We start from the raw sequence: 72,089 nt of genomic DNA on the forward strand, positions 1-72,089 counted from the left end.
ACTTAAGAAATTTGGGTAACTAAACCACCACAACGGATATCACCTGTGTTTGCCGACCTCTGTAGGAGGAAGTGCTGAATGAGCAGTGTGCCAAGGTTCATCATGTTATGTATGTCGGGGTAGAGCACGATGCAGATGACGCTCATCTTGGGGTTAGCCATGGCCCCGGTATCTCCCTTGCCGAAGACGAAATTTGCCAAGAAGGTGGCGAAGTAGCAAATGGTAGGGTTCTGGATGGTGGCGGACATCTTCCGTATATAGTTCAAGTTCATGTTCACAAAAATACGTTGCCAGGCTTCTGCTGCCTCTTGGACAAGCTCCTCAGTAATCTTGAGCTCTCCAGTAGTGGAGAACCCGAAGCAACCACAAAACTCCTCAAAAGTAAGGAAATGCGGTATACCGTTCAACGAAAAACTCATAGTGGTATCTCGCCCTAGGACGGCAAGGTCGTCGTGGAAGGTCGCGAGAAACTCGAGTGTGGCACGCTTGTACGTATCACAGTTGAGTGATGAGAAGACCTCCATACCAGCGTTGCTCACCAACGTGGTGAAGTCACTGCTGAGGCCTTGGGCGGTGAGCAAACCCTCATCGACCCACTTCGTAGGGAGTACTTTGCGGACGGACAACCGCTTGTACTCCTTGTTGAAGTCGGTCTCGAGCACTTCCTCCCACGGCTTCCTCCATGAGTCGTCTGCCATCGCGCGCACGCGCTCGGCTGTGCCTCCTTCCGGAGGCGTCGTCATCCGCGACGAGGCGAGGCGCGCGTCCTCTGCTCCGGCTCGTTGGACGACGGGGTCGGGTCGCCGCTCCGGCGTGAAGGAGGAGGACGCCTCGCCACCACTTCCGCAGGTGAAGAAGCAATGGTGGGAGAAGGAGGCTGAGGCATAGGCGGCCCTTCGTGGTGACGGCGACGAGGAGGAGTTCCCCGCCCTAAACTTCATCCTCGGCCGCTCCATCGACGAAGACTACCGTCACATCGCGATCGACCCGCGACAGGCGGCGGTGTGGTCCGCCAGCGACCACGGCGCCAACTACGTCGACCTCGCCGGACCATCCGAGCTGCCGACACCAAAGGAGGAGAAGGTCGACGAGGAGGAGGCCGACGACGTCGACAGCTGGTCCTTCGGGTCATCCAGCGACAACCTGGACTTCAGCGCCTTCGACTCCCAGCGCCGCTAGATGTTTTTTTAGTTTTTTAGTTTGAATTCGCGTTAAATTTGTACAAATTTCATTCGAACTTTATATGAATATCTTTTTCAACATTTGAATTTGATTTTCTAAATATATCAGGGCCGCCGGTTTGGGAGCGCCGGTGTGAAAGCAGTGTCCCCAAATAGAGGATGTTGTGTCGGTGCACTCCATACGGCAGTGCCGGTGCCCTACCGGCGTCTATTTGGGGGCTGCCGGTGGAGATGCTCTTAGCTAGCTGTGATCGATCACCTAGTTAAAATATATATTTGCACATACATCACTTGGCTACTGCCACATCAGTACATTTACATACATCCATGGAAGATGAGTACAACCCAGTTAATAGAGTACTGTTGCATACAAAGCAGGAGTAACGAAAGAACGAGTACAACTCAGTGGACACCCGAGTACAGTTAGGTACAGAGCAGGAGTACAGCCGAGGACGAGTACAACTTAGTGAATATCCGAGTACAGTTACATATAAAGCAGGAGTATAGTTGCACACACAAGCGAGTACAGTCGCGCATACGAGCAAGTACATGTACAGAAGTACAATCACGCACACGAGTAAGTACACAAGTACAGTCGTGCACACGAGCGAGTACAGTTACCGAGTCAAGGAAAAAACTGATTAAATACACTAAAAACAGAAGTACTTATCAGTTAAAATACGAGTATAGTTAGGTACACATCACGGGTACAATCATAGTAGTATTGGAAGTACGGGAAAAAATATTTTGAATCCTATCAACATGGAATCTAATTTGAAGATCTCGACCCGAAGATCTCAAAAGTAGAAACGGTTCGTAATTTGGACTTACGGTTCTCAAGATATTTCAATTGGAAAAAACGAATCTAGAAAAAAAGAAAAAGCTGACACAACCCAGCCCCCCTTATATTCTCTCTCCTCTCTCATCTCCATATTGCTTCCCCTTGTGACACGTGGTGAGTAGGGAGATCACTCCCCATAGATTTCTAACACCACAGGACGCCACTTATCACGTACGGAGTGAGTTGCTTTCCCTTCGCCTTTTCTAACGATTTCGAACAACTCTAGATCGACGTTCAGGCCACGATGGCTTCAGCCGATGGGCTATTGAGCTGCTACTTCTCTCCACGTATGCTAGTTTAATACAACATCCTTAAATTAATCCACTAAAATGTGATCTACTGTAAAACAAACTACTCACTGTTACATCATCATATTGGCGTAAGATGCTTCTCCAACACGTTCTGATGTTGATGCTTCTCCAAACTACTCACTGTTACATCATCATCTAGGCAGCAGCGTCGCATCGAAACCGTGCGGTAAAAGTTTTATCTGTCAAACTGTTAATCCGATTGACGGCTTGCTGGTGGCGATATCTTCGAAACCAACTCCCATATCAATATGTTTGGACAACTTTCTTCGCACCGATGGTTGCCAGATTATTGACTTGCTTGTGGCTTGCCAAATTATTACTACTTAGTAAATTTAAAAAAATTATGGTTGCCTTATTTGTTAGACATTTTCTAATTATGCATTACTTAGTTATCGAATCAAAACAACTTGTTTGTTATCACATGCTTTCCAAATTATTCACTATTTAATATTTGGAACAAAAATAATCTTTTTAATCGGTTTCGTGTCTGCTATTTTACCTAGATGCAGTTCGCATGTTACTACTTCTTTGTTTAGAGATATCATCTCTTAGTTGTTGGACACCTTTTAAAACTCGCTCTATGCAATCATTTGATGTGTAAAATATGTAAAACTTCATCTAAAATTGTACATAACTATCATGGCAATTATTTTCTGGTAATATGGCAACCATGCTAAACTTAATCTGGCAGCAACTGACATGACAAAAAAAAGTTCATCAAAACATAACAACATTGGATCTAGTTTTGAAGCCCTCGCCGAGATGAACTCAACGGCGAAAACAGATCACTAATCGGATTCATGATTTACGAGATATATCATTTTGCATTTTGAATTTATCAATTAATACATGATGTTATCTCGCAGATTTCCTACATGCACGCATGTTGCTTTCTCTATAAGGAAAAATTGTACAAATATGATCGTCGCACGCATGCCAGCCCTATGCAGCGCCTCCCATTAGAATTCTCCTTTTTTTAATCGGGAGGTGTAAATAAAATTTCCATAGTAATGTAAAATAAAATGTGGCAGTGCGAGAGGTCAACTACCGACATAAACCTTCCCGCTCCCATGCCGCGCCTTACCACTTTCCACCGTGATTCGGCGCCCATTGAAAGGGTTGAATACAATGTGGTCGTGAATAAGAGCATCTCTATTCGTGTGCCTCAAAGAGCCCCCCAAAGCACGCTGGATCGAGCATTTGGGGCGCGTCTGTGCCAGTCGCAGCCTCCAAACGAGGCCCTAATTTTTTTTTTGATTAGAATATTCAAAGAACACAACCAATTTATTAAACATAGCATACAAATACATATGTTTGCTAAAATTGTTCCAAGCTAAAATACAAAAAACAATAACTAACCAAACAAATATAAGTTGGGCTAGATCAAGGTGCCACCACATTTGCTGATAATCCTTTGATTCTCCAAGGATGGTCAATGAGATCATGTTGAAGTTGCTCGTGAATATTGATGCCACGGATCTCTGCGTGCTTCGCAAGAAAATAAGCAAAATCTGCATGCACCTCGTGATCAACTTCTGACACTCATAGAGACCAACATGTGTCCTGGCCAGATTCTTGCGGTCATCCTCGATGATCATGTTGTGCATGATCACACAAGTCTGCATAACATCCACATTTAGTCGTGAGACCAACTTAGAGCAGGGTAACGAACAATAACAAATTGAGCTTGGAGCACACCAAATACCCGCTCGACATCCTTCGGCAAGCCTCCTATCGCGAAGCAAAGTGGAAATTCTTCTGACCTGATGGTACCGAGATTGTTTTGACAAATATCGCCCATTTTGGATATATACCATCGGCTAGATATATAATAACCTTTGGTGTATTGGTGGCCATTGATCTCATAGTCGCATGGTGGAGCATGTCCTTCCACTAGTTTAATAGACACCGAAGACCTCTGCAACATGTTGATATCATTGTGTGATCCTTCCATACCAAAGAAAGAATGCCAAATCCATAGGTCATAATCTGCCACAGTTTCAAGCACCACACTGCAATATCCATTACGTCTTTTGTATATACCTTGCTAAGAAAACGTGCAGTTCTTCCATGACTAGTGCATACAATCGATGCTTCCAAGCATTCCAGGGAATCCTCTCGCTGCATTGTCGACCATGATCCTTGTTGTCTCTTCTTCAGTTGGCCCTCTCAAGTAGTACTTTCCAAACTTTCCACCACAACTCGTCAAAACTAATACATGCACTCAATGGCAGTAGACTCACTCATGCGTACGTAGTCATCCTGTGTATCAGCAGGTGCTCCGTATGCAAGCATCCTCATGGCGGCGGTGCACTTCTGAATCGACGAGAACCCGTCCGTGCCAAAATCGTCGTGCTTCAGCTTGAAGTAGGGATCGAACTCTCGAACTCCGTGGAGGATATTCATGAACAAAACCGGCGCAGAAAATTGTCGACATGTGTTGCCTCTTCTGCGAACTAGTCGTCGTGCAGCATGGTGGTATGCCCCTCCATCCTCTGCCAGGGCTTCGACTTCTTTCTTCCTGGCTTTGAACCTCCGCGGCGCGGCCTCTTCTTCTTCTCCGCGTCAACGTCTAGAATGTTTTGGAGGGACGCGATGATTGACAAATGCTCCCAAAGATCGTCGTTGAAGGCTTGCTCTTCGTCCATCATTTCCACGATCATTTTGTCTTTGCTATCCATGTCTGAAGCAAAACAAAATGGTTAACATTCATCCGTTGAAGAGGAGAAAACGAACAGCGACTTGTCACACCTAACAGACCAACCGCCGAGCACCTTCTGTGCGCGAAGGAGGGGTGGATTGGCCGGCGCGTTTTGGGATGCTTTTGTGAAGCGGAGGCGGCGACAACGACAACGAGGGAGTTAGTCGTCACGGCGGTGTCCGACGCAGGAGAAGTCCGTCGATACGGAAAAATCGAGCGGCGGCGGAGGGGTGGGAGGCACGGGAGGGGAGGTGCGATGAGAAATAAAGGCGGGAACCAACCGTTCGGAATGTGTTCGCCGCCAGGTGGGTACCCGCCTCGCTTCTCACTCTGTCTGGCACACCCAAAGCGTCCCTTTGGAGCAGGGACAGCCTCGGGATGTCTGACACCGTATTGGGCCACGCCGAGAGGAAAGGGCATTTGAGACGCGCGACTGGGGCCGGTTAAATGTCTAGCACGCCAAAAAGTTTTGAAGAGCGCTTTGGAGGACGCGACTGGAGATGCTCTAAAAATAACGTGCAATATCATTACAGAGCATTAAAAGACTCAGATGTAGAGGAAATTATATAAGGGACAAGAGGAGTGTATGCAACTGTGAGAGGAATCAAGATGCACTTGAGGGAATTTACTCAAATTCTTTTTTTTTTTGAAACACATATATATTAAGCCAGCAAGCCGCCTCATTAAAAACCTTCCAGCCCCCTTCGGTACCCTGGAAGGAAAAGAGTGCGTCTGGTACTTGCTGCTTTTCGAACACAGAGGATTACATCGTGAAGAGGTTTACATCGTTTGCTAAATCAGCCCCTATACAATCAGGTGGTTCATCAATCCAAACGACATATTGATACCCACTGGCATTAGCAGCTAACCTATGAGCAACCTGATTATTCTCTCTTGGGCAGAAACTAAAGCTCACCTTAGCAAAACCCCTAGCTAGAAAAGCACACTCCTCAAAGATCGCCGCTGCTACCCCCGCTGAATTGCCGTTGTCTAACATAGTCTCAATTACCTCTATGCAATCACTCTCCACCTCAACCTTGGTGCAACCAATCTGTCCCGCCAGGAGTAGTCCATCCCGGACCGCTCTGGCCTCTCGCCGTGGTAGCATCACAAATGTGCTCAATGCCGCAGCTACTCCCAGCTATGAAAACCCCTTTCTCGTCTCTAATCACTTGCTCCCGTTGCACCCGAGCAAGAATCCGGGGAGAAAGCCGCATCAACGTTTAATTTCACATAGTCTTCCTTCGGTTTCTCCCACCCGAGGCTTCGGTCCCTTGCATTCTTCTTTAGCGCACGCCAGTAATTAAGAGCAATGGCCGCTATTGCTCGCGCCGATTTAGCGGGCTTCGGACTTTTTCATCATGAGCAATTTTCCTTCTCTCCCACCAAATGTACCAGCAAGCTATCGTGATCAGCTCCTTCAACCCGAGTTCAGGCAACAGAGGCGCCTTCTTGTCAGGAAGTCTGAGCATCGCCTCAAGAGCTCCAGACCCCTCTCTATCTACAGTGCATGATGAAATTCTTAAAGAGCACTAAGCTCCCGGGGTTGGGAGCGATTCTGGTTAATTTGCATGTCCTTGTCGCGGGCCCTACCTGGTGGGATATTTGCGCTGCCCTCCGTTCGGTGATGGGCCGTCATTTGGGCCAGCACGCGTGTCGGCGCGATGTCGTGTTTGCACTCGGATGCGGTCGACGTGTCAGCAAGCAAAGGGGGTGGTGCTATACGCCGACCTGATCGGCACGAAACAGTTGCCGCACACCCCCCACCTTCTCCCGGTAGTTCGTGGGCTTGGCCCATTAAGATTTCCGAACCGTTCCCGCCTGTTTGGTCGCTGGTTTGTTCTGAACCGTTCGTTTCGTATCGGTCGCTGCTTATGTTCGTGTTTGCTTGTTCCCTCTGATTTTTCTGGTTCGAACCGGTTGGTTTGGTCATCCACTGTTCTATTGGTCACTTCTTCTTTAGCACTGTTTCTATAACGCCCCTTCTTAATCAGTGGAATGTAAGAGAAAAAAAAATAATACACAGTTGAACAAAGTAGAAAGTTCTTAGAAAATATGAATTGTTCAGTGCAATGGACTGATAGCTAGCTCCGTTTTTCTGTGAATTTGCATACGATGAAAATTGTAAATCACAAAGAAATGAATAAATTACAAGTCTAGTAGAATTTAGACGGGTCCTGATATACACTAAAAAGCTGTCTTGAATGTGCAAACTTCCAACTGCTTCATCAAACTTCTCTTTGCAAAGAAGAAACAAAACAAATGTATATCAGAAAACTTTGTTAATTGAAACGCAGAAATAACTTACTTTGATATTTTATCAGGTCTTTTCGACATACCAGATGATGTAACCTTTTTATTTAATGAAGAAGGTGTGGAACCTATGTAAAAAATATAAATGTCAGAACATTTTTCCACGATTTGGCCATACGATGGAAAAAACTTCATGTGTTCTCCAGGAAAAACATATAAGTTATTGCAGGAACTCAGAAAATAGTTGTTTACATACCAAGTTTAAATTTCAAAGGGATTCATGATACTGGCATTTTCATGTCAACTAAAATTCCTAGCGATTCATGGTACTGGCATTTTCAGGAAGTAAAAATAAAGTAGTTTTATTAGTTCCCCTTGCTTTTTTTCTTTGCATTTAATTTAAAAGCTAATCGATATACCAAGGTTATTTTTCCTGGGATATTTCCTGTGTATTTAGTTTCATCTAGGTGAATAAGAAGATAAAATACTACAGAATTAGATAGAATGAGATGCTAACATTTGAGAACAATTTTACTTCAACTCTGTTATACCATCTAATGTACTGCATGACAAATATCCCAGAATCGTATCTGCGCAAAATTGGGAAAAATATAGTTTCGTATTTAGCATACATGAATGGAAAGACACATGTTACATAAAATGAATAAATTATGTAATGTACAAGAAAATGACCTGAAATTGTGTTTAGGCACATGAACATATTTGACACTGATATCCCGTATGCTGAATTTGAAACAACCATGATAACTTTGCACAAACAATTGCTTGAAGTTGAATATTACAGTGTTTACTACTGATGAGAATTTTTCAATTGAGTTGTCTGGATTGAGTATGTCGAATGACTTGTCAATGAAATTGGCAACAATCAGTATCCATTGTTTATCTACAGGGGAAGGAATGTGCACCTACACCAACAGAAAATAGTTTTAAAACAAACCAGACAAATAGTTGAGCCTACAGAATAATAGTTGCAGCCATCAACTATCTTGGAAATTATAAAAACTGAATAGTTTATGGTGAATAGGCATCAACTATACCAGTCCTGCATTTTCCAATCGGAAGCCAACATAGTCAAGGCAAAAATCCTTTTGTACTCAGGATCAGAACAATTCAACATTGGATCCATTAGCAATTTCTGTATGCATTGTAAAAAATGAAATTTAGCAGAAGCCATTAAAAACAAAAGCAAAAGTACATCTATATAAAAAATAAATATAAAATGCATATTATATTTAGTTTAGATTCCACTTACCGTGACTTCTTTTATAACTACATGAATTAAAATTTCATTCTGGCCAAATTTCCCTTCTTTTCTCCGATGAATCTGGTCAGTTGTAGTTAACATTCCAAAACAGTCCATTACACATGGATGAATCCAACCACCTTTGTTCATTGATAGAGTCAAAGTTCTTTGGTCAACCCATACTTGTTGACTTGAAAAATCCTTGGGCTGATTCAACAAACAAAAAAGAAATGGCATAAATAAAATTAGAAAACAGTAAAAGTAGTAGAAGAGAAGAAGTTGAATTATGTTCTAGATTCGAACCTGATATACTATTTTAAGGATGTCAATTTGGTGTAGAATTCGTGTTCAAATGATGTAGCAAAAATAACTCGTTTTGGAATTTGAACTTCACACTGTTGCATTTTACTACTTTGGGCAATTGGAATATTTAACTTGATAGTACTCTCGCATCCCAGAAATTCCTTTCCACATTGCTCGAGCACCATATGTATAAGAGGATCAATTGCTTTAAGTTTTGATGATGGTTGTACATTAATAAGAAAATTTATTAAATAAAATTCTAAATTTGTTTTTGAATCTAAGAGATAAGAGAATAGAAAAGAGCACTAACCGAACATTAGCTCCGATCAGGGGTTATTTCAGATTCTTCTTCCATTAATTTGAATGATGGGAATTCTTCTTTATTGTCTAGAATAATTGGTGGATCTTTCTTCCCATAACCCTTTCATTAAGTGACAATCCCCATTTATCATCTCGAGTTCCCTTACGTTCAACAGATTTGATACTAGGGCTTGGGATGCCATGTTGCGTTGATATGAAAAGAAATACATATTATTGTTTTGTTTAAAAAATGTATTGTTATAGATAAAGGAATTATGAACAAAGTAATTTAACAATCAGGGTACAGTTTAAAAGATTTTCGCATTCCATTTACCAATATGTTTATTCTGGGGAAACCCAATGTATTGACTCCTGTCTTCTTTACTTGCATAATGATTTTCATTCAACTCTTCCTTAATCACTATAAAAAAGGTTTAGATTAGTAAACTAAAAATTGTTTTACATGTGCATGTCTTCATTATGAGTAAACAAAAAAAAAGAGAGGAGAAGATGTTATACCAAGGTTTTGTTCTTGTTGTTGGGGTAAGTAGAATTCCATATCATCAAGAGAGAACTTGCAGTCTTCCATATCATCAAGATAGAACTTGCAGTCCTGAACATACAATGTGTTTGTTTTCCTTTTATTTCTTATTTCTGCAACTAACTCTGATTCAACCAAAAAGATGGATTCTTATTACGAACAGAAAATCTGTTCATGAACGGTTTTCGTTGTTAAACAAGTCATGACCGATTTTTTTTCATGAACGGATTCTATATCATGAACGGATTCTTATGTTGAACGGATTTTCCATGAACGGATTCTTATGGTGAATGAATTTTTCCATGAACATATTCTTATTATGAAAAGAAAATCTTGTCATGAACGGTTTCTCTTTGTTGAAGGAGTACAAAAAGCATGAACTATTTATTGTCACGAACGGTTCCCCAAAAAAATCGTGAAAGGATTCTTATTGTGAACGGTTTTCCTCTTTTAAAAAATAATTATGGATGGATTCTTATCATGAATGGATTCCCTACTTGAACATGATTATTAGCGTGACCAAATTTTTTTCATGAGAAGATTCTATATCATGAACGGATTCTTATGGTGAAATGGATTTTCCCATTAACGGATTCTTATGATGAACGGATTTTTTCCATGAACGGATTCTTATGATGAAGGATTTTTCCATGAACGGATTCTTATTAAGAAAAAAAATCTTGTCATGAACGGTTTTCGTTGTTGAACAAGTCGTCAAGTATGATAATAAAGTCTTATTATGAACAGAAAAAACTTGTCATGAACGATTTTTTTCATGAACGGATTCTATATCATGAACAGATTCTTATGATGAATGGATTCTTATGTTGAGCGGATTTTCATGAACGGATTCTTATGGTGAACGGATTTATCCATGAACGGATTCTTATTACGAAGAAAAAATGTTGTCATGAACGGTTTTCCTTGTTGAACAAGTCGTGACCGATTTTTTTCATGAAAGGATTCTATATCATGAACGGATTCTTATGATGAATTTTTTTTTTGCATCAACGGATTCTTATGTTGAACGGATTTTTTCCATGAACGGATTCTTATGGTTAACGGATTCTTATTACGAACATAAAATCTTGTCATGAACGGTTTCTATTTGTTGAACAAGTACAAAAAAGCATGAACTATTTATTGTCACGAACGGTTCCCCTAAAAAACCGTGAAAGGATTCTTATTGTGAATGGTTTTCCTCTTTAAAAAATAATTATGGATGGATTCTTATCATGAATGGATACCCTCCTAGAAAACAGGATTATTAGCGTGACCAATTTTTTTTCATGAACGGATTCTTATGGTGAAACGGGTTTTTCCCATTAACGGATTCTTATGATGAACAGATTTTTTGCATGAACGGATTCTTATGTTGAACGGATTTTATCCATGAATGGATTCTTGTGGTGAACGGATTTTTCCATGAACGGATTCTTATATGAACAAAAATCTTTCCATGAAGGGTTTTCGTTGTTGAACAAGTCGTGAACTATGATAATAAAGTCTTATTATGAACAGAAAAAACATGTCATGAATGAGTTTTTTCATGAACGGATTCTATATCATGAACAGATTCTTTATGATGAATGGATTCTTATATTGTACAGATTTTCCATGAACGGATTCTTATGGTGAACGGAATTCTCCATGAACGGATTCTTATTACGAACAAAAAATCTTGTCATGAACGGTTTTCCTTGTTGAACAAGTCGTGACCGAATTTTTTTCATGAACGGATTCTATATATCATGAACGGATTCTTATGATGAATGGATTTTTTTGCATCAACGGATTCTTATGTTGAACGGATTTTCCCATGAACGGATTCTTATAGCTGAGAGCATGTTTATAAAAGCATAGTTCCTCACGTACCAGCATGTACAGGCCTGCTCTGCTCTCAACAGAATGAACGGATACAAGCTGAGAACGAGACATGGCTTCTGGTTCAATCGTATAAGACCCAATCCTGTCAAAGTCCACTTGTGAAATCTGACAAAAAAGAGGGTAGAGACAGAAAGATCAGAATTAACACATACAAAAACATCCTATGAATAGAAGGGCAGACAAAAAGAAATCATACAATTTCCTGATGATTGCAAATATCTTCCATCGATTCATCTTCAATAACATTATGAACAAATGCTTCATCTAGAGGTGGTACATGTGCTAATGCTGGGATATCGACAACATCATTACCAGCATTGGCTTCCAGAACAAGTACAATTGCTAGGCCTACACTGTATGGAGTGATAGAAATGTCCCTGAGCTGTTTAAAAAATAATAAGTTAGTTAGCACAAAAGGTCAAACGGCAAAAGAAAATGGAGCATTGCAATCTAGCCTGAAAAAAATAGATGATTAGAACAAACGTACTGGAAGGACACCATAGGATTTCCGTGACAACATGTTACAGTCTGAGCTATGAACAAGGGCAAAATCATCATTCGTTATATGTGACATTCTTGGCGGGCTATAATAAATTTGCCCAACATTGGCACAAAAATCCAAGAAGTCCATGTACACAACCTGCAACACAAATCAAAGTGTAGTTAAACACACAGAGAAACCTATTACTTAACAGTAAAAAGTTATATATTACAAAAAAGGAAAAGACAAAGAAAATGGAACACGTACTGCCAACAAAGGTAAGGAACCTCCAATCCATAGCATCCTGTTGAAATCGCTTCCATCTTTAAAAACCTTAGATTTCCAAGCATCAACCTCATTTCACAGGTGGCCGAGGCACAATGTTCCAAGGTCAAGATTGCCAACTTCAACGATGTCACTGTCCCTTAGGGAGTATAAATATTTCGGGTTTACAAAATTGGAGGTGGAAGGGAAAAGAACTGTGGTGATGAATAACAGTAAGAAGCTCCTGATGAAAACAACTTCCTCATTAGAACCAAGCAGGACAGATTCTACATTTGATACAGTTATCTGCTTCTTCCCTATTAGGTACTGGTCAAGAATCTCTTCCACTTCTGTGATGATTTCAGGATCGGTACTCTCCATTACAAATGGCTTGACTCCAGAAGGAAAACCAAAGACCTTGTCAACCATATACTTGGTGAAGTGGATGATCTTTTCCTTCTGCTGCAGAAACTTTGCTTCATCATGTGAAGTGTGGCCAGCAAGCCACTCTAGGAGATTCATAGGCACCATAAGGTGATCATGGAGCTTCAGAAGATTATCAAAATCATGCTTTGATATGAAGGACCCCTAAATTGGATTGAATTTCTTTACTATTTTCATTGTTTCTGAGTATGGAAAATCTAGATTGAATGGTAGGCTTGCATTGCGGCTCAATGTACATGACGTGCACTACAGAAAAAGAAAGCAGAAAATTATACTAGAATATAATATAAACCAATTGAGAAACTATATAAGAGGTATTTCAGAAGCATATGAGAAACTATGCTAGTGCATATCAGAAACTAAATTAAAGAAAAATGCATATGAGAAACTATGCTAGTGCATATCAGAAAAAAAAAATCGCAGAGAAACTATGCTAGTACATTTCTAAAAAACAAACAAATGCTACTGCATAAAGAGAAAACAGATAACTTCATGAAGAAGATAATATGGAAAAGAAAAATACAATGGGAGAAGAGTCCCACACCCAGATTCTACCTTCATATAACTTATTATACTTACAGGTTCATGTACATTTCCCATGGCTCTACTTATTCCTAATTCCTCTATACAGGTTCGATGTCTAACGTCTACCAGCATCTAAATAGCAGTGCCCCACTAAATTCTACCTCAAGTAATACCACATCTACAAATGGGTCAAAAATGTGTATTCAATGACAAAGTAACCCATATAATCCAAACTCCTGGATTTAGTAATCAGCAAAACGTGCCTGCAAAAACCTGACTATTTTAATGGTGAGTCAGCTATGACACCACATATGCAGCAGCAAAAGCGAATTACAGAAAGCAGCCAGAATAGCCATCAAATCCAGAATATGCACACCAATTCGTAGACTACCTCATGGGAGTTGCTAAAGTATTGCTTCCCTAGTAGTTATTCAAATATGTTCCATGATATGAATCCAGACAAAAACCCTGTCATAAGATTAAAAAAAAACAGTACAGAAAACATAATTCACCCCATGCTTACTTATGGACCAGACTTCTTCTTGTGATCATGACAAGGCTACATAACACAATAAGCTGCATATCTACAAGAACACAAGCATCCCAAAAAATAACTATACAATCTTGGTTTACGAGCTGCAAAGAAAATGAGCAACAAGGTGAAGCTACCATGTGTGTGAAGCTACCATGAGTGTGAAGAAAAGTTTCTCCAGTGAAGTGAAGCTACCATGTTTAATAACTTCTGCAGTTCCTTTCAATGCCTATTAGCAATCTACGATCTGAGAGTTAAAGTTTATAGTTGAGTTCAGTACTTCAGTCAGATAGCTACTACGGAGTATTTCAAAGTGATATGTCTTGCTGCAGATGATGCATTAGAAGTAAGACTTAGAAAAGGAACTGACTAGATTAGAAGTAAGACTTATTAGAGTGCTGAAGGAAGTAACTCATATCAAAACCCAACTGGAAAAAAATCAAATGAACATTGCAGTGATTTTTCTTAACTGAAAGTACCTGACTTGCCACGACTGCTAGCTAAGGAGCAAACAAGCCTAGTGAAAACAGAAACAAAATCCTAGTGAATCAGCACCGTCTGCAACACCCAAAATCATCCGAAAAACCTCTAATCACAAAACTAAGGTAGAAACTAACGAAGTACAGCGGGAGAAGAAGGTAATGGTTCTGACATTCCGCCACCAAGGATCCAGTACGGGAGAAGAAGCTAACTAATAAATCCTATGGAAATCTCGAAACATCTCACATCCCACCGAATCACCACCGCCCCCATCAACCAGAATCAATCTGAAGAAAACCCTAACCAGAACAAAACGAAGTACTGCGCATACTGGGAGAAGGAGGGGACAGTTCTGACCTTCCGCAGCCATCGACGGAGACGACCGAAGCAGAACCCCAAGGAACCAGTACTCGAGCGAAGAAGGAAGCCGAACTCGAACGAAAATGGTCGGATGCGGAGGAAGAACTCGGCGGACGAAGGCTCGGCTGCGGAAATCAGGAAGAAGAAGAAAGACGACTCGATCGCTCTTTCAGTCGGGTCGCTGCGCAGAAGGATATGGGCCGGCCCATAATGAACGCGGGGGGTGTGCGGCACTCCGTATACACCGACCTGGTCGGTGTATAGGATCCGCCAGCCAAGGGGCTGCGCGTCGGTTCGGAATTGCTTTGACCGCGTGTTCCTTCTTCCTTCGCTTGCGGCGGCAGTTCTCCTGTGTTTTGGTCCTCCTCTTCGTTCGTGCTTTTGCGGCGATGCGTGTTGTTCTTCGGCGACGGTGCTGTGGCCGCCGGTCTTCCCGTCGCGTCTGCCTCTCTGAGCTGGTCCGTTTCCCTTCTCTTCTTCTCTGAATTTTTGTGTGGATATTTGCCTGGTGTGTGCTGCGTCCCCTGGGTTTGTGATGGAGTGTGTTCAGTCGCCATTTAGGAATTGCACCTGATCTGCGTGTGTTGAGGGCGCATTGCTGCGGATTCGTCGATTTCGGGGCACATTTTGCTGCCGCCCCTTCGGCCGGTGCCGCCGTTGTGCTGTATTTGATGTTTTTTGGGCGCGTGTGGGCATGCTGGCCATGCTCTGTTTGGACGGTGTCCATCTTTCTGTATCGAATCTGGAGGATTCAGATTTGTTTCTTACTATAGATAGGTAGGGAGAATTGGATCTAGGCGCACGTCTTGGCTGTATTGAATCTAGGCGGTCCATACATCTCTTTTTGTTCTAGCTTCTTTGAAGGATTCAGATTTGTTTCATAGGTAGATGTGATACCCATGTATTTCATAGACATGAGCACATATATTGCTAACCAGTGCCTCGCCGCCAGACAGCTGTTCCTGCGTCTTCCTCGTTGATGTGACGGTGGCTCGCGTCAGTGCCGTCGAGGTGGGGGAGGGAGATCTGGTTTCCTCTCTATCTCCTTTCTTTCCAATTTCCTTTTCCGTCGTTGTGGAGTGTCTCTCTACCTGCGCTGGGCGCCGGCCACTGTGTGTCTATGGAACGCTTGGTTCCATTCCCATTTGTTGACGATGTGCATGTGTGCCTTGTTATCGCGGATTGCTTGCCATTGTTCTTCGGTGTTGTTTGTTATTACAGAAGTGGACATATTCAGTTAGACATCAAGTTTGTTGTGGCTGGAAAATTTGAGGTGGTCACTAAGATTTCAAATAGATAATTTCACGCAGCACATTGTTTCTCTTTATATGGATGGTCTTGTGAATCAGTGTATCTTATAATCCTTTCCTATTTCTGCACCATGAACTGGCCATGTTCATCCTCTCATACTTGATATTGAGAATGTTATACCTGGAATCTATGCTAGATGCTTGATGTAAGCTACCATTGGAGTAGGCAGTGCAGTAAAAGAGCCATAATTTATATTCTTCTTAATAATGCTAATATTCACTCATGATTTATTGGTTATGTTTTCAGATCATAAATCAATTTTGTTGAAGGAAGAAACTCCATTTGCTGCTGAGGACCAAATCATACATAACAGATCCATTTACTTGTTGGGAAAAAGTATAAGAGGAGCAGCTTTACAAACAATAGGAAGTACACATGATAGGAAGTAGTGATCTAACTCCAGGCTTACCAACATAGATATTATTACAAAAATAGGGTTATAGTTATAGAGCAGTTGACAAAGAAGATTGCATGTGGCCTGTGTTTTTTCTTACTATCAATCTTGAGATATGTTGATGTTTGCGTCTGATTGCATGTCCTGTATTACACATGTCATCGGGCACTGCAACTTCAGACCACACTTTTCTGTTTCTGTTATATCTGTCCACGGTTTTCCTTGTTTGGAAGTTGGATTACAGTCAAAGCCTTTGTTCAGTATAGATACTCTCCGTCTAAAAATAGGTGTCTCACTTTTGTTTAGATACGGATGTATACAGATAAAGTTGAGACAACTATTTTTAGACTGAGGGAGTATTATTTGTGCCAATATAATTTTTATATACTTTTGAAAGAAAAAAAAAGGGTTTTTGCAATCCTTATTTCTTGTCTCTATCATATCACGTAAACCTTTTGATTTGGAACAGGGAGAGATGGCTGAGTGGACTAAAGCGGCGGATTGCTAATCCGTTGTACAATTTTTTTGTACCGAGGGTTCGAATCCCTCTCTTTCCGCTCCCTCGGATCATTTTGGACTTTCAAATTGGAAGGAATTCTGACCCCCGGATTTGCTCATAGATAAATGTACGAACCAAATCCAATTTGTAAGAAAAAATAAAAAAAAAATGGAATTTTTACTCCTCGCGCCCAGGATTCCGTCCTGGGTCATTAGATAAGAATCCAAAGATAAATTACCTTTTTCTGGAACTTACATATTCAAAGCTGAATTAACTGAGCCAAGGCACTGACTTCTCAAATGCATATATGTGTGCCCCAGATGTCAGATAATCGTGGCAGTGAGGAGTAAATTCATCTCATCCTCGATGTCTTCTCTTATCTACCCATAGGTGACTAATGCTCTGCTTCCTCAATCTGATGAAGGCCCTTGATGAAGGCATTGTGACGATGAGCTTTGGACTGAGGTTGGTTGGAGCAGAGAACATCTCTTTGTGCCTAGAACTAACTTTTATTGCAGTTGTTTGTATAGCGAGTTCATGAGATGAATGTTGAGGTCAGCTCTCAACCACACAATTGTTCTTTTCAACGGCCTGAGCGCCCAGTAGATTAGTTAAGTTGATGGTTTTGTTCTTTTTGTTCTTCAGGTTGGTGACCATTGATTTATTATGATTAGTTCTCATCTGAGCATAGGGAGAGGCATGTTTTTGCAACAATTTGTTGTTCAGGTATTAGGTATAGGCGTCTAAAAGATTAAGGTCCTGATTAATTGGCTCATTCCTATACTGCAATTGCCACTACATATCTCATTAACAATTACTTCTATTTTGCTTAACTATTATAGAATATTTTGGCCGTCAATCCAAGTGTTGCTATTTATATAATGATAATTACAAAGAGCGGCGCAGCAAAAGCGTGCTAGGTCCATCTAGTTTCCTCTATTCGTGAAGGAAGAAAGTTCAGCACTGTAATGATTCCAAAAAATTGGCCTTTGATTAATAAAGCGAACAAATTATTCGTTTTAGAAATAGCATTTGTAGCAAAAACCATGTAAACTGCGGCCCTTACGCTATATAATGCACCTTAAATAAACACATTTTAAATTTGAATCGGGTAGAATAGACACCAAAATTCTAACTGTCAATCTTAGTATCTTATTCGTATGAAGAGGGCTCATTATTATTTTTTATTTCCATTTTCTTTTACCTCCCTTTTTCTTTCACGCCCACACTCACTTGCCCGCTAGCCGCCCATGCTCACATGTCGCCACGCCTAAAAGCCACGCTCTTCCCTAAAATTGAAGTCCAAAATTTATGGGCATTGCCATGGTATCCCGACGTCACCTGTCGCTTGTGCATGTAGGCCGCGGTCTCCCTCCTCCACGCTATTCCCTAGACCCGACCGCCTAGAGGTCCCCATCCCCAGACCGGGCCTCCTGAAGGTGCTTCCATGGAGCAAAAACAACGATAGACGGTCGCATCCGACTAGAATACAGCGATCACCTCCAAATTCGTCACAATTTCCGGCCAAATTCGTCGAAAATAGGCCAAAACGATCCTCTTTATAGAAAAGCAACTAGAATTGGGGGTGGTGTGGTGGAATTTCGCCGGTACTCGCCGAGGCCAACTGCGGAAGGCGGACTCCGCTGAATCCAACGTGACACCAACTGAAACTTTTCTCCCCGCCAAGCGTTGACCGGTTTACAGGCATTACCAGTTTTGCATTTGAAACTGGAGATACAAGGATCACGGACGTAAACTTTCGGTGAGGATAGGACGATTTTAGAGGATATATTCGGATTTATTTTCTAAATCTCTACTATATTAAAGGGCTAAAGGTGGTAGGATGATTGGTTGGTATGTCGTCCACGCTGTGTTGCGCCGTCTACGCCTCACCCGCTGGGGCAAATAAGAAACGCGAACGAAAACAAAATTGAGAATTAAACCGCGGGTTAAACAGCTACCACGCATGAGGTCCCAGTGTCCCATGCACGGTCTCCTCTGTTGCGAATAATCGGGAGAGAATCGAGCGAGAGAGACAATGATTGGAATGAAATCACTTGTATTGATTGATGAAGATTTTACATATATATAGGGGGGGGGGGGAACAGACGTGATTAGGTCGGTTCCTAGGAGGCGACGCTCCAGTGAAATAACCGCCTAATGACGGTTCCCTAAATGAGTGGCTACAAATGTTGCAGTTACAAGCAGGGATTAACCCATTTAATTAAGACTAATTAAATTCTAACACTCCCCCTAATCTATGCTTGTCCTTGTGAATCTTCATCATCTTGAAATAGTCTCCTCCAAAAACCTAGTGGGAAAAATGTGAGGAGTCCTCCAAAAACCCTATGGGAAAAATGAGGAATAGTATAGGATATGTTGTTAAAACTCCTTCAAACCCAGTGGGAAAATAAGGAGAAAATGGTACAACATATTATGGTTATTGCCTCTGTTAACTCAATATGAAGTATATCCATAGAATATAGAGGTCAATAAATATGTCGTGAATACTTTCCTAAAAACCCCGGTGGGGAAAAGGGATAGTATGACATATGATCTTATGTTGATATTACCTCATTAAAAACCTTTATGAGAACCTCGTAAAGTAAACTCACTAAGGGAAAAAGAGTATAATATGATGCTTTGAACAGGAGTAGTTCAGGAAGATACTCCCCCGAATCTTGCAAATCTCGGAGTCGTCGCATACCAATTCCATGAATATATTTCTGAAATGTTATAGTTGGTAGAGACTTCGTGGAAAGATCTGCGAGGATATCGCGTGATTCTAATTGCAAGATGTTCATTCCCCGACTCTTAAGGAGTTCATGGGCATAAAACATTTAGCGCGATATGCTTAATGATATTGCTCTTTATGTAACCTGTTTTGCATCTATGCAACATAAGCAACATTATCTGTGTAGACAATGATAGATGATTCGAGAGAACCAACACCACATGACTAATGTATGCGGTTTGTCATTCCGTCAAGCCACACGTGTTAACATGAAGCATTGAATCTTAGAATGATCGTGGTAGTATAGTCACCGAGTCTATTTGAAGACATCAATGGAGTGACAGATCTACCATGTATGTACACATTGTAGGATCATGTAAGTAGCCAATACCAGTGTTTAAATTGGAGTTCAGATTTCTCCAAAATTGATACGATATGTCAAGATATTTGGTGCCTTGGAGATTTCGAAAGATATTCTTGATCCCCTAACCAATTTTGTTGGTAGGTCCAACGGCATTGAGATATGGAACATTATGTGCCAACATCTCTTCTCTATCTTCCCATGGATCTTTCTCTACGTCTAGAGATCGAACAATCCCTAGGAGATGGACATGACTTGTCTATATCAAGTTTCTCCAATTTTCTGGATATAAGCATCTTGGTGTACCATAATACTTTAGTGAAGGTGCTCGAGTTGTAGTCCCAAGCACTATTTGGGTTTATCCAGATTCTTCATCTCAAATCCGTCTGTAGATGATCACGTGGTTCGTCGTGGTAGGAGTTATCCTTATGTATAAGGAACTCACTATGTCGGTTGTACCAAAATGTACAGACAACAATAAGCCATGTGGTGACTTATTGATTATTACACAATACATGTTGCATTTGCGTTTCGATTCGGACAGAGATTCCATCGGGAACCATACATGTCGGAATCTAGTGACCCACATGGATATTGTTGTCACTACACCTATCAACTGCATAGATAGATGATTTTGTACTGCCAATGATATATTTATCGGAACGAGATTTCACTCATGTACCGGAGGGTAGGTCTCGGATCTCTGCGGAAACCCGACCTTATGCTACAAGCCTTGCTTTCTCACCACCTTGTATTTCTCATTCCATTTTCGGAAGAAAGCACATTGAATGATCCCATAGGGAATTCATTTGGAAGAGCGAGGCTATATCTGCTTGGATTGCATCCCTTGATGAGTTCAGTCCTAGCAAGTGTGTTCACACTCGCCATGGCCATGGTCTTTGGATCTGAATCATTGTGAAGGTTGTTTGCAATCAAACAAGAGATGTTTGTCGACACTTGTAGGCTTTGGTTATGTGATTCTCCAGAATCGATATAGTTGGAGCAAATATCATGCAACCATGATGACTCTTCGTGATTTCCCAAAACGCGTGAGTCTGGGTGTTCCGATGTCCCAGCCAGTGTGTGCAAGCTGGAGCTGGGGTTGTGGAGGTTTCCCTTCCACTGGGTGTATACTACCCATCGGTGTTCATCAACGCAAGGTCGACTTGCATTTACCGATTTAGAGGATTCCTCGATTTCCTTTGTTGCTTTGCAAAAAGCTAGATCCTGGTCGAGGCCGTCATTGCTCACCCTCTTTTTATGAAACAGGGAGTTGAGTGGTTTTTATTGGTACCTCCACTCTTTCGGGCGCATTTCTAACCGGATTGAAAGATTTTGTAACACCTTTGAGATCGGTAAATGAATCAGCGAGGTTATTTGCATGTGTTGCAAATTTGTGAATCCGAACGTAGAGTCCGGATTCTTGAGTACGTGGTTATGAGGAGGAACGTGAAGTCCCAATTAATTTCCCGGCATTCAATGTGGTACTTGAAATCTCCCCTAATGCCCGGAAATAATCCTCCTTAAATATAAGCAACCAGCGTCATCTGGGCTATGAATACATCCCTTATGTGGGGTTCAAGGTACTCGGGTTATCGACGGATATCCGTACCCCACATAGATCCCGCATATGTGGGCCCATGATGTACGCTGCGGTGGTGAGATCGGTACGCGTGAAGCGTTTCTGAACTTACGCAGATGGGAAATGCTCGGAGGATTTCCACGTATCAATTGCAGAGGGGAAGTACTGCTATATACAGTTAGTCAGTAGCAGCGTGTAAAACTGCATGACTCCAATGTAAAGTTGGTAAATTGAAATTCATTAACATGGGTCGTGCAATGAGAAAATCCTTTTGATCAGAGACGAAACTGATACGTCTCCGACGTATCGATAATTTCTTATATTCTATGCCATATTATTGATGATACCTACATGTTTTATGCACACTTTATGTCATATTCGTGCATTTTCTGGAACTAACCTATTAACAAGATGCCGAAGAACCACGATACGGAAAACCTTCCAGAGCCGCCGCCATCGCGAAGCCAAGATATGGGGGACCGGAGTCTCTGTTCCGGCACCCTGCCGGAACGGGGAAGTGCCCCCGGAAGGCTTCTCCATCGACACCGCTGCCATCTCCACCGCCATCTTCATCACCGCTGCTGCTCCCATGAGGAGGGAGTAGTTCTCCATCGAGGCTCGGGGCTGTACCGGTAGCTATGTGGTTAATCTCTCTCCTATGTGCTTCAATACAATAATCTCATGAGCTGCTTTACATGATTGAGATTCATATGATGATGCTTGTAATCTAGATGTCATTATGCTAGTCAAGTGAGTTTTACTCATGTGATCTCCGGAGACTCCTTGTCCCACGTGTGTAAAGGTGACGAGTGTGTGCACCGTGTGGGTCTCTTAGGCTATATTTCACAGAATACTTATTCACTCGTTATGAATGGCATAGTGAAGTGCTTATTTATATCTCTTTATGATTGCAATGTATTTTGTATCACAATTTATCTATGTGCTACTCTAGCAATGTTATTAAAGTAGTTTTATTCCTCCTGCACGGTGTAATGGTGACGAGTGTGTGCATCCGTGTTAGTACTTGGCGTATGCTATGATTATGATCTCTTGTAGATTATGAAGTTAACTATTGCTATGATGGTATTAATGTGATCTATTCCTCCTACATAGCATGAAGGTGACGAGTGTGCATGCTATGTTAGTACTTGGTTTAGTCTTATTGATCTTTCATGCACTCTAAGGTTATTTAAATATGAACATTGAATTGTGGAGCTTGTTAACTCCGGCATTGAGGGTTCGTGTAATCCTACGCAATGTGTTCATCATCCAACAAGAGTGTAGAGTATGCATTTATCTATTATGTTATGTGATCAAAGTTGAGAGTGTCCACTAGTGAAAGTCTAATCCCTAGGCCTTGTTCCTAAATATCGCTATCGCTGCTTGTTTACTTGTTTCTATTGCGTTACTACTGTCTGCAATACTTGTTTTACTTGTTTTCTCTGCAAACAATCATCTTCCACACAATTCGGTTAATCCTTTGTTACAGCAAGCCGGTGAGATTGACAACCTCACCGTTTCGTTGGGGCAAAGTATTTTGGTTGTGTTGTGCGGGTTCCACGTTGGCGCCGGAATCCCTGGTGTTGCGCCGTACTACATCCCGCCGCCATCAACCTTCAACGTGCTTCTTGGCTCCTCCCGGTTCGATAAACCTTGGTTTCTTTTCGAGGGAAAACTTGTCTGCTGTGCGCATCATACCTTCCTCTTGGGGTTGCCCAACGAACGTGTGAAATACACGCCATCAAGCATATTTTACGGCGCCGTTGCTTGGGGAGGAAAGGTAAAAGGCACTCATACTCCGGTTCCGGGTAATAGTACTTTTACGGCGCCATTGTGTTTGTGCTCGAAGCTATTTCCTTTAGATCCTGCAATTTCATCTTTTTGTTTCTTGTTTACACTAGTTTGGCATAATGGACAACAATGAGCTTCTTATTCTATTTCCTGATTTAAAACATGGATTGTTTGATGCGAAAATTAAAAAACCTATGGAATCTTATTTGCATGCTGGTAGTAATATTAGTATGAACGCTTTGAACACCATTGTTGATAATAATGTAGAAAGTTCTAAGCTTGGGGAAGCTGGTTTTCATGATCTTTTTAGTCCCCCAAGCATTGAGGAGAAAGGTTACTATGATTATACTATGCCTCCTATATTTGATGATGACAATAATAATGATAGCTACTTTGTTGAATTTGCTCCCACTACAACTAATAAAATTGATTATGCCTATGTGGAGAGTAATAATTTTATGCATGAGACTCATGATAAGAATGCTTTATGTGATAGTTATATTGTTGAGTTTGCTCATGTTGCTACTGAAAGTTATTATGAGAGAGGAAAATATGGTTGTAGAAATTTTCATGTTACTAAAATGCCTCTCTATGTGCTGAAATTTTTGAAGCTACACTCGTTTTATCTTCCTATGCTTGTTACTTTGCTCTTCATGAACTTGTTTATTTACAAGATTCCTATGCATAGGAAGCATGTTAGACTTAAATGTGTTTTGAATTTGCCTCTTGATGCTCTCTTTTGCTTCAAATACTATTTCTTGCGAGTGCATCATTAAAACTGCTGAGTCCATCTTAATGGCTAAAAAGAAAGAACTTCTTGGGAGATAACCCATGTGTTATTTTGCTACAGTACTTTGTTTTATATTTGAGTCTTGGAAGTTGTTTACTACTGTAGCAACCTCTTCTTATCTTAGTTTTGAGTTTTTTTGTGCCAAGTAAAGTCTTTGATAGTAAAGTAAGTACTAGATTTGGATTACTGCGCAGTTCCAGATTTCCTTGCTGTCACGAATCTGGGTCTACCTCCCTGTAGGTAGCTCAGAAAATTAAGCCAATTTACGTGCATGATCCTCAGATATGTACGCAACTTTCATTCAATTTGGGCATTTTTATTTGAGCAAGTCTGGTGGCCTAATAAAATCCATCTTTACGGACTGTTCTGTTTTGACAGATTATGCCTTTTATTTCGCATTGCCTCTTTTGCTATGTTGGATGAATTTCTTTGATCCATTAATGTCCAGTAGCTTTATGCAATGTCCAGAAGTGTTAAGAATGATTGTGTCACCTCTGAACATGTTAATTTTTATTGTGCACTAACCCTCTAATGAGTTGTTTCGAGTTTGGTGTGGAGGAAGTTTTCAAGGATCAAGAGAGGAGTATGATGCAATATGATCAAGGAGAGTGAAAGCTCTAAGCTTGGGGATGCCCCGGTGGTTCACCCCTGCATATTCTAAGAAGACTCAAGCGTCTAAGCTTGGGGATGCCCAAGGCATCCCCTTCTTCATCGACAACATTATCGAGGTTCCTCCCCTGAAACTATATTTTTATTCCGTCACATCTTATGCACTTTGCTTGGAGCGTCGGTTTGTTTTTGTTTTTTGTTTTGTTTGAATAAAATGGATCCTAGCATTCACTTTGTGGGAGAGAGACACGCTCCGCTGTAGCATATGGACAAGTACGTCCTTAGGCTCTACTCATAGTATTCATGGCGAAGTTTCTTCTTCGTTAAATTGTTATATGGTTGGAATTGGAAAATGCTACATGTAGTAACTCTAAAATGTCTTGGATAATTTGATACTTGGCAATTGTTGTGCTCATGTTTAAGCTCTTGCATCATATACTTTGCACCCATTAATGAAGAAACACTTAGAGCTTGCTGATTTGGTTTGCATATTTGGTTTCTCTAGAGTCTAGATAACATCTAGTATTGAGTTTTGAACAACAAGGAAGACGGTGTAGAGTCTTAGAATGTTTACAATATGTCTTTTATGTGAGTTTTGCTGCACCGTTCATCCTTGTGTTTGTTTCAAATAACCTTGCTAGCCTAAACCTTGTATCAAGAGGGAATACTTCTCATACATCCAAAATACTTGAGCCAACCACTATGCCATTTGTGTCCACCATACCTACCTACTACATGGTATTTATCCGCCATTCCAAAGTAAATTGCTTGAGTGCTACCTTTAAAATTCCATCATTCACCTTTGCAATATATAGCTCATGGGACAAATAGCTTTAAAAACTATTGTGGTATTGAATATGTACTTATGCACTTTATCTCTTATTAAGTTGCTTGTTGTGCGATAACCATGCTTCTGGGGACGCCATCAACTATTCTTTGTTGAATATCATGTGAGTTGCTATGCATGTCCGTCTTGTCCGAAGTAAGAGAGATCTACCACCTTAATGGTTGGAGCATGCATATTGTTAGAGAAGAACATTGGGCCGCTAACTAAAGCCATGAATCATGGTGGAAGTTTCAGCTTTGGACATATATCCTCAATCTCATATGAGAATAATAATTGTTGCCACATGCTTATGCATTAAAGAGGAGTCCATTATCTCGTTGTCCATGTTGTCCCGGTATGGATGTCTAAGTTGAGAATAATCAAAAGCGAGAAATCCAAAATGCGAGCTTTCTCCTTAGACCTTTGTACAGGCGGCATGGAGGTACCCCATTGTGACACTTGGTTAAAACATGTGTATTGCGATGATCCGGTAGTCCAAGCTAATTAGGACAAGGTGCGGGCACTATTAGTATACTATGCATGAGGCTTGCAACTTGTAAGATATAATTTACATAACTCATATGCTTTATTACTATCGTTGACAAAATTGTTTCATGTTTTCAAAATAAAAGCTCTAGCACAAATATAGCAATCGATGCTTTCCTCTTTGAAGGACCATTCTTTTTACTTTTATGTTGAGTCGGTTCACCTATCTCTCTCCACCTCAAGAAGAAAACACTTGTGTGAACTGTGTATTGATTCCTACATACTTGCATATTGTACTTGTTATATTACTCTATGTTGACAATTATCCATGAGATATACATGTTACAAGTTGAAAGCAACCGCTGAAACTTAATCTTCCTTTGTGTCGTTTCAATACCTTTACTTTGATTTATTGCTTTATGAGTTAACTCTTATGCAAGACTTATTAATGCTTGTCTTTAAGTACTATTCATGAAAAGTCTTTGCTTTATGATTCACTTGTTTACTCATGTCATTACCATTGTTTTGATCGCTGCATTCCTTACATATGTTTACAAATAGTATGATCAAGGTTATGATGGCATGTCACTTCAGAAATTATCCTTGTTATCGTTTTACCTGCTCGGGACGAGCAGAACTAAGCTTGGGGATGCTTGATACGTCTCCGACGTATCGATAATTTCTTATGTTCTATGCCATATTATTGATGATACCTACATGTTTTATGCACACTTTATGTCATATTCGTGCATTTTCTGGAACTAACCTATTAACAAGATGCCGAAGAACCACGATACGGAAAACCTTCCAGAGCCGCCGCCATCGCGAAGCCAAGATCTGGGGGACAGGAGTCTCTGTTCCGGCACCCTGCCGGAACGGGGAAGTGCCCCCGGAAGGCTTCTCCATCGACACCGCTGCCATCTCCACCACCATCTTCATCACCGCCGTTGCTCCCATGAGGAGGGAGTAGTTCTCCATCGAGGCTCGGGGCCGTACCGGTAGCTATGTGGTTAATCTCTCTCCTATGTGCTTCAATACAATAATCTCATGAGCTGCTTTACATGATTGAGATTCATATGATGATGCTTGTAATCTAGATGTCATTATGCTAGTCAAGTGAGTTTTACTCATGTGATCTCCGGAGACTCCTTGTCCCACGTGTGTAAAGGTGACAGTGTGTGCACCGTGTGGGTCTCTTAGGCTATATTTCACGGAATACTTATTCACCGTTATGAATGGCATAGTGAAGTGCTTATTTATATCTCTTTATGATTGCAATGTATTTTGTATCACAATTTATCTATGTGCTACTCTAGCAATGTTATTAAAGTAGTTTTATTCCTCCCGCACGGTGTAATGGTGACGAGTGTGTGCATCCGTGTTAGTACTTGGCGTATGCTATGATTATGATCTCTTGTAGATTATGAAGTTAACTATTGCTATGATGGTATTAATGTGATCTATTCCTCCTACATAGCATGAAGGTGACAAGTGTGCATGCTATGTTAGTACTTGGTTTAGTCTTATTGATCTTTCATGCACTCTAAGGTTATTTAAATATGAACATTGAATTGTGGAGCTTGTTAACTCCGGCATTGAGGGTTCGTGTAATCCTACGCAATGTGTTCATCATCCAACAAGAGTGTAGAGTATGCATTTATCTATTATGTTATGTGATCAAAGTTGAGAGTGTCCACTAGTGAAAGTCTAATCCCTAGGCCTTGTTCCTAAATACTGCTATCGCTGCTTGTTTACTGTTTTACTGCGTTACTACTGCTGCAATACTTGTTTTTCTGTTTTCTCTGCAAACAATCTCTTCCACATAATTCGGTTAATCCTTTGTTACAGCAAGCCGGTGAGATTGACAACCTCACTGTTTCGTTGGGGCAAAGTATTTTGGTTGTGTTGTGCAGGTTCCACGTTGGCGCCGGAATCCCTGGTGTTGCGCCGCACTACATCCCGCCGCCATCAACCTTCAACGTGCTTCTTGGCTCCTCCTGGTTCGATAAACCTTGGTTTCTTTCTGAGGGAAAACTTGCTGCTGTGCGCATCATACCTTCCTCTTGGGGTTGCCCAACGAACGTGTGAAATACACGCCATCAGAAACCAAAAACAATTGTGTATGGACACAAAGGACATTGTGCTGAACTTCGATCCTCGGAGCCATGCACAAAATAGTGGAGGCATGTGAAGAGAATTCTGCAACAATATTTTTCCATTCGAATTGTTTTAATTCGATCTTTAGTCCAAACAATGGTTGGTTGGGACCACAAATATCACCTTGAATGTGTTCAAGGGACTGAAGTGATCCACTGGCACAATAGTGCAACTAAATCTCATGACTAGGAAAGTTTAGCTCATGCAACAACATGACCGATGGAATTGCATTATATGCAACATGTGCTACGAGTTGGATGTACGTGCAGTTCAATCCAGACAATAGAGCGGGTACATTTTCATATACTTGTTCCACATCCATCGGATTGGCACTCGTAGAAATCTATATATAGAATCGAAGAAGTTCCAATATGGAAATCTTTATCAGATATATAGAATGTATACAATCTTATTTATATCAGAGTGCTGATACAATATATATGTTCTACTACAACAACACAAATGGACATTAATAAAGCGACCACCAAGGAGATAGTGGGACTAGACGAAGTCTCCAAACATGTAGGTTGAGGCATACTCAACTATCATATCCTCCGTTCTGTAGGTTCCTTTGACGGCTGGAGAGTTACGGTGGTGCGAGGTCCAGAAGGAACGTCTCGCGAACTACCAGCTCCATCGGCGCCATCTGGATGAAGGTTGAGGTTGGCTTCAAACCTTTTCCCTCGAGGTGCGTTGCGGCCATGGGATTGCTGCAGATAATGGCCAGATGCTGTGGGCTTGCACTTGTCAGTGGGGTGCGTGTAGCATCCACACTTGTCGCAAAGCTTAGTTTTGTCAAACTTGGCTTTGCGGTGCCTTTCCCACGGTCTGAGTTTCTGGACTTCCTGTTCCGGTTGCGCTATCGCACCGTTGAAGTTCGAGGGCTTGCCTTTGAAGCCACCATCAAACTTTCGTCCTTCCGCGACATTCATATGAACTTCAGTTAGAGGTTGAGAACCAACCGGACACTGAGAGCCATTCTTAGCGAGTAGCTCATCATGCTTTCAGGCATGAAGTAAAATATGAATAAGATCGAAATAGACTTGGTAGTCGCGAGGGAGGATCCTGTCAGATGGGAGCATAGTAGATAAAGTTTTCTCTATCTTCTCCGCATCAGTAGGTTCCTTCCCGCAAAACCGCAGTTTGGAACTGGTCTTATGAACCTCATGATTGTACTCCCGACGTACTCTGAAGTCCTCGGAGTCGAAGATGTGTCCAATCATGGAATGCATCGAGCATGACAACTGCCTTCTACTGTTCATACCTCGTTTTGAGGGCCTGAAACAAAGTACTAGGAGATTCTTCCTCCAAGTACTCACATTTGAGATCTGGATGAACATGGTGCCTTATGATGTACAAAGCAACATATTTTTGGTCATCTGTCAGCCGCGTGACTCCAGCCGGGAGTGGAACTTCCGGAGCATGGATTGCACGCACTAACCCACGGGACGCACGGGCGATCTAGATGTCCATGGCCCATATAGGATAGTTGTGGCCGTTGAGGGCGAGTGCCTCAAATTCTCGAGCCATCGGTTACCTACATGGGTAAACCAGAGATTATTAATTTACACTTGGTAAACCAAAAATCATCATGGTTATGTTGTAATGAATTTTGCAAAATTAATGATGATTTCAAGAAGTGGACTTGAAACCATTAGTGTGAACTTCAAATTGTTAAGTATGACACGTTGTAGATACTTCCCAAAGAAAATTTCGGGGTCCATCTCTCAGCACTAGAGAGTATAGTCTGATAAAATCAGTAGATACTCATATTTCCAGTACCTTGTGTCATAACTTAACAAAATGTATGGAAGAGCACTTTAAGCAATCAAAATGTCAATCATGACAAAATGTAGGCTTAATTAGTAGTGGCTGCAATGCAGTAGATCTACACACCACCTTGTGATCCCAAAACATCAATTTGTAGAAATCACTTTCGCATATTAATTCTTGCTCGTATTGAACCAAAAGTAGCTCAATTAAGATGAATAGATTGTCTTATTTGCAAGAAATTAATATCTCGATTGCAAAATAATAGACGTAATTTATCTCAACATGTGCACACATGGAAATATATTACATCACATACATTTTCAGGAATACACGGTACTCTAACTGAAATACAGTACAGTACTAAAATAGATATAGTCTAAAACAAAAAATTAAACTACTGTTTAGTACTGGAGATTTGCTAATAATGTGAAGTCTGTATATGTATAGACGTCACGAGTTGCTCCACCGCTTAAATAACCACTTTAGGAGCGGTGTGGTCAGAATAAGGTAGAAATCCCCAATCCAGGATACTAGCACGCAAGAACAGCGGCGACCACCACGCAGCTCCCTCCGTGCAGATGAAGCGCTGATTCCTCATCGGCGACAAGAACCACTCCAGCCTCGGGTGTCCTTGAAGGAGGAGTCACCGGGGAAGATGCTCCCATGCGCGACGCCGTTCGCGAGTTCAAGCGCGGTCGGGCTCCATGCGCCGGCGCGATGGCCGTGGCTGCTCGACGGCGGGCTGTGGAGCGGAAGCCCGAAGGCGACGAGGCGACGGCGAGCGCTGCTGCGCGATGAAGGAGGCAGGGTTGCGGGCGTCGGCGAGGGCCGAGACAGCGCGACTGCATCAACATCAGCGACCGCAGCGCCGGCGCGCGGCGCGCCGTCCTCGACGGTTGGCGTCGGCGATGGGAGGCGCAGGGGCGCGACGGAGTCGGCGACCGCGGCGCTTGTGAAACTCCTCACGCCGGAGTCGACGGTGAAGATGGAGGCTCCAGCCGGCGCCGACACATAGGCGAGCGCGTCGCCTGCGGCCTCGACGACCGCAGGGGTCAGAGACGCACTGCTGCCTCGACAGGGGTCAGGATCTGCGCGGGCGCGGCCGGCTGCGGCCGGGCCATAGGCTGCGAGGCCGGCGCAGCGGCCTGCACCGGCAAGGCAGAGCGGCCGGCGCCGTTCGGCTGGTGGCGATGAGGTCCGCGGAAGCCGCCTGGGCCATGGCAGCGACCACGGTAGCCGCCGGCACCATGGCGACGACCGATGTAGCGGCCTGCCCCATAACGGCGACCATCGGAGTGGCGAGGTGCACGGTGGTTGTGGCGGCGAAGGCCACCGACTCCTCGACGGCGGCGAGCGACGAAGTGGCGTTGGCGGCCGTCGCGTTCAAGCAGGTGAAGAATCCAGGACAGTGCCTGCAGGTTCCTGTAGATCTCCTTCTCGTTTTTCTCGGTAGAGACTATGTGCTGATAACGTGTTGCGAATAATCGGGAGAGAATCGAGCGAGAGAGACAATGATTGGAATGAAATCACTTGTATTGATTGATGAAGATTTTACATATATATAGGGGGAGAACAGACGTGATTAGGTCGGTTCCTAGGAGGCGACGCTCCAGTGAAATAACCGCCTAATGACGGTTCCCTAAATGAGTGGCTACAAATGTTGCAGTTAAAAGCAGGGATTAACCCATTTAATTAAGACTAATTAAATTCTAACATCCTCCTCCCCACCTAACCACCCACGACCCATACATCCGTCTTCGCGTCGTCCGAATTTCTACTCGAGCAGAAGAGAGGAGATCCTGCCGCGCCGTAGGGGACAACCACCGGCCTGGCGGAGCTCGCCGAAGCCTTGCGTAGCCACTCGCGCCTCTGCCTCGGCCCTGGTGCTTGGCTTGCTTATCGTTGTACGGTTCCAATCCATACGGAGCGCGCTGCCCAAGCGCCGCCTCGGTCTGGTCGACGGCGGAGGCTGGTGGTGAGCGAGATAGTGGCGGAGCCGAGAAGAAGCAGGAGCGCGAGGGCCGAGCGTCGGGCGCGACCGTCGTGGGGATGGAGCGTGGCTATGGAGAGCCGGAGGGGGAGAGGCACGCTCGCGCGTCCGGGAGAAGAAGAAGGCGTCGGGGAGGGGGTGTGCTGGCCCGGCGGCGCGGGCTGCCACTTGAGGGGAAGGTACGCGCCCTACCCGTCGTTGTAGGAGGTCGATGAGACAGCCCTGGTCCCCTCTGTGGCTCTGTCCGGCGTCCTCCTCGTGGATGTTACAGGGCCGGCGCCCCCGGTGCTCTGGCACACAACAAATTGCAGGTTGGTCAGCTGATCAGCTCTCTCCTACGGTTCAAGTTCCAAACCTATTTTTTTCTGAGTTTAATAAACCTGTAGAGGCGCTGCAGTTGTGTTGTTAAACGTTTACGAGTTAAACCATCGTAAGAAAATCTCTGAATAGAAATCAGAACATAGGTTTGTCATATATGCCATTTGTTTAAGAATTCTTACCCGGCTAAGAATTCTTCCTATTGGAATAGAATCAAAAGAGGACATTGGTACATGGAACAACAAACTGAGTAACTAGGAAAATAAGGATATTCATGCCTCGATCCCAAGAACAACGACTGATGAAGATCTTGATAGCAAGAAGAACATTGTTCAAGTTCCGACAATAATGTACACTGAAGTTAACTTCAGCGTACTAACATGAGGATTTTGGACATTAGCAGCCATCCATGAATTATGTGATATTTGCCCAGCTATGTAAATGTGGAAAGTAACATCAAAGGAGGGTTACAAGAAGCCTTAGTTCTGGCGTAGGCAAAGCATATAAGGCTTAACACCCGCATCCCCCGTTTCTCTTTCTTCTTTGTTGATCAGTTGATCTGATGGTGATGGCTTTACAGAATCGATATCTGCTCCATGAATACCATGTGTCTCCACTGTCCTTTATTTGGCATTTCCTTAGTTCTTTCAGGAGCTATACTGTCATTAAAGTCTCAAACACCAATTGTATCTTTATGGGCATTTACAAGGTCTTTAAATTCTTTGCAATCTGCCAAAATATCTGCATAAGGCACAGACCGAATAACCTCTCCATCTGAAATTAACCTCCAGAGGCCACTTGGTACAAGAATAATAGAAATAATATCACTGAGATTTAAATTATAATTCGACTTACTCATCTGAAAATAGAATTCAACAACTGTTTACACTTTGTATAGAAAATTCATTTTTCCAAGTTTTCTTTATCTCTTCTGAGAACAAATTTGTTTATGTTGTTTTGTACCTTTCCTTATAGACCACTAATATTGCACTTTGAGTCTTTTTTTTGCGAATAATTACACTTCGAGCCTGATATTCTTGGAACAGCTTCAGACCAGAAACGATTGTTTTGAGAAGTCAATAGGCCCTCTCCTACTACATTAGGTACTACTACTACACTACTCTGTCAGGCTCGGAAAAAATCATGATCTAACAGCTAAATACTCGAGCGAAAATTGTTGATCTACTTCTATGATACTGCAGGTTATTCCTTCGGACTGGATCAAATCCAGTAGCAAAGACATACTGCAGTGGAGGTCTAATCAAAAGAGACTACTTCCAGTTGATTCAGGAAAATGAGGTGGTCTTCTTTATCTGTCTCTGTCTGCAATGAATTGAATTTAAAGCTACAGTTCTATAAAATGAAATTCGATTCATTTGTATTGGAACTTATGTTTACAGTTGATCCTATATTACTCCCTACATTTGGAAATAATTGTCGCATATTTGTCTAAATTCGCATGTATCTAGATGTGTTTTAGTGTGTAGATACATCCGATCTAGAAAATCCGTGACACTAGCTTATTTCCTAACGGAGGAACTGTTTCCCAGGAGTCGTGTCGACATCGGAAGGGGTGGCTCGATGGAGATTGATGTGTGCGCGTCCGATGGCTAGCGGGCAAGGAGAGACGTTGATTCCTCAGTTGTGTTCCTTTTTTTCTTCCAACTTTTGTTCATTCTAACCTGCAGTAGTGCGTTTGCGGTGCCCAGTTTACATTACATCGGAAGGGGTGGCTCCAGTGAGATTGATGAGTGCTCAGCCGATGGCTAGGGGGGAGGGTGGGAGACCTCGATTCCTCAGTTGCGTTGCTTTTTTCTTCCAATTTTTTGTTCATTCTAACCTGCAATAGTGCGTGTGCGGTGCCCAGTTTTCATTACGGCCTGGATTATTCAGTGAACTCAAGTTTCTTGGTTGGTTTAGATGTAGGGTTGGTGTTAGGCCAGGAGCACGGCGGCATGCGACAATACGACATAAGAAAGGGCTGTAGGGCGAGGCGATGTGCACCAGCCCTATGCGACTGCAAGGAGTCATGATGCTGTTCATCGCACCTTGTGCCTTGCTCGCTCTGCCTCTGGTAAGATTCTTCTTTGCTTTGACTCTAGATTCAAGGCCAATACCGTAATTGCGTCTCATATTGATTATTGGATCATATTCGTTGTTGCTCTCTACCTGTCGTTGACAAGATCGAAAAAACATCTTATAAATTCTTGGACGTACTGCAAGGTTGGAAATTTAAGTTTGCATCTTTTGCATGGACAGGGAGGCTTACCTGCACTATACTTTGTATTTAGACCACCATGTCACCAATAAGAAGAAGGACGATGCTACAGAGTGCCCTAGCACCGGATAGTCTTCCACGGTGCCCTCCTTGTCTGAATGCAACATTTACCAAAAAAGGAAAGTGGTCCCAAGAGCCGAAAGCAACAGTTACCAAAAACAGAAAATGTGACCATATTCTTCACACGCATCCATCTACTTGACATTTGCGATTTTTGCAGGAGCGTGAACCCCATCAGTACACGGACAAAAAAAACCTGGCTCTATCCTCGTTTTTCTCATCTACCGTTCAGAAAAGTATTGGCTTGTAAAAAAAATTGTACTACTCCGTAGGATAGCTACATAAAGTTACATCTCAGAAAAATTCTAGTATTCGTGATTCAAAGTGAGGATGTAAAAAATAGTAGCGGGGATGTAGAAAGAAGAAAAAATTACATCCAGATCTATGAAAACCTACTATTGTTCTTGGGAAACCTTGGTCCATTCAGCATTTTAGATGTAGAAAAATAATAAAAATTACATCCAGATACATAAAATTCCACCTAAAGTTGAGAAAAAAATACATGGAGACTTGCATCAATCTGGATGTAAAAACTGGTAGGAAGTACATCTAGTTACAGAAACTTCACCCAGAAGTGGAGAAAATTGCTATACTTACATCCAATGTAAATATTACAGAGAAATTGAGGAAATGATTTCAAAAAAAAAATACAGAGAAATTGAGGAAAAGAAGTAGATAAGAGCATGTCTAGCAGGCCCCTTATATTTCTGCCCCGTATCTGGCTGCTTTTTCGCCCCGTATCGAAAAACTGCTCCATTTCGAGCCATGCCGTCTAGCAGACCCCGTATTTCGCCCCGTATTTTCAAAAATTAAAACCCCGGGAAGTTCATCTTCATTGATCATACTAGGGATCATACATACATTTTGATCATACTACGGATCATACTACATCTACTCGTCCAGGATGACGTAGGGAATGAAGGCGATCCTCGCCGCCTCCTCCCGCGCCTCCCGCGCCTGCCGCGCCTCGAACTCCCGGACGGCGGCGATGGCCGCCGCCTCCTCCTCTGCCTCCGCCGCCGCTTTCTCGGCGGCATCCGCCTCGGACAAGGCGACCGCACGGCGGTAGGCCGCCTCCTCTTCCTCCTCTTCCGCCGCCGCCGCTTCCTCCTCGCCGCCTCCGCTTCCTCCGCCGCTGCTGCTGCCGATGGTCGCCCTCCATTCCAACAACGCCGCGCGGTCGCGCTGCCACTGCGCGCGCTATTTCTCGAACGCCTCGCCGCTCATCGGCTTGAGCGGCGGGTCCTGCTTGTACCACCGCCCACCCGCGGCGAACTCGCGGAGCGGTTCCGGCACGTACAGCGCGCCGGCGTACTTGCGAGCCGCGCGACGGCTCCCGGCGGCGGAAAGCTTGCACTTCGGCCGCCACGCTTCCTCTACGGTGTCCGGCGAGCGGGATCGCTTCGATCCGCTCGCCGGCGAGGCCCTACTGCGGCGGCGGGAGTCCATCCTAGCTTTGGGGTGGAATGCGTGGCGGGGGAGCGGCTAATTGCTCGCCGGAGCAGCAGGAGGAGGCGGCGGCGCGCGGCGGAGCTAGGGTTGCGAGTGAGGGGTTAACCCCTCACTCGCACCTGCGCCCACTATATGTACGGGGCGAAGGGGCCGATTTCCTGGGCCCCGTATTCCGCCGAAACGGGGCGGCCCGAATACGGGGCCTGCTAGACGGCCCGAACCGCGCCTGCCCCGTATGTCGCCGGAATTTTACGGGGTGGGCGGGTTATACGGGGCCTGTTAGACATGCTCTAAGTACAGCCGGATACAAAATTACAGCCAGCTTATTACACCATCTGAATCCTCAAGAGAGCACACAACAAAGAACTAGATTGTTCAGATGCGGCAACAAGCGGCACTGGGCTGGAGCGGAGAGCAAAATAGAGCAGACATGCTGGTGCCTGGACCAGAGCAAAACAGAGCATCAAACGAATGCAGAGCACATATGCCTTGGGTCGGATACGAGCAACAGTGACCAAACAATTGGATGTAAAATCAAAGGCGCGTCTAGCAAACACGCTGGGGAAAATCAAGCGAGACCGAATCTCTTACCAGCAAGGCGTTGCCTCGAAGCTACCAGTGCGGCCACCCAGGTCGGGCGACTCGATGGGCGAGGACGGGCCGCAAAAACTCCTTGCACGACTCCTCTGATGCCGGCCGTCCGCCTTGCCGGCGTCGAATCGCGGGGCGCCGCCGCCGAAGAACCCCTCTCATCACATCCACCCTCCTTGGATGCATCGATCCCCCAGTCCGTGCCGTAGAGAGTCCGTCTCCACTGTTACCACCAACCAGAACAATCTCTGACGGCCTTCCCGCTGGCACGTTCGCCGCCGACGAGGAGAATCGCAGAAGGAGATCGGGGGAGGGGATAAGCTCGATCCGGAGGAGAGAGGAAAGGGGAATGGGGAGATGACGAACCAAACGAAAAAGTCGTGAATTATGGGGGAGCTTTCCGCTGTCGTTCTTTTGGACGGTAGCGCCGCTTGGTCCAGTCCGCTTGATCGTGATCGGACGCGCGAGAAAGGTGGGCACTGTGTAAGACTAGATGGTGCCGTGGCATGAATTAGATTATACGTAAGAAGAATTCATAGTGAAAATGTGCTGTTGTTTCATTCAGTCTTAACATGTTCATAATCACTATTAAAAACTCAAGAAAGTTTGTATTCAAGGATATCAATGCTGCATAGATATCTGCACTTCATGAACTTAGGTGGTTTTAACGAGTTACTAATGAAAAGCTTTCTTCCTATTTGAACCTTTTGCTGGAATTTGGAGCATTTGGCCTTTGGCCCATGGCCCATTATCAAATTCTGAAACTCACATGGCCCATTCCAATAATCAGTGGCAGCACTAGTGGGAGCTAAAGTTTAGTCCCACATTGCTAGTTGGGAGAGAGTTGGAGTGGTATATAAGGTGGGCTGTTCTAGTCCTAGTAAGTGAGTGAGAAGAGAGAGAGCCCTCGCGCACTCCTCCTCCTCCGCCGCCCGCCTCGCCACGCCGCGGGTTGCGGGTTGCGGGCGAGCCGAGCTTATCTTTTTGCTGTTTGGGAAATTAATTGTGTAATCAATTTCGAGTCATTAACGGACGCGTTACTCAGCCGTTTTGCCTTCCGGTTTTTCTGGATCGTGGCTGTGCCGACGTCAACCCTAGTCAGTACCAGACGCATACGCGACTACCTGTTTCCAGTTCATTGCGCCGCCGCTTTCGTCCTCCTCATCCCGTCCGTCGGCGTGCACCGACTGCCGGGACGATGAGGCCTCCGGAACCCTGCCTCTCGTGAACCCGTACGGGTGAGGGGCAATCGGGTTTTTGGGGAGCGCTCCGGCGCGACTACGGCATCACGACGTCGTCATCGGACGACGAGTTCCTCCACACCGACAACTTCTTCCCGGACCTCGGCGACTTCTTCGACAACCTCAACATGGGCGACAACGACGCTGCTGCGAAGTATGTGATCGTGTCGTTTCTCTTTCGGTTTACGTTAGAGTTCCTTCTTCTAGTTTACGTGGTAGATGCGATCGGTTTATCTTGTTTAGACGTGATCTGTTCATCTATCTTACTAGTCTACACGATTAGTTTATTTGTTATTTTCATAGTCATGATTTATCAATTACTTGTACGGATTATTTCATATGGATATTTGCTTATATATTCAACAATCCAAAAACCTGATTATAGGCAAATCAATTCAAGCGGCGTTGCTGCCGCTACTCGACCTCCCTCTTTGATGGTATGCATTACAAGAGGTGGCGCACAAAGGCGGTTCCGTGGTTTACGAACCTAGGCTGTTTTAGCGCCACGGATGCTAGACCCGAGGGGCCTCTCTCGCGAGAGGAGCGAGGAAAAGTTTGAGAAGGTCGACGCCATGTTTAAGGCGGCCTTGTTCAGCATTCTTGGGGACAACATTGTTGACCCGTACATGGCTTTCGACCATGGTAAAGATGCGTGGGATGCGCTCGAGGCCAAGTTTGGGGTCTCGGACGCGCGGCACCGAATTGTATGTCATGGAGCAATACTATGACTACATGATGACCGATGAGCGCTCCGTCGTTGAGCGAGGCTCATGAGATTCGATCCCTTGCCAAAGAACTCGAGCAGTTTAAGTGTACCTTACCGGATAAATTTGTGGCCGGTGGCATTATTGCCAAGCTTCCTCCCTCGTGGAGGAACTTTGCTACTTCTCTGAAACATAAGAGACAAGAGTTTTCCGTTTCGGATCTCATTGGCTCGCTTCATGTGGAAGAGAAGGCGAGAGCAAAGGACACACGCGCTCGTAGTTTTGAGGGAGGTTCTAGTGCCAATGTGGTACGGAAGAAGAACTTCCAATCTCACAAGTCTAAGAATAAGAACAATGGAAAAGGCAAGTTTGACGTGAAGAACAAAGCCTCCAACTCAACCAACTTCAAGAGGAAGACTCCTTATAAGAAGAAAGAGAACTGCCATGTTTGTGGCGCTCCTGGACATTGGGCTCCTGATTGCCCAGAACGCCATGATCGGCGTGAGAACAGCGGCAAGTCCGCAAATGTTGTTATTGGTGTTGATACTGAGATGACGGACGTTGGGTACGGTACTTCTCCTACTGTCCTTTCAGTATGTAATTCTCCTGATTGGTGGATAGACACCGGAGCCAATACACATGTATGTTACGATGTCTCTATGTTTTCTTCTTATCGGGTCGCAAGGACTTGCTCCGTGCTCGATGGGAAACGGCTCACGTGCTTCGTTCGTGGTGTTGGTACGGTGGATCTGAAGTTTACTTCAGGAAAGACCATCCAGCTGAAGAATGTGCAGCACGTTCCATCAATTAATAAGAATCTCGTTAGCGGATCGCTTTTATGTCGAGATGGTTTTAAGTTGGTTTTTGAGTCCAATAAAGTTATAATTTCCAAATGTGGACAATTTGTTGGAAAGGGTTATGTGTGCGGAGGCTTGTTCCGCTTATCTCTGTCAGACTTATGTACTCAAATTATTAATCATGTTTGCAATGATAGTGAGTCCGATATTTGGCATTCACGACTTTGTCATATTAATTTTGGGTGCATGACTCGGCTAGCGAATATGAATATAATTCCGAAATTTGCTATTGTCAAGAAATCCAAGTGCCAAGTATGTGTGCAAGCTAAGCAACCACGTAAGTCTCACAAGACTGCGGAGGCAAGAGACTTGGCACCACTGGAGCTTATACATTCAGATCTTTGTGAAATGAATGGTGAATTGACAAAAGGAGGAAAAAGATACTTCATGACTTTAATTGATGACTCTACTCGATATTGTTATGTGTACCTCCTGAAATCTAAAGATGAAGCTCTTAATTACTTCAAAATCTTTAAAGCTGAAGCGAGAAAACCAACTTGATCGAAAGATCAAGCGGCTAAGGTCCGATCGTGGTGGAGAGTATTTTTCCAACGAGTTTGATTCTTTTTGTGCGGAACATGGTATTATCCATGAGAGGACGCCTCCCTACTCACCTCGAGTCAAATGGGGTGGCCGAAAGAAAGAACCGTACTCTAACTGATTTGGTTAACGCCATGTTAGATACATCGGGTCTATCCAAGGCATGGTGGGGGGAGGCGATATTGACTGCATGTCATGTCCTAAACCGTGTCCCTACAAAGAACAAAACCATTACCCCGTTTGAGGAATGGGAAAGGAAAAGGTTGAAACTCTCTTACCTACGAACTTGGGGCTGTATGGCGAAAGTAAATGTGCCAATACCCAAGAAGCGCAAGCTTGGACCAAAAACCGTGGATTGTGTTCTTCTGGGATATGCATTTCATAGCATTGGCTACAGATTTTTGATAGTAAAATCTGAGGTATCCGACATGCATGTTGGTACAATTATGGAGTCGAATGATGCGACTTTCTTTGAGGACATCTTTTCTATGAAAGAAATGTCTAGCTCATCAATTCAGGAGATACCCAGTTCATCTACTCAGGAATTATTTCCTGAACCTACCATGGCTATAGAACACTTTGATAATCCTGTGGAGGATGACAATGAAGCTCCCAGAAGGAGCAAGAGACAGAGGACTGCAAAGTCTTTTGGACATGATTTCATTGTGTACCTCGTGGATGATACTCCCACTTCTATTTCAGAAGCCTATGCGTCTCAGGATGCTGACTACTGGAAGGAAGGCTGTCCGTAGCGAGATGGATTCCATCTTAGCTAATGGAACTTGGGAGGTTACTGATCGTCCTTATGGGTGAAAACCCGTAGGATGCAAGTGGGTGTTCAAGAAAAAGCTTAGGCCCGATGGTACTATTGAAAAGTACAAGGCACGACTTGTGGCCAAGGGTTATACTCAAAAAGAAGGCGAAGACTTCTTTGATACATACTCACCTGTAGCTCGACTGACCACTATTCGAGTACTACTTTCCTTGGCTGCCTCACATGGTCTTCTCGTTCATCAAATGGATGTTAAGACTGCTTTCCTAAATGGAGAGCTTGAAGAGGAAATTTATATGGAGCGACTCGATGGATTTGTAGTAGATGGTCAAGAAGGAAAGGTGTGTAAATTACTGAAGTCTTTGTATGAGCTTAAGCAAGCACCTAAGCGAGTGGCATGAGAAGTTTGAAAGAACTTTAACCGCTGAAGGCTTTGTTGTAAACGAAGGCGACAAGTGTGTATATTATCGCCATGGTGGGGGCGAGGGAGTTATTCTCTGTCTCTATGTCGATGACATATTGATATTCGGGACCAGCCTTACTGTGATTAAGGAGGTCAAGGAGTTCCTATCTCGTTGTTTTGAGATGAAGGACTTGGGAGTAGCTGATGTGATCTTAAACATCAAGCTCGCCGAAGGATGACGATGGTGGGATTACATTGCTTCAGTCCCACTATGTGGAAAAGATCCTGAGTCGCTTCGGGTATAGCGACTGCAAATCTTCTCCAACGCCTTATGATCCTAGTGTGATAATTCGTAAGAATAAAAGAGTCGCTAGAGATCAATTACGATATTCGCAGATCATTGGCTCGCTCATGTATTTAGCCAGCGCCACGAGGCCTGACATCTCCTTTCGTTGTAAGTAAACTCAGCCGTTTTGTGTCTAGACTCGGAGATGTTCATTGGCATGCTCTTGAGAGAGTTTTGCGCTATTTGAAAGGCACTGCGAGTTATGGCATTCACTATACTGGGTATCCAAGGGTACTTGAGGGTTATAGTGATGCAAATTGGATATCTGATGCTGATGAGACTAAGGCCACAAGTGATTATTTGTTTACACTTGGAGGTGGCGCCGTTTCCTGGAAGTCTTGCAAGCAGACCATCATTACGAGGTCAACTATGGAAGCAGAACTCACAACATTAGACATAGCCACTGTTGAAGCAGAGTGGCTTCGTGAGCTCTTGATGGACTTACCTGTGGTTGAGAAACCAATACCCGCTATTCCTATGAACTGTGATAATCAAGCTGTGATCGTCAAAGTAAACGAGTTCTAAGGATAATATGAAGTCATCAAGACATGTGAAGAGGAGACTGAAAACTGTCGGGAAAATGAGAAACTCCGAGTTATAGCGTTGGATTATATCCATACGTCTAGAAACTCTGGCAGACCCCTTCACAAAGGGACTATCACGAAATGTGATAGAAAATGCATCGAGGAGATGGGTATGAGACCCACACTATGAGCTGCCCACGGTGGTAACCCACTTTATGTGATCGGAGATCCCGTGAATTAGAGCTGGGAGACAAGCTGTTGGTCAGCTGGGAGGAGAGTATATATCCCTATATCAACTTTACCACTCCGTAAGATGCAATACTCTCCTAATCTGCATGGCAGGTTGATAACTATCTTAATGTGTCCTAAGTGGCTTATTTTAGCAGAGATGTTGTCCTGCAGAACATCTTTTGAAGAACACACCTATATGAGTCTGATTGTTAAACGTCGCAATCTATGAGAGTTGGGTGATCTCTAGTAAACTCATGAAAGGCCCTGGAGTATGACGTATAAGCTCCAAACCGCGAGGAAGTCTCGCGGCAGCCTAGTATCGGTCTAGGCTTTGTATGAAGCTAGTGCGCAGAAAACTTGTAGTTCAAGGCATAGTCCACTATCCAAGTTGCAATCTAGTGTAATATGAAGCTTTAAGTGGAAGTTCAACTTAACGAGTCTCCACGACATACCGGTATATAAAACAATGTTCGGAAACTTATTGATGAGATGTGCCAATGAGAGTTTGTGGGGGATTGCTTGGAATTTGGAGCATTTGGCCTTTGGCCCATGGCCCATTATCAAATTCTGAAACTCACATGGCCCATTCCAATAATCAGTGGCAGCACTAGTGGGAGCTAAAGTTTTGTCCCACATTGCTAGTTGGGAGAGAGTTGGAGTGGTATATAAGGTGGGCTGTTCTAGTCCTAGTAAGTGAGTGAGAAGAGAGAGAGCCCTCGCGCACTCCTCCTCCTCCGCCGCCCGCCTCGCCTCGCCACGTCATGACGCGCCGCGCCGCGGGTTGCGGGAATCTCGCCGAGCCGAGCTTATGTTTTTGCTGTTTGGGGAATTAATTGTGTAATCAATTTCGAGTCATTAACGGACGCGTTACTCAGCCGTTTTTCCTTCCGGTTTTTCTGGATCCTGGCTGTGCCGACTCGGACGTGGGCTGCGCCCCACGACCTTCCCGAACCGCACTATATAAGCGCGGACGTCAACCCTAGTCAGTACCAGACGCATACGCGACTACCTGTTTCCAGTTCATTGCGCCGCTGCTTTCGTCTTCCTCATCCCGTCCGTCGGCGTGCACCGACCTGCCGGGACGATGAGGCCTCCGGAACCACTGCCTCTCGTGAACCCGTGCGGGTGAGGGGCAATCAGGTTTTGGGGAGCGCTCCGGCGCGACTGCGGCATCACGAAGTCGTCATCGGACGACGAGTTCCTCCACACCGACAACTTCTTCCCGGACCTCAGCGACTTCTTCGACAACCTCAACATGGGCGACAACGATGCTGCTGCGAAGTATGTGATCTTGTCGTTTCTCTTTCAGTTTCTGTTAGAGTTCCTTCTTCTAGTTTCTGTGGTAGATGCGATCGGTTTATCTTGTTTAGACGTGATCTGTTCATCTATCTTACTAGTCTACACGATTAGTTTATTTGTTATTTTCATAGTCATGATTTATCAATTACTTGTACGGATTATTTCATATGGATATTTGCTTATATATTCAACACCTTTCCTAGGAAATAGATATGCCTGGTCAGCTGCTATTTATACCGGTTATTTTCTTATTATTTGTGACTGTGGTCAGAAGTCATAGGCTACGTTCCATGCGACACCATTCCTTGAAACAGAAAGTAAGAACAAGTGCAAACTGCAACCTTTTCGTAAGCTACTTTCCATTTAACATTTGTTTTAGAGAATGATATATTTAATTCACCCTGCATAATGATGAAATATGTTGGTAATTTTTTCCCCAGCTGGAACTCTAGGAGGAGCAAGAGCTTTAATTATTTTTTATGACCAAGAAAACCAAGAGATGTTTAAATGATCACTTGAGTTATGGATTGTTTTTCTACAGTGATGACAGCTATATTACGCGTAGATACAAGCTATGTCAAGAATAAATCAATAGTTGGTCACTTATATGAAACAAAGCACGTAATGCACTTATGATCCTTATTTCCAGAATTAGCACGTGGCCCATAGTCAGTGATTCATAAAGGCATAGACCATTCTCCATGTTTCTTTGATCAATACTTACCTCTTTTATGAAGTATATGGTTTACCAAAATGTTTAGTATAAACTCTTGTGAGTATACATGATTCTCCCATGGCGCACACTTTCCTTTCTTAGCACTCTGCAATTACTAAGTGTTATTCATGTCCTTAGTAAGTATACTTCATGACAATAGCTCATTGACCAATTAATTTACATATTTGTATATGTAAAATGTTGTTATTGCTGCTATATTATGCGTGCACATGTTGCCTTACAGAGTTACAGATAGATAGTTGGCCTCGGCCAGAATTAGCATAGCAATAGTATTCAGTTAGTTCACATACCGCCAGGCATCATAAATCGGTGTATAAATTAATAAACTTTCATCCGTAGAGAGTGGTGATATTAATAATTAGCCAATTCTGCATGCACTTCCTCTGATACCAAGGTGCTTATTATTTTTCGGTAAACTACACTGATCGGCAACCAGCTGTTAGGCTATATTGGTTTTGTTTTATCTTGAATCATATTTTGGACAATTTCTTATTGTTCATGATCCTCGTCATGCTTCATATTGTGAACAATGTAACTTGAGTATATCATATGGATGGTTGTGTATGTACTATGTAAGCAGACTTCCAAACTGATTGCCATATATACTCAGTAAAACATTTGTTATTTGCACAAATAAAAACTATTGTTGTTATTGCCTTCAAATGGAACTGCATTTTTCATTTGCTTCACACCAGAAGTATTTAATTTGATTTCTTGCTTAGCACTTGAATGGTTGAACTTACCATATTATTTGAACTACATGTCGAATAACAATCTTAAATTCATTGTGTAAGAGAGCAGAGCAATATGTCGCAGGGTGAAGGTTGAGGGATCAGATGAAGCCGGCACTGACGGAGGAAGGGTCATCAGGGTGAGGGGCGAACACGGACCTGGAGGTGGCACACGCGGTGACAACTGACATGAGCTGGTGTATTTCTCGTCTTCTCTGATGCGAGTTCGCTGATGCTTCTTGCTATTTGGTCCAGCTCTCTGTTCATGTTTGTCTTGTTTTTAATGCATCGACGGATGATTAAGATGTTTGGCACCCAGTCTTGTGTTCTGTTTTCTTTTTGCGCAGATCTTCTAGATGTGTTTGACGTGCCCGTGCACTTTTTTGACATGTTCATGTTCTATTAAATGTGTTAATCTGTTTTGTTTTTCTCATGTGTTATAGAGGGGGCAGAAGAGAACCCCCTACTAGCTATGAAGCCTAAGAGGTGTGTTGTCAAAAGGTTAATAACTGTGTGACTTATAAATCTCTGGACACCCTTATAATAGGATAGTAACAGTGGAGTTATCCCATGTTGAGTATTAAAAGTGTTGAATAGCTTGCTTCACTAATTTAAGAGATTTTTTATTAGAAAAAAAAAGTATGAGACTGCTTATTAGATCCAGAAAACAGAACATGACAGCTTCAATCTCAAAAGTAGTACAAAAACGATTCATTATTTAAGTTGCATCATCTCATTTTTGATTCATGGGAACTAAACCAACTCTTGATTGAATTGTCGATATTTTTATCATTCGTTGTTCGTGGCAACGGACGGGCATTAACTAGTAGATTATTTTAGAGATTGACCACTTTTTAATAGTTCCGCTAGAGATGCTTTAGGTAATGAAGATGAAGATAGAGATGATGGAGATGAAGATGGAGACGGAGATACTCTTCGATCTTTTTTAATTGACTCGAATTTAGTACTCCGTACAAAAGACGGGAGGGAGTAGAAATTACCAGGATGTGGGATGTATTTCGGACCGTGTTTTCTCTTGCCTGCCAAGTTTATGATGTTAACTGTTCGTTTTGGAAGTTGACGAACTAAACTACTCCATTCACTTAAAAAATTACTTTGAACGCAATACCAGCCCGTTACATTGACCAAATCTTCTCTAGCCAGCTCTCGGCTGCTGAGCCGGTTCGACTCTCCGCCACCTTGTCAATGACACCTTCCACGGCAACATCGAACGCGTCCTTCACTGTCTCGAGTCTGTACCTCGGGTCAGCGTACACCAGCCTCGGCACGAGCCTGACCAACTCCTCCCGCATCCTACGCACCGCCGCCGGCGGTATCCTCCTGAGTGTCTCCTCGATGCCCACGTTCCCCGCCCGCACGCCGTCCTCCCGTATGAACACCGAGTAGCGGGTGTGGTCTTCAGGCAGGTGCCATGTGTACTGTAGGTACGCCGACGCCGGATGGAAGAACACCGGCACGCACCCGGCCACCATCGCGTCGAACGCCGACCGCCGCGTGTAGGAGTCCCCCGGCGGCTGAAGGCAGAAGGTGGAGCTCTGGAACAGCCGCATGATGTCCCCCGGGGCGTGGCACTGGCTGGCACCGTTGGCGCAGCCCAGCTGCCGGCACGTGGACGATGCGCTGCACTGGGCGATGATCTGTGGCCGGATGGATCGCGGGTCCCCTGGCCGCGGCGCGCCGACGAAGGACATGAACCACGGGCGATCAGAGCTCTCGATCCTGCGCTGCCAGTCCAGGACGTCGGCGTCTGTTCGTGGGTGGAAGTAGGTAGGGTAAGGCACAGCCATGTCGTTGCCGATGCCGGGAGCGGACGACTCGACGACGAGCACGGTCATGTTCCTGGCGGCGGCGAGGAGCAGGAGGTTTGTGCCCCAGTTCGGGCTCAGGCAGGTGTCGCGGCGGAAGTCCCACGCCGTGCGCCCCGCCACGAGGAAGTGATCGCGACCGCCCGCCCGGCGCCACTCCGGCCGGCCCACGAGCCAGCTCGCCAGGTCGTGCGACGCGGCATCCCGCGTCGCGTTGTCGTAGCCCCAGTGGTGCCGCGCGAAGTCGAAGCCTGCGTAGAACGGGACGAACACGGCCGCCGCCGCGGAGGAGTCGTTGGTGAGGCACTCGTACCGCCGCATGCGGCCGTGGAAGATGGCGTCCAGCGCGAACTGGTGCGTGGCGTACCAGCCACGGGCGCCCGTGAGCGCGCCGTCGTCCCCGTCGCCTTCATCCTCTGGCTCCTGGAGCGGCTTCCCGAGGCCGGCGTTGCTCACTTGCTCGCACATGTCGGGCCAGCGGCCGTTCGTTTGGCTGCAGCCACCGAGCATGTCGGCGTTGAACCGCGGCGGGAGATCATGCATATACACGTACCGTCCCCGGCATCGATCGCGCTCGTACGCCGGTGCAAACGACGCCGCGCGCTCCGTCGGCGCGATGGCCACGCCCGTGATGATCACGGACAGGCGGAAGTAGAGTATGCATGCAGACCCAGAACGCTGCGGCCACGAGGAGCAGGAACCGTGCCCTGCGAACGGCGCCGGACTTCTCCATCGATCGCCTTCTGGCTGAGTCGCTTCGATCACTATCTATGTGTATTGGTGTCTCACTCTCACAGCCGCCTGTTACTTGCTCGACGTACGTAACGCCTCCAAGTGGAGGCCTACGGAGACACCTAGGACTGAATAAGTAGGACGTCAGTGTTGATTAGTTCCACACCGTGGCCGTCTTTAGACATGCAAAAAGTTGCCCCGCACGTCCACAATCCAACATTCCTTGCATGGTTGATTTTTTCTAGTTATTCCCTGGGGAGAAAATGTGACGTATATATACAACTAACGAGCATAATTTTAAAAAGGGATTGCTAAGTGCTCAGTTAAGTCGTGGTCCGTCTGATCGTTTTCTGCGAACTTTTGGCCGGCCCAACAAAATAATAGAGAAAGAGGGATGCAGAAATTACTCCCTGGGGGCTTTGAGCGTGCGACCTCTAGAATAGAGAAGGAAATAATTACTATTAGCTATCCGAACCCCTTGTGCCTCAAATGTTATCATACCACATTTCACTAAGTACACGTTATCCATTTTATTGACTTCTTTGTTTCTTTTCATTTTTTCTTAAAACAATACATATGACGTATTGCTACATAGCGCAGTAGTATAGATTTTTTCATGTTGGATTTTGTTTACCTTGAATTTTTGTTGTTTATTATTTTATTAAAGTTATAAATACATTATTTTTGTTTACTAATGTCCTTGTACATAAAAAGAGACTTCTCAATAATTATGTATTACTTTCTAATTTGTACTATTTATATATTTTATTGGTTTTTACTTATTCTCGGGCAATCTAGATTAAGCTAGAGCTTGGTCGACTTCATAACCATTGGATTTTGTCATTATTTGTGATAGCGCAAGGGTTACAACTTGCAAGTGGGTTGTAACCGAGTTTTTTTTCCAGTTTCAAGTTAAAATTGTAAATACGGGTGCAAATGAAACTTTTTAGTTGCAAGTGGGGCTGCAACTGAGATATTCAAGCTGCAACTTGCAACTGAGGTTTTCTAGTTGCAAGTATGGTTGCAATTGTATTTTTTTAGTTGCAAGTGGGTGCAAATGAGACTTTCCAATGACAAGTGGGGTTAGAACTAAGAATTTGTAGTTACAACTAAAAAAAATTAGTTGTAAATGGGGTTGTAACTGTGATTTTCTAGTTTTAAGTGGGCTTGCAACTGTGATTTTCTAGTTGGAATTAAGATTGTAACTGAGATATTTTTCCATTTACAAGTCAGGTTGCAACTGAGTTTTTTAAGTTGCAATTTGAGCTGCGACCTGCGACTGAGATTTTTGCAGTTGCAGGTGGGGCTCAACTGAGATGTCCGCAGTTACAAGTTTGGTTGCAATTGAGCTTTTCAGTTGTAATTTGGGTTACAACTGAGATTTTTCTAACTGCAAGTTTGGTTGCACCTCAGATTTTCTAGTTGCAAACGAGGTGCGGTGAGTTTTTACCTATTGCAAGTTGGATTGTAACAAAGATTTTTATCCAGTTGCAAGCGAGGTTGTAACTAAGATTTTAGATAAATATGAGATTTTAACTGAGTTTTTCGAAATTACAAGTAGGTTACAACTGAAAAATATAGGGATTTGCTTGTTCTAGATTAGTGCTCACTTCACTCTTGATCCGTTGGATCACTTTCTGTATCAAGATTCGTGTCCGACCCGGCCTAGCAAAAACGCACCGGAGAGGTCCTTACGAACGCACAACCTCTAGCCTATATGGAGGGCTCAGTTGCCGCTTGGCCTAGAAACCACTATTATAACATCCGCTACCATGAATCCAATTATTATGACCGCAATCTAGCATAAATGTTTGCTCATAATTTTTTATTTTGTTTTTGTTTCTATATCATTTTATTTCTTAACCAATTACATAAGATGGCTAGCCACGAGAGAAATTGTTTTTCTCCATGTTGGCTTTTTTTGATTTGACCTTTTTGTTTTATTGTCTAGTATTTTTAGTAAAGTTATAAATAAATTATTTTTTAGTTTATTTCTTGATAACTTTTGCGAGCCTTTATAGAGAATTTTCAATGCCCTTTTTCTCTCTAACTTGTAAATATTTTTCGGTTGCATGTAGCTTGCAACCGATATTTGTCGGTTATAAGTGAGTAGATTTTTCCAATTACAAGTCGAGTTGCAAGTGAGTTTTTAAATTGTAATTTGGGTTGCAACTAAGATTTTACTGTTGCAAGTGGGGTTGCAATTAAGACTTTCAGTTAAAATTTGGGTGATATTTCTACAGTTGCAACTGAGTTCTTTCGTTTACAAGTTGGGTTGTAACTGAGATTCTTACAGTTGAAAGTGAGGTTTCAACTGAGTTCTTTCAGTTGTAAGTTGGGTTGTAACTGAGATTTCTACAGTTGCAAGTGGGTTGCAATTGGTTTTCTATTAAAACTGTGATTGCACCCGATTTCTACAGTTGTAAGTGGAGTTGCAACTAAGTTTTTTTAGTTACAAGCATGGTTGCAACTAACTTTTTCAGTTACAATTTGGGTTGTAACTGAGATTTCTACAGCTACAAGTGGATTTGCAACTGAGCTTTTTGATAACTGCAAGAACAATTGTAGCTAGTTTCGAAATAAGAGTATCGAACCACGAGGAACTAATGGTTAGGGCCTTAATGCCCCTTGCTACTTTCTACTACAGATTACTTATAAATTGTTTTCTAATCCCAATATGTTTAAAGGGGGTGTTGTAAATGATTGAATATAAAGTAAATAAAGCAGTAAAAACATTATAGGAAATGGGTTGGATCCACCTCTAGCACTAGGATTCATGTTAATCAAGATAAAATATGCTTTTAACCATATTGTGTGTGGGAGAGCTCCGTAATAAGATGCACCTAGAAAGCCATCGGTCATCGCATCTCTAAATAACCACAATAGCTAGTCTTCTGCAAACTGTTAAGTTTCATGCACTAGTGAAAGGACACGGATGTCGCCTAGAGGGGGGGGGGTGAATAGGCGATTTAAAACTTTTACGAGATGGGCTTAACAAATGCGGAATAAAACTAGCGTTTACTTTGTCAAGCCCAAAGCCTATAAACTATGGTTCCCCTATGTGCACCAACAACTTATTCTAAGCAAGACAAGCAACTTATGTGATAGCACGATATATATATAACTTCAAGCACGATGGCTATCACAAAGTAAAGTGCATAAGTAAAGAGCTCGGGTATAGGAATAACCGAAGTGACGCGGAGACAACGATGTAGCCCGAAGTTCACACTCTTGCGAGTGCTACTCTCCGTTGGAGCGGTGTGGAGGACAAGTCACTCCAAATGCACGAGGGCCACCGTATTCTCCTCGAGAATTCCCACCAAAAGGGATGTCCTCGATCCACTATGGGACCTTAGGAAGGTCACCGAACCCGCACAAAGCTTGGGGCTATCTCCACAACTTAATTGGAGGCTCCCAACAAATTGCCACAAAGGCCTTGCCCTTGAAGATTCTCCACAACTTAATTGGAGTCCCCAAGAACACCACAAAGATTCCACAAAGGCCTTGCCCTTGAAGATTCTCCACAACTTAATTGGAGTCCCCAAGAACACCACAAAGATGCCACAAAGGCCTTGCCCTTGAAGATTCTCCACAACTTAATTGGAGTCCCCAAGAACACCACTAAGATGCCACAAAGGCCTAGAATCTGTCTAGGGTTCCAAGAACCCAAGAGTAACAACCTTCTTGCTTTCACCTCCACGAATCACCGTGGAGAACTCAAACCGATGCACCAAATGCAATGGCAAGAACACCACAAAGATGCTCAAGTCCTTCTCTCTCAAATTCCAACAAAGCTACAAAAGCTATTGGGGGAATAAGAGAGGAAGAACAAATGAATTCACAAAGAACACCAAGATCAAGATCTAGAGAGTTCCACTCACAAAGAGATGGATTTGATTGGTAGAAATGTAGATCTAGATCTCCTCTCTCTTTTCCCTCAAGAATATGCAAGAATCATGGGAGGAATCAAGAACTAGGGCAAGCTTTGAAGTACAACAATGGAGGGAGAGAGAGAAAGTGAACCAACCAGCCCAAGGAGGAAGAAGGGGGTCTTATATACCCCCTCCCAACGAAATATGACCGTTTGGGACCTCCCGGGCCGGAAAATCCGCCCCGGGCCGGATTATCCGCCCCCGAAATCGCCCCTGGCTCGGGCCGGATATTTGGCCGGATATTGTCCCGGTTTTGGTCATTCGGGCCGGATTATCCGCCCCCGGAAAACTGCAGAAACACCAAAACTAAAACGGGCATAACTTTAGCATCCGGACTCCGATTTTGATGATCTTGGGCTTGTTTTGAAGCTAGGAACAAGCTCTACAAGATCATGCAGGAAACCATCATAGTCCAACAAGGGAGGATAGAAACAAATGATGAAAGGTTTGACCTATCTAAAAAAGACATACCGGTAAAACCTCCAATCTCGAAAATGCAACAAGTTGCCCATGCAAAAACCATTCTCAATGAACTAGAGCTTGTCATGAGAATAAGCACAAGCTCTAAAACATCACATGGATAAGATCCAAATAAAACCAAGAAAGATGATGAACCAAACTCGAAAACGCAACAAGTGATCTATGCGAAATCCGTTTTCGATGAACTAGAGCTTGTCATGAGAATAAGCACAAGCTCTAAAACATCACATGGATAAGGTCCAAATAACAACCAAGAAAGATGATGCAAGGATGCAAAGGTTTGAGCTCTCTCCGAACGATACGATCGAGTTACTCACTCGAGAGCCCTCTTGATAGTACGGCAACTAAACTATAAACCGGTCTCCAACTACACTATGAGACCGGTGAGAAAGAAACCCTATCAAGAGCAAACCTTATACTTGCGCATTCCACTTGAGCTTGATGACGACGATCTTGACCTCAACAAGATGGAACGCCTTTCTTGCTTGTGTTTGCTTGACGAAGTCTTGTAGATTGCTCCCCCATAAACCACCATGGGAGAGCTTCTTCTTCGGCGCATCTTCACATAAACATGACCACCATGTGGATTGCTCCCCCATAATCCACCATGGGAGAGCTTCTTCTTCGGCGCATCTTCACATATCCATGATCACCATATGGATGGCAAGACTCAAGCAAAGGATCTCTTCGAGATGGCTCATCTTGAACTTGCACATCATTTCTTCATTCTTCATCATGTTGATGTCTTGAAGTAACTTGAGGGCTCACTTCATCTTCATATTCAAGACATACTTGACACTTGATATCCTTCATCAATTTCTTCTTATTGCAACCTTGAAGCCAACATATGGTTCAAGAATTGCCTATGGACAACTCCTACAAATATAACTCAATGCAAACATTAGTCCATAGGGATTGTCATTAATTACCAAAACCACACATGGGGGCTCCATGCACTTTCAATCTCCCCCATTTTGGTAATTGATGACAATCTCTTTGAGAGGGTTTATATAAGGAATTTAAGTAACAAATAAGTTGAATCTATAGAGCAAACTCCCCCATAATATATGCATGTGTGAATGATCTTGACTTTCATTGCATATATTGGCATTCAAAGCCTAGTGGAGTTTCCTCTAAATATTCAACTATGCAAAGCAACAAGATGCAATGCAATAAAGGCACATGCTTAAGCACAAAGCAAATACATAACCAAATTCCCTTAAACCCTCCAAACTTCTCCCCCATTGGCACCAATTGCCGAAATGGGTGAAAAATTTAGAAGGCCAATATAGTGAGAGTTCCTCCATAGCGTGTGCATTTCTCATAATTTGAGTGGAATCAAATGCACATATCCAATGACGAATATTCAAAAGGAATCACACTATAGATAGGATCAAAGATTGCAAAAAGATAACAAAGTCAAGAAGCTTCAACAAATGAAGCAAGCAACCAAATGAACCACAAGGAAGATACCAAAAGACGGATAGATATTATGATAAGATCAAGAAGATTGCTCTATATAATATGAGGAAGCTCCCCAAGGTTTGTGCACAATGCTAGACAATTTGTATTGGAGTATAAAGTGCACAAACATGGAATCATCGCTCCCATAATTTCATTCAAAAACAAAAGATACCAAGTGAATCAAACTCTAGTGATCACCACAAGATAGTGTTCTAAATCAAATGAGGAAGCTCCCCAAGGTACATGCATAAAATAAAATGTTGCATTTGAATACAATATGCATAACATGGAATCCTCACTCCCTCATTTCCATTTAAAACACAAACATTTGCAATAGATCATAGATAGAAAATAAAGCTTACCACTTGCAACAAACAAATGGTTGAGCAACAAGTAAGAGGCACCATAATAAAAGGCTCAACCAAGAGGATATGTGAAAGGCATGATAAAGCATATTATAAGACTATTACAAGGATGAGCAAAAAGCATCATCATAGTCTTCAATGAATTATATTGCTTAGCATGACCAATCAACACGCAACAAATAAATAAGATATCGAATGGAGATGTATCATCTCTTATGTGTATAAGTTTCTCTAAGTGAGCAATATCACAAAGATATTTATCCACAAAGAAACATGCACACACAAAATAGATACACAAGAAATATAGCATGATATCCAAGACAAAGTCATGCAATATACCAATAAGAATTTTTGCTTAATAGCATGGCCAAAGGCTCAATTTTATCTTATTGTACATTCATGAACTTCAACCACAAACAACTAAAATACATCACAAATATCAACAAGGGATAGAAGATAGTTGGGATGCATTTGAGAAAGGCAACAAGTATCACAAACGGGGATACCAAAAGAAGTAACTAAATTTGCACTTTCATCTATATTGCACATGTGAGAGCCTTGAGGAATTGATATGCAACAAAATTGCTAGATACACATAGTTGGGATGGATGAATCATGAGCATGATTTAAAATACTTCCCAACAAATGCACTCATCTCAAATTACTCACATTCACAATAAAGAAGTTTCATAAAGACTTTTGCAAGAAGCACAACATTTGCAAATCGAGAGATTCATGCCAAGATGCAACCATAAGGTTGGATACAAGAAAAGTATGCATGAGAAGATACTTGTTACCAAGATAGCATTGGTGTGGATGTAGTAGATATGTGTTCGTTGATCATCCTAGCTTGCCTCAAGTTACCATTGAGTCACCACTTCTTTCCAAGAGTGAGACAAGCATTCAATGCATATCCATTGTACCTAACACAAAGGTAAGTACAAAATGGTCCCCAAACTAATTGGGTCCGAAGTAGTTAGACACACTACAACATATAGGACAAACTCCACAATTCTATGTGCATATAGATATGAAATTGAATTTCATGCACATCTTAGTCAAATTAGGATTTGATGGAGTTACCCTATATATTGGATCAAAGAAAGTGACACATGCCATAAGATATACATATATTAAATATGCATGCACAATACTTTCAAGAACCAAAGGAAGATACAATTTGGACAAAACACCAAATAAACCAAGAGACAATGGTTGTCCAAATTATATCAAAGAATCAAATCAACACAAGATTGACTCCAAAGACTTATCTCATTATAAGAAGCTAATTAAGCCTAAGCACAAAGGAATGAGATAACCAACTCCCAAGAGAGCAAGGTTCCAACAAATAAACCAAACCCTCGACACTTTTTATGATGGCACAAAGTACCAAAAAGAAAATTTATGTCTCCCAAAATAATTTTTTTGATAAAGATCAAGAGAAGTTTAAGCATTATAACAAATATAGGAGAGCTCCCCCAAGATTAGTGCATTATCTAGGATTTAGAATATGGATACAAAATGCACAAAACTAGGATCATCACGCTACCTATATCTACTAAAAATGCTAAGAAAGTTTGAATAGACAAATTAGATCCATAAGATGCAAGGAAGACACATGGGAGTCAAAGCACAACAAATTCATGGCAATAAATAAGGCAATATAAATACAAGAGCCAATGTAGATATAATCAATAAATATCTACCTCATAATTGATTACCAATTGTCCTAGGACAAGAGGTATTAGGAAATATTTCCCGGTGGTAGTTTGTAAGTATACATAAGATCATATTTACAACGAACAAAGCATATGGTAAAAGATAAGAGTTAACCATCATGCAAAGATAGTTTCTTGATAGCTTCATTTAGTCATACCAACATGCAAGGCAATTAATAGTATTCATACCAACATGCAAAGCAATTAATAGTATTCATACCAACATGCAAAGCAATTAATAGTATTCATACCAACATGCAAAGCAATTAATAGTATGACTTGAAGCACATGATTTTCCAAAAATGTATTGAGGGACACGTTGGGAAAAACCATGCCAAGAAAAACTTTCACAAATAAGATCCACAAAGATATTAGCAATGAAGCCATTTAAGCAAATTGGAGCTTGTTTGAACAAACATGCCACATAGGAGAGAGATAATTTACGGTATCAATTCTATGTGACACAACCTCAAATGTTCACATTTTCTAGGCTTGTAATATGCACAAAGCTTATTACTCCCCCATAATGTGATAAGGAATTTATTTTCACAAGAGGCAAATAAGATCCAAGTAGAGATATTAATGGACATTAGAATTTGAATTTCTCATGAAGATGATATACCACATAGCGACTAGATAATCTCGCAATATCAATTCTAAGTGATATTCCTCATGTACACACATTGTTTAGGATCATGAAATTCCCAAAGGAATATCACTCCCCCAAAACGGGATTGTCCATTAATCTCTCATAAGAGCCATATAAGATACAACAAGATGCAAAGAGGCTCCAACACAAACACAAATACATGGTGTGCAACCCAACATGCATAGACTTGATTTCTCAAGAAAAGCAAGTAGGAAGCACAACATATACAAACACATGTTAGGAACAAAACTAACACATGCAAAGGGGCGAGTAACTTTCAATATAAATGAGTTGTGCACATGTTACCGCAAGGAGGAACATTGAATATATGATAGAAGCAAGATAATCAAGACTTGGATTGAGATAATATAAATGATGAAGATCCCTTAATTCTTCATGATGTAGCCAAGTCTCCAATGCCCTCCAAAAAGCACCTATTGATCAAGTTTTGGATTGTTGGTCGCCAACTAAGTTGGGTCCTAAGAGGTTAGTCACAATAGGCTTGGCAACCCAAATGGTTCTTTTCTTGACACCACTTTGAGCACCAACATATTTGGCAAACACATTGCCACCCTCATCTTTACAAAGAGAATAAACATCATCAATGGAGATAGAGTTGGATGAGGTACCAATAGTGCACAAGGAGGAGATGTGGCCCTTCTCACGGCATATGTAGCAAGTTCTTTTCTTCTCCTTCTTCTTACTAGATTTCTCCACAATGGGAGCATTGACTTGTTTCTTCTTGGGAAGTGGCATTTCTTCAACTTGAGGTTGAATGTGAGTTTGAGCTTGAGGCCGCTTCCCTTTTTGCTTCTTCTTCAAAGGGCAAGATCTAACATGATGCCCTTCAATTTTGCACTTGAAGCAAACAATCTTGGCCGGGTCTTTGACTTGTACTTGGCCCTTCTTCTTATTGTTGTTCTTGGACTTGTTCTTGTTGTTGGAGTTGAATCCAAGTCCACTTTTGTCATTGGGGGATTGTTGCACACTCAACATCTTGTCAAGTTTGCATTTCCCTTCATGACTCTTTACCAAGTCGTTCTTCAAGGAAGTGACTTGGGCCTTGAGCTCTTTGATTTCCTCTACATGGTTAGTAACAACACAAGTACTAGAGGAAGTAGAACCTTTATTGTTAGAGCAACAAGGCAAGGAAGATAATTCATCACAAGATTTAGCGATACTATGAGTGGATGAATTACAAGGACTAGCACATTGCAATATAGCATTTTGAGTAGTAGTGCTAGTATCCACATGAGGCTCACAAGGTGTTTCCTTTGATATGATAGCCTCATGAGCTAACTTTAGCCTATCATGAGAGGATAGAAGGTCCTCATGGGAGCTAGAAAGCTTTCCATGATTTTCTTCCAATTTCCCATAATTGCTAGTTAGCAATTCAAGTTGAGCCCTTAGCTCAACATTCTCCTTCAAGATAGATGCTTCACAAGAAGTAGAGTTAGTAGCACAAGCATCATCACAAGACATATTAAGAAGAGAAGGTAACATAGCATGCTCTTTTAAATAGGAAGCTTGAAGTTGCTCATGGGACTTGGTGAGGATAGAGTGTTCGCTCTCCAAGACCTTGTGGGCCTTGTCTAGATCATCTAGATCCTTAACAAGTTTATCATGACCAACACCAACTTTGGAATTTTCCTTTTTAAGCAATTTTACTTGAGCTTTAGCATGGTCTCTTTCCTTAGTGAGTTTAGAAACTATTTCATTTTGAGACACTTCAAGGGTTTCAAGTTGCTCTTCAAGAGAGGCTACGGTCTCTTGTTCTTCTTCAAGATCATTCTTTAGTGATGCTGCATCATCGGCATACTCTCGTTCAAGAGCACCCTTTTTATCAATGGTGTTCTCATGCATCCAAATAAGTTTTTGGCTCTCAATAGCGGTAGTCAAGATTTCAAAGAAGTGAGTGCTAGCAATTTTATCTTTGCAAATAACCTTGAATACACTCTCACCTTTATCGCGTAGAGAGACAACCCAATCCTCTTCTTCATATTCATCCTCATTCTTATCACCACGAGACATATTAGGTTCCATGGTAGGAGGTACCGTGGAACCCTTGGCCATAAGGCATATATGAGGACCGTGAGATAAAGATGAGGAGTTACTTGAGGCTCCTTTCAAGATCTTGTCTTGAACAATAGAATCTTTGGTTTCCTCTACATTGTTAGACACACAACAACTAGAGGAAATAGAATCATTTTTATCATGGCCACAAGACAATGCAAGCATATCATCATTAGATTTTTTCAAGCAACTTACACATGATATGCAAGGACTATCAACACAAGCATGTAAATCATTTCTAGTGCTAGATGTGTTTAAGTCCAAAGATGAAGCATTGCAATGAGATAGAGATGAAGAATCATCAATAGTAAGCTCAATATCAATATTGCAATTTTCATCACCACTCACCATATCATTACCTTGTGTCTTACCACACTTTGGTGAAGTGGATGAAGATGAGAACTCATCACGGCCGGAAGTGGAAGCAATACAATCATCCTCAATAATATTGGACACATCATATTTGTCTTGAAGCTTTGTCCATAATTCATGAGCGCTCCCAAAAGGCATGATTGAAGAAGTAACTACATTGCTCACAACAATGGAAAACACATGAGAAGCAAGAGCATCGAGGCAAGAGTTTTTCTCCTCCTCAAGAGATAAATTTTGAGGATCCTTAGGAGAAGAAAAACCCATGCCAAGAAATCGCTCCATGTCCGGGGACATACGCCGTAAAATATTAAGCACATACATTTTCCATAGTTCATAATTTGTGCCATCAAATATAACCAAGTTATTGTGCACGAATCCCCTAACCGACATCTTTACTCTCAAGGCGGTGAAGCCTAAGAATGAGAGACCTTGCTCTGATACCAATTGAAAGGACACGGATGTCGCCTAGAGGGGGGGGGGGGTGAATAGGCGATTTAAAACTTTTACGAGATGGGCTTAACAAATGCGGAATAAAACTAGCGTTTACTTTGTCAAGCCCAAAGCCTATAAACTATGGTTCCCCTATGTGCACCAACAACTTATTCTAAGCAAGACAAGCAACTTATGTGATAGCACGATATATATATAACTTCAAGCACGATGGCTATCACAAAGTAAAGTGCATAAGTAAAGAGCTCGGGTATAGGAATAACCGAAGTGACGCGGAGACAACGATGTAGCCCGAAGTTCACACTCTTGCGAGTGCTACTCTCCGTTGGAGCGGTGTGGAGGACAAGTCACTCCAAATGCACGAGGGCCACCGTATTCTCCTCGAGAATTCCCACCAAAAGGGATGTCCTCGATCCACTATGGGACCTTAGGAAGGTCACCGAACCCGCACAAAGCTTGGGGCTATCTCCACAACTTAATTGGAGGCTCCCAACAAATTGCCACAAAGGCCTTGCCCTTGAAGATTCTCCACAACTTAATTGGAGTCCCCAAGAACACCACAAAGATTCCACAAAGGCCTTGCCCTTGAAGATTCTCCACAACTTAATTGGAGTCCCCAAGAACACCACAAAGATGCCACAAAGGCCTTGCCCTTGAAGATTCTCCACAACTTAATTGGAGTCCCCAAGAACACCACTAAGATGCCACAAAGGCCTAGAATCCGTCTAGGGTTCCAAGAACCCAAGAGTAACAACCTTCTTGCTTTCACCTCCACGAATCACCGTGGAGAACTCAAACCGATGCACCAAATGCAATGGCAAGAACACCACAAAGATGCTCAAGTCCTTCTCTCTCAAATTCCAACAAAGCTACAAAAGCTATTGGGGGAATAAGAGAGGAAGAACAAATGAATTCACAAAGAACACCAAGATCAAGATCTAGAGAGTTCCACTCACAAAGAGATGGATTTGATTGGTAGAAATGTAGATCTAGATCTCCTCTCTCTTTTCCCTCAAGAATATGCAAGAATCATGGGAGGAATCAAGAACTAGGGCAAGCTTTGAAGTACAACAATGGAGGGAGAGAGAGAAAGTGAACCAACCAGCCCAAGGAGGAAGAAGGGGGTCTTATATACCCCCTCCCAACGAAATATGACCGTTTGGGACCTCCCAGGCCGGAAAATCCACCCCCGGGCCGGATTATCCGCCCCCCGAAATCGCCCCTGGCTCGGGCCGGATATTTTGCCGGATATTGTCCCAGTTTTGGTCATTCGGGCCGGATTATCCGCCCCCCCAGAAAACCTGCGAAACACCAAAACTAAAACGGGCATAACTTTAGCATCCGGACTCCGATTTTGATGATCTTGGGCTTGTTTTGAAGCTAGGAACAAGCTCTACAAGATCATGCAGGAAACCATCATAGTCCAACAAGGGAGGATAGAAAAAAATGATGAAAGGTTTGACCTATCTAAAAAAGACATACCGGTAAAACCTCCAATCTCGAAAATGCAACAAGTTGCCCATGCAAAAACCATTCTCAATGAACTAGAGCTTGTCATGAGAATAAGCACAAGCTCTAAAACATCACATGGATAAGATCCAAATAAAACCAAGAAAGATGATGAACCAAACTCGAAAACGCAACAAGTGATCTATGCGAAATCCGTTTTCGATGAACTAGAGCTTGTCATGAGAATAAGCACAAGCTCTAAAACATCACATGGATAAGGTCCAAATAACAACCAAGAAAGATGATGCAAGGATGCAAAGGTTTGAGCTCTCTCCGAACGATACGATCGAGTTACTCACTCGAGAGCCCTCTTGATAGTACGGCAACTAAACTATAAACCGGTCTCCAACTACACTATGAGACCGGTGAGAAAGAAACCCTATCAAGAGCAAACCTTATACTTGCGCATTCCACTTGAGCTTGATGACGACGATCTTGACCTCAACAAGATGGAACGCCTTTCTTGCTTGTGTTTGCTTGACGAAGTCTTGTAGATTGCTCCCCCATAAACCACCATGGGAGAGCTTCTTCTTCGGCGCATCTTCACATAAACATGACCACCATGTGGATTGCTCCCCCATAATCCACCATGGGAGAGCTTCTTCTTCGGCGCATCTTCACATATCCATGATCACCATATGGATGGCAAGACTCAAGCAAAGGATCTCTTCGAGATGGCTCATCTTGAACTTGCACATCATTTCTTCATTCTTCATCATGTTGATGTCTTGAAGTAACTTGAGGGCTCACTTCATCTTCATATTCAAGACATACTTGACACTTGATATCCTTCATCAATTTCTTCTTATTGCAACCTTGAAGCCAACATATGGTTCAAGAATTGCCTATGGACAACTCCTACAAATATAACTCAATGCAAACATTAGTCCATAGGGATTGTCATTAATTACCAAAACCACACATGGGGGCTCCATGCACTTTCAACTAGCCACTTGAACCAAAAGTCCGAACTGATGGAAAGGGCTAGGCAATCTACTTGTACACTTCACAACACCCCCACTCGCGTCTGACGGGAGAAGAGAAAGTCAACACGTGAAAGAAGAAGAGCACACCGAAACAGGGCATCAGTGGTGGCTAAAGAGGGGGACAACAGCAATTTTTAGGCTTAATTGCGAAAACCATGAACAGCAACAATTTTTAGGCTTAATTGCGAAAACCATGTGAAAGCTAGGATTTGAACTCGAGACCTGGGGCTCTGATACCATGTTAAGTTTCATGCACTAGCCACTTGAACCAAAAGTCCGAACTGATGGAAAGGGCTAGGCAATCTACTTGTACACTTCACAATACAAACCACATATTTACTATTGCTATTAAGGGTTTTACCCCGTGGTTATCGATATGAGCTTTGTGAATCCCCTTTATCCCCCTTGTTCATGTGACAAAGCGCCGATATGGTAATGTCACTTCCCGCCGTTCAATCTACCACACTTCAAAGGGTAGTTCCCTCTCGAGACCATAAGACAAATATTACATGGTGCACAACACATAATATCAAGAGAGAGAACTAACACACATTAATACTTAAAACCATAGATCATCTTAGATTCATCTCATATTCATGCTAGGGTTTCTCCATCTCCCCAAAAACTAATAGGAATACTCACACATGGAGACAATCAAGAACATCATCATAATCTTATGAAGGAGATTAAAGGAATGGAACGAATTTGAATACAAATCTAAAATAGCAATCAAGATTACAACTATGATTGGAGGATGATGACGGTGATGGTGCAGCGGTTGCTGATGATGAAGGGGATGATGCCTTGTCCTCCGAAGATCCACGTAGCAGCCGGATCTTGTCTTCTCCAAATTTCCTTCTTGAGATCTGATCTGGGGCGGTGTTTCTCTATTTCGTGGAGTTGTGCGTCTCTGATCTCCGATTCGTCTGCGGGAGGTGGAAGTATTTGACGAGGCTGTGCTTCTGGAGGGTAGTACGGGCGGGCCTTGCCCGTACCGATGCCTGTTAAAGCTACTGGAAGTTTTCCTCGCATTGTCCTTTCGCCCAGGTACATAATTAAGTGCATAAAAGATTTCTATCGCGTCAAAATATCAGAAAATGACAGTTTTGATTAATATTTCATCACCGACTTATTATTTCAAGATCCTGTGTAGACAAGCATAAAAGGACGCGGTAGCCCGGTGAAATACAAAAAATCCTACTGCTACTCAATGGCAACTTGATAAAATAACGATGTAAATACATGCTAAAAATTGCACTCATCAACTTCCCCAAGCTAGACTCTTACTCGCACCTGAGCAACATAGAAACTTAATAGACAGAGTCATCTTTCTTCATGATGTGAGAGTCGTTAAAACAAATGAGACATTTTCAAAAACAAGGATTACAACATCGGATGTAAAACTAGAGCATGAATAACACCATACTATTCTCATACTCAATTGACTTAAAGGCATCCACACCTTTCGAGGTTTGATAGTAGACAAGAAGACTACTTTATCTAAATATCATAAAATCATGAAGTTAGCTTTTCTAAGCCAGAGCTAAGAACTCGTTTTCAATTCAAAAAGGCACTTTAAGGTTCCAAAAATTCCAAAAGAAATATTGGATGTATATAATGATGTATTCTATCAACGTACAAAAATTCAACTTTAAATTCTACTATATAATTTTGGTGGTGCAAAATTAATAAATCTTGCAAATTTTCGGGGTTTAAAACTTTGCACTATTCACACTTTAGATATCAGATTTTGCACTTTTGTTCACCCCAGAAGAATATAAGGTATCAGGAGTTTATATGTTGCACATTGATAGAACACTTCATTACTCATGTAGATTTTTTAATAATATTTTAAAAACTTATAATATTGTTTTACCTTTTTTTTTAAAAGGGTTTGCTAGTTAGCGGAGAACCAAATTCGTGCTCAGTCAAGTTCTGCACAGCTTCATTGCATCGTGATTCATGTATATGAGTTGCAAGTTAGGTTGCAACTGAGTTTTTTTAGTTGCAACTGTAGATACAACCAAGAAAAATACTCCATACCATTAGATTTGCTTTGTGATTCATGTTAGTCATGAGTTGCAACTCATGTTACAACTAAGATTTGATGAACTCATCTGATTGGAAACAAAGTTATTTATTAGTCGACTGAGAAATAGTCACACATGGGATTTGCTAGTTGTTATCTAGCTCAGAACTAAGTTTGTGCTCACTTTACACTATTTGGTTGTATCGTGATTCATTCATATGAATTGCAAAGTAGATTGCAACTGAGTTTCTTTTAGTTGCAACTGTGACTTTTTTTAGTTGCAAGTTGAGATACAACTAAAAAAATACTCTAGGTTGTTAGTTTTGCTTTGAAATTCGTGCTAGTTATGAGTTACAACTTATGTTGCAACTTAGATTTGATGACATCATCTCATTAACAACGAAAAGTTAATTCTAAGTTGACTGATAAATAGTCAAATCTATACCTAATAATAAAGAAAATAAGGTTTCTTGTTGGTCCGTTTTTTATTGTCCCTCAATTTGTGCCACCGGTTATGTAAAAAAACGTTTCGTCGGCCGAACAGATCTTCCCGTCAAAAAGATACTCGCACTCCCCTCTCTCTCCCACGCGTGCGCACAACCGGAGAAACAGGGACAAGACTGACGACTCATCAGCTTCGGCGACCTCGCATCCTGCTTCTACGCCGCGGATTATCAAGACCACACGAAAATGCCTTGCTCGAGCAGGAACGTTTACTGTGGTATGCCCACTGACCCTCCGCTGCAGACAAAATCACCGTTGTATTCTACCTCCATGGCCGCCCAGCTCCGCCTCGAGATCCCAAGCACACCGAGTCTTTGATCCAACATCCCAGATCCAAAATAGAATTGACTTGGGGATTAGTTCTGACCCACGAGGATATCCACCTTGTCGGCGAAGCGGCCGCTGACGTCGCGGATTAGGAAGCCTGGAACTGGGACGCGGGGCCTGAATTTACCGTCAGTATCATGGCTTCCACGGCTGGCTTCGCAGGATACACCTACTTCTGGTAAGTGGTAACCTCGGTGTCCATGGCGCCATGCTCCTATTGCTTTAGTCGGAAGAGATTGATGGGTGATTCACGATTTTCCTTTTTTCATCTGGCATGAACGCTTCAGGCATCCGCTTTTCCATGTGCCCGCGATCCCAGCTATCTGTGGTGTGTGTCTCGATTCACACCTACAATATGTTCTTTCATGCCCGATTGATTCAATCGCCCAGGTTCTTTCATGCCCGATTGATTCAATCCCCGCTCGATGTGCTACTTACATGTAATTATGTTCATGCACATTGGAGTGGTACATGTGTCCTGCACATATTTGTGCTAATGCCCACAAGGAAGCAAGTTCACTGAAGATAGTAATTTGACACTCCTATTAGAACTGAAACTATAATGTACTGGTGCATATAAACGCCAGAGAGTGGTACATCGGACATCGGACATCGGATATTAGGTTCTTTGCGAGTAGTGCCACACAATGTCCAAAAGAAATTTTATATTTGCCTGAACTTGATATGCAACTATGCGTAGTTGGTAGCTTGGTTCAGTGTTATGCAATCAGATGCAAACATATAGGCAAGTAAATGATATCCATTTGTTTTAAAGAAAACGTTGCTTAATCAGCATCAAATATCATTTACATACTGCTAAGATATACATTGGCAATAGTAGATTTTAGGGCAAACCTTGCGGAAGTGATGTTTTGGCACATGGGAGTATATGCTCCCTTTATTTTAAAATGCATTTTAGATATATTTTAAAATGTAGAAAAAATTGAAACAAAAAATTTGCAAGTACATCTCCAAGTGCTATACGCTTTAAAATTTGTTTCGTGAAAATTGAGTTGTCTATGTAAAAATGACAAAACTCAGAGCTAAAATTAGGCTTTTCGTCAGATAATTTTTCTCTTTTTTAAATAGACCATATATCATGGAGATGTGCATGCAGAATGTTTTGTCATAAAAATTCAACACTTCAAAATATCTTTTTTTCGTGGTGCGAGCATATGCACTGGAGCCAAATTGAGTTTCTAAAACTTTACCTCTCACTAACATTCTTTATACAAATAGTTGATTTATTTCTCTCCCGTGCATCGTTCATTTATTTCTCTCAATATACGGGTATTTTTGCTAAAGTGAATTTCAAGGTATAAAAATATTCAACAAAAATTAACCCGTCGCAACGCACGGGCTTTTTCCTATACCTAATAATAAAAGCAAAAGAGCTTCTTGTTGGTCCGTTTTTCTTTACCCTTACGTTTCGTCAAAATTACATGTTGTGCCACCGGCAAGTCCTCCCCAAGCGTTACCCATCGAACGGAAATAAAAAAAACTGTTCATCCCGACATCTTCACTTTCCCCTCCCCAATCTGATGCCGAGCTGCGGCCTGCGTGGTGCTCTGACTGTTCCTGCGTTTTGTCTTACCTCGCACCGCCCGTCGTGCTCCCGCAGCCGCTCCAGGACAGGAGTTCTTCGATCCCTTAGCACGCCGGCCCAGATTGGCACCGATCCATCCTTACCTCTTTGCCCTCCCCAATCTCGAGTTCTTTTTATGTCCCTGGTTCTGGATCTGGATCAATTCATGTGTTCGCCACCTGTCTTCGAAGCAGATGCAGCGTCAGGCTCCGTTGCCGGTGTGGCTATCCCGATCCCAGGCCGTTCAGCGACGTTGTCTTCAACCCCGTGGCCCTGGCTGCCTCGGTGCTGCGGCTGCACATCCGGGAGTGGCAGCGGAGCTTGCCGAACAGGAGCTCACTAGCGCCAAGCGCATGGGCGAAGCGCGGGGGGGGGGAGCGACCTCACACCAGACCTCCTTCGTACTTTTCCCCTATTTTTCCTGTTCTTTTGGGCCTGGATTTTGTTAGGTTCATGGCTGAAATTTTTGTACTATTCTTAAACTTGGTCTCCTTGTTGCAAGATACAGTGCGATACAGACAACATAGACATACATGTACACACCACGGGGACATGCATGGGCCATCGTGATGTTTCCGTCATGGCTGCGATAAGATCAAGAGGAGGACGTGCACCTCAATCAATCACGGCAAGCACCTGGATGCTTTGCTTCGTGCATTGACACACTGACTTCAGTTTTTACAGTACTGACGTGTGTTGTATTTTTTGCACGGAAGAACTGTCTTAAAAATCCCCAAAACAAGCTACGGAGTACAATTTTTTGCCCAAATATTGGCTCTCCCACCCCCCGCATCTCGCATGGCATATTCGTCCCCCGTCAGCGTCCTCCCCGCCAGCAGCTCGAGTGGAGACAATATTTCAATACCCTCAATTTGCTATTGACAGTATTTCAGTGTACTGAAACTAATCCAGTGTTCAGTTAGCATTTTCCTTGTTGCTAGCTACTGACAGGTTAGAGCATGTCCACCGGCGGCCTCGATAGTGGTCCCGATAGTATGGGGGCTGGCATCGAAAATGTGCTCGTACCGGCGCGTCCCAAATAGCGCTGGTGGTTTTTCGAGCCCAATAGAAACGCCGGCAACCCCATGCCGGCCCCTTCGCGAAGGGCGCGAATGGCGGCTCGTGGCAGGACGGTTTTCGCGGGTGGGGGCGCCTTGTCAGCGAGAGGACGCGGCAGTTCGCATCGGAAGCGACACATGAAGGTTGGTCATCGGCGTTTAATGGTCTCCCACGCGGAAACTGAGGCGGCGACGAGGGCGACGACTGACCACGCGACGTCGACTTGCCTACGCCGTCGTAAATGCGGGTAGTTGGCACCCCTATTAGTACGTACGCCGTCCACTGCCGCGGTGTTATCCTCTCATCCTCACCACCGTAGCCACGTTGTCCTCTCTCGTCTCCCCCATAGCCGCCGCGCCAGTCCCTCCTCTCCACCTCAAAAATGTCGCGCCATCTTAAAACGACGTACTCCATGCTTGGCCTCAACCACCACCGCAGCCGGAGCCGCAGCCCGACGCCGACTACAGCTTCGATGGCGCAATCGACCCACGGTCCGCGGTGTGGCACGAGGCCTACGTTGCAGAAGTAGAAGCTGAGGCGGCGGAGGAGGCTGCGTAGTGGGGCGAGCAGCCGCATGCCCCCGCCCGACCCGGAGCAGGCGGCGATCCTAGCGTCATTGAACGCGCAGCGCTTCCGGAGGTGGAAGGAGGAGGAGCGGGAGTTCGTCAGTGACGCGAACCTCGAGCACGCCCTCGAGATCTCGCGCCAGCGAGCGGCCACGGAGGAGGCGGGACGCCTCCTCATGGAGGCGGAGCGATAGAAGCTCATCGAGCTGAACGCTCATTGCCACGCCAAGGCATTCGCCAGCGAGCAAGCGAGGCGCGCCGAGAACGAGGCATCTCGGCAAAGACTGGTAGCGCGGGGACAGCGCCGCCGGCAATCTCATGCGACGCCGGCTGCCATGCTCCACTTAGACCTCAAATGATTGACGATGCTTGGATCAGTTTCTTGGTCATGTACTGTGTTGTTGATTGGATATGTTGTTCGTATCCATTTATTTAGAGAACCACTTTATAATCGTTGTAGTATTTTGCGGTGTGGAAATTTTACAGATAAAGATAGGCTATTGTTTATACTTGCAAAAGACTATTCAAGTGTTACTTCATAACATTAGAACTAAAATATGTAGAAATAGTTGTGAAATTTCATGCTATGTATCTCTTGGTTAATCCTATTTTTCATTCATCAGAAAAGGTAACCATGATATTATAAAAATAGGAAATTGTATTTAGAAGAAAACATCAAATAGATAATGTATTCTTCCTAAACAGAGCAAAATGGTTGTAATCCTTTTACGGATTCAAGTGGAATTGGAGAGCCAAGGTGATTCTATGCAAACTTAGTCACAAAAATCCGGTATAGGACAATCGAACATATCGTTAATTTCATCGCCTAGCTGGACGAAGATCGAACTACTAGATGCCACACACACATTTTTAATTAGGTGTATTTCGCTAACTCATTACTGATCTACCGGCAACGTGACGATGTAGTAAGCATGGGTTGTCGTCTTAATTCTCTTTTGTTTTGTGTTTTGCATAGATCAATGTGGCAAGAAATTGAGATTAATTATATCCGGTGCAACGCACGGGCATATTTCCTATCCTTTCAAAAGAAAGTATGCGTAGCTCCGACTACACTTGTGGTTTCGACCTGTGCTACATAAAGCTTGAAAGGAGATCAACAATTACTCACTAAATTGCCTGCAAAATACACACAATGCAACAAGAGTACGATCTAATTGGAGGCAAACAATGGGTCCCATTCATGGGAGTCTTCAACCTTCTGCCCTTCTCCCAACAATGGATACTTCCAACTATACATCTCTAACTTCTCATCCTCCGGAAGGCCCTCCACGATGCGTTTCCTGATCTTCGTCACCTTCCTAGTGACGGCTTCCACGGCCACGTCGAACGCGTCATTCACAGTCGACTCAAGCTTCGACGACGTGTCGCTGTAGATCATCGCCGGGATGAGGCCCACGACCGCTCCCCTCATCCTCTCGACGTCGTCCGGCCGTATCCTCCTCAGCCTCTCCTCCACGCTCACGTTGCGGCGGACGTCTTCATCCGAAATGTAGACAGAGTATTCGGCGTGGTTCTTGGGCAGGTGCCAGGTGTACTGCACGAACGCGGTGCCGGGGTGGAAGAAGACCGGGATGCAGCCGGCGAGCAGGGCCTCGAACACCGATCTGCGCGTGTACGTGTCGCCTTGCGGCTGTAGGCAGAACGTCGAGCTCTGGAAGAGCTTCATGACTCCCGCCGGGGAGTCGCACCTGTTGCCCGGCCCCTTCCTGCACTCCATCAACGAGCAGGCAGCGGACGCCGCGCACTGCTCCACGAGGTGGCTTGCAATGGACCTGGCGTCCTCGGGGCGCGCCGCGCCTGCGAAGGAGAAGAGCCACTGGCGTTTCAGACCGCGCACCCGGTCCTGCCAGAAGAAGATGCCCTCGTCGGTCGCCGGGTGGAAGGATGTCGGGTACGGGATGGCGGCGTCGTTCAGGTTCCACGGGCTGGCCTCCAGGACTAGCGCCGTCATGTTCCTGACGGCCGGGAGACGGAGGAGGCTGCTCCCCCACCCGGTGGAGCCGTTGCCCAGCCGCCGGAAGTCCCAGGTGGTGCGGCCGGCGACGAAGAAGTGGTCGCGGCCGCCCATGGCGCGCCATTCGGGGCGCGCGGTCACCAGGCGCACCATGTCGAGCGCCAACGCGTCCAGCGACGAGGCGTTGTGCCCCCAGAGGTGTCGTGCCACGTCGAGGCCGGCGTAGAACGGGACGAAGATGGCGGCCGCGAGGGAGGAATCGTTGGTGAGGCATTCGTACCGCTTAATCCGGTCGTGGAAGATGACGTCGAGCATGTGCTCGTCGGAGTCGTACCACCCGGTCTCCTGGAGCACACCGCCCTGGCTGCCACTGAGCTGCGGGCCGAAGCCGCCGTTGGCCGTGTGCTTGCACTTGTCCGTCCACGGGGAGAGCGTCCCGCAGTCCCGGAGCAAGTCGGTGTTGAAGCGGGGAGGCAGCTCCTGCACGTAGATGTACCGGTCGCCGCACAGGTCTCCTCTGTCGTTTGCCGCCGCGAGCGCGCGGGCGAAGGCGTGCTCTCCGCGCTGCTCGCCTCCACCGTCAGGTCCGGTGACGGAAGAGCCAGTATCGACCGGCACCGACGCGGCCAAAGGATCAGGCAATTCCTTGCCACTGTTCGTGTGGCCGGCGTCACGCGGCGGCGAGATGAAAGGATCGGAGAGCGGCGATTTGCCGCGGGCGATCGGGTTTATCTTGCGGGTGCGGTGCCGCGAGGACGAAAGACCGTGCTCGACGCGCGCGACGGTGCCGGCGACGCCGAAGTCGTAGCAGTGGCGCGCTAGCATCGACACGGTGGCGGCGAGGATGAGGAGGGAGCAGAGGCGGGAGCAGCGGCCACCGCCCTTGTCGAACTTCCCCAACTTGTCATTAGTCGCCTTCAGTATGTCGCCGCCCACCGACGGCGGCAGGTCGGCCGCGTGGTGTCGCCTCATGCTGGGGACGCTCGGGGCGCGCGACAGCATAAAAAGGAGAGTTTTCGCTCGACAAGCAGCAAGCCAGATGCTAGTTCTAGCTCTTCAGTGGACATTTCAATCGAGCGGACCTTAGGGCGCCAGGACCGTATCCCGCACGTTTGATTCAGCTGGAGATTCGTGCACGACTATTTCGCACAACGGACCTTCCACTTTTCTCTAATCAGGATATAGTCCTTAGAGATCTATGTATAAAAACGTCCCAATCCAGGTCGGTTGAAACCCTAACCTACTGTCAACACCCGGATTTTTAAATCCAGATGCCTATTATGCCATTCCTCGCAATCCCAGGAATATTGTTTTTGCGAGACATAATAGATTGATATCACCACACATCATTCATTACAACACATAATCGTCTTACAAATAAAGGATCACATGATCCAGTCTCATTACAAGAATAGAAGTCTATTTATTCATTACATAACACATAGCGGAGGCAAAATAGCGTAGTAGTAGTCCATCTGTTCCACAGGCAACTGTTGACGTCAGGAGTGATCCTAGTTGTCGTAGACGTCCTGACGTCCTTCTTCCGGGTTCTCGTACTCATCTTCATAGTCTGGCCATTTGAATAGCCAGGGACACGGCCGTGAGTACTTCAAAGTACTCGCAAACTAATACTAAGGTAAATACTATCAACTATAATAAGGGGGTTCTAAGCTCTAGTTTCATTTGCATAAAGCCAGTTTTATTTCATAAACACTTTAATAATCAAAGCCTCTTCATTTGCTTAACTAACTCAAGTGGAAACATTAGTGTCATTCCCACAACTCAGTTGTGATTCAAAATCAACGTCACCTTTCAATTCAAATCACAAGTCACCATTCATATTTTTAGAAAAGTTCTGATGACGGAACAGTATGGCCTTTCCAACCGTCCATAACCGAGGACGCGGCTATTCGAATAGGTTTAACTCTGCAGAGGTTGTACGCTTGTGCCACAACAATTGCAATAGTTCGTCGGGGTAATCGGCCCCGATTTATCGTACGCAATGACGCGAACTACCAATCCTAACCTTTCATTTACATATGCTAGTATAGGCACCTCTCCCCATGAGCTTGGCCTCCCAGGTGAAGACGAGACAGTCGGCCTGGGAACCGCACGAGGCTTGGGCCGGACATTCACCTCATTTCACGTCATTTCACATCATTCCTTCTGTAGAGGCAGCCTCCAACATAACCCCGATGACGCTTGTTTTAGAGGGAACCCATACTAAGACACATAAATTTCCAGCTAAGCCTTACCCAGATTCAGGTATTGTGGGGGTACTTGTAAAATTGGAATGGTATCGCATCCGAACCCAACCATCAGTTTTTGTAAAATTCACCAAGTCATTCACCAGTCATTTTCACCTTCAAAATCTCTCAATAGAATGACTCATCATTCCAAGGTTTTCAAAGTCATTTCAATTCACAAGTTCCCA

The 72,089-nt window shown here is 43.6% G+C and overlaps 1 protein-coding gene, 2 long non-coding RNA genes, 1 other non-coding gene and 1 pseudogene across 4 annotated transcripts; 3 read left to right on the top strand and 2 right to left on the bottom strand.

The window, feature by feature from the left end:
• The first annotated feature begins 15,076 nt into the window (after positions 1-15,076).
• LOC124708197 lies at positions 15,077-17,768 on the top strand. Its single transcript, XR_007005059.1, has 3 exons — positions 15,077-15,126; positions 17,193-17,426; positions 17,518-17,768. It is a non-coding gene; the product is annotated as an uncharacterized LOC124708197 (long non-coding RNA).
• Positions 16,843-16,930, top strand: TRNAS-GCU. Its single transcript has one exon. It is a non-coding gene; the product is annotated as a tRNA-Ser (tRNA).
• Positions 17,769-32,144: 14,376 nt separating the features above from the next.
• Positions 32,145-45,199, top strand: LOC124649502. Its single transcript, XR_006986661.1, has 6 exons — positions 32,145-32,282; positions 33,336-33,392; positions 33,492-33,588; positions 33,840-34,088; positions 34,210-34,363; positions 45,140-45,199. It is a non-coding gene; the product is annotated as an uncharacterized LOC124649502 (long non-coding RNA).
• Positions 45,200-46,190: 991 nt separating this feature from the next.
• LOC124647438 lies at positions 46,191-47,613 on the bottom strand (annotated as a pseudogene).
• A 21,238-nt stretch (positions 47,614-68,851) lies between these two features.
• On the bottom strand, positions 68,852-70,627 carry LOC124647440 (xyloglucan galactosyltransferase KATAMARI1 homolog). The gene has a single exon (XM_047187386.1). It carries the CDS (start codon positions 70,625-70,627, stop codon positions 68,852-68,854), a length of 1,776 nt encoding a protein of 591 aa, XP_047043342.1.
• Positions 70,628-72,089: the final 1,462 nt, after the last annotated feature.

The sequence above is a fragment of the Lolium rigidum genome, chromosome 4, assembly GCF_022539505.1.
Source record: "Lolium rigidum isolate FL_2022 chromosome 4, APGP_CSIRO_Lrig_0.1, whole genome shotgun sequence".
Classification (NCBI taxonomy): domain Eukaryota; kingdom Viridiplantae; phylum Streptophyta; class Magnoliopsida; order Poales; family Poaceae; genus Lolium; species Lolium rigidum.

What these genes read in the sequence shown, in the direction of transcription:
- LOC124647440 (XM_047187386.1), bottom strand. Translation starts at nt 70,627, where the DNA reads ATGAGGCGACACCACGCGGCCGACCTGCCGCCGTCGGTGGGCGGCGAC.